Source organism: Loxodonta africana, chromosome 20 (genome assembly GCF_030014295.1).
Source record: "Loxodonta africana isolate mLoxAfr1 chromosome 20, mLoxAfr1.hap2, whole genome shotgun sequence".
In the NCBI taxonomy this organism is placed as follows: domain Eukaryota; kingdom Metazoa; phylum Chordata; class Mammalia; order Proboscidea; family Elephantidae; genus Loxodonta; species Loxodonta africana.
The window spans coordinates 60544569-60616657 of record NC_087361.1 but is presented as its reverse complement, the minus strand read 5'-3'; the positions used below and the strand labels follow the sequence as shown (position 1 = coordinate 60616657).

The window sequence follows — 72089 nt, the reverse complement described above, 5'->3', positions numbered from 1 at the left end:
CCTTTATTATGTTGAGAAATTTTCCTTCTATTCCTATTTTGCTGAGAGTTTTTTATCATGAATGGGTGTTGAACTTTTTCAAAAACAATTGAAAGAATTAACAACACCAAAAACTGGTTCTTTGAAAAAATTAATGAAATTGATAAACCATTGGCCAAACTGACAAAAGAAAAACAGGAGAGGAATGAAATAACCTGAATAAGAAATGAGATGGGCGATATTACAACAGATGCGGCTGAAATTAAAAGAATCATATCATTAGTATGAAAAATTGTACTGCAACAAATTTGGAAACCCAGAAGAAATGGGTGAATTCCTAGAAACACACTACCTACCTAAACTAACACAAACAGAGGTAGAACAACTAAATTGGCCCGTAACAAAAGAAGCGATTGAAAAGGTAATAAAAAAAACTCCCAACAAAAAAAAGTCTTGGCTCGGATGTCTTTATTGCAGAGCTCTACCAAACTATCAGAGAAGAGTGAACACTACTACTACTAAAGGTATTTCGGAGCATCGAAAAGGACGGAATACTCCCAAACTCATTCTATGAAGCCAGCGTATCGCTGATACCAAAACGAGGTAAAGACACCACAAAGAAACAAAATTACAGACTTATATCCCTCATGACCTTAGATGCAAAAATCCTCAACAAAATTCTATCTAATAGAATTCAACAATGTATCAAAAAATAATTCACCATGACCAAGTGGGATTCATATCAGGTATGCAGGGATGGTTCAACACTAGAAGAACAATTATTGTAATCCATCATATAAATAAAAGACAAGAACCACATGATTTTATGAATTGATGCAGAAAAGGCATTTGACAAATTTCAACACCCATTCATGATAAAAACTCTCAGCAAAATAGGAATAGAAGGAAAATTTCTCAACATAATAAAGGACATTTATACAAAGCCAGTAGCCAACATCATCCTAAATGGAGAGAGCCTGAAAGCATTTCCATTCAGATCAGGAACCGGACAAGGATGCCCTTTATCACCACTCTTATTCAACATTGTGTTGGAGGTCCTAGCCAGAGCAATTAGGCTAGATAAAGAAATAAAGCTCATCCGGGTTGGCAAGGAAGAAGTAAAAGTGTCTCTGTTTGCAGATGGCATGATCTTATACACAGAAAACCCTAAGGAATCCTCAAGAAAACTACTGAAACTAAAGGAAGAGTGCAGCAGAGCATCAGGATACAAGATAAACACACAGAAAACAGTTAAATTCCTCTACACCAACAAAAAGAACATTGAAGAGGAAATCACCAAATCCATAGCATTTACAGTAGCCCCCAAGAAGATAAAATACTTAGGAATAAATCTTACCAGAGATGTAAAAGACTTACACAAAGAAAACTACAAGACACTACTGCAGGAAACCAAAGGAGACCTACATAAGTGGAAAAACGTACCTTGCTCATGCATAGGAAGACTTAACATTGTAAACATGTCTATTCTTCCAAAAGTGATCTATAGGTACAATGATACAATGCAATTCTGATCCAAATTCCAAAGGCATTTTTTAATGAGATGGAAAAACAAATTACCAACTTTATATGGAAGGGAAAGAGGCCCCGGACAAGTAAAGCATCACTGAAAAAGAAGAACAAAGTGGGAAGCCTCACTCTACCTGATTTTAGAGCCTTTTATACTGCCACAGTAGTCAAAACAGCCTGGTACTGGTACAACAACAGATACATGGACCAATGGAACAGAATTGAGAATCCAGACATAAATCCATCCACATATGAGCAGCTGATATTTGACAAAGGCCCAAAGTCAGTTAAACGGGGAAAAGACAGTCTTTTTTTTACAAATGGTGCTGGCATAACTGGATATCCACCTACACAAAAGATGAAACAAGACCCATACTTCACACCAAACAGAAAAATGAACTCAAAATGGATCACAAACCTAAATATAAAATCTAAATAAAGATCATGGAAGAAAAAATAGGGACAACATTAGGAGCCCTAATACATGGCATAAACAGTATACAAAACATTACTAGCAATGCAGAAGAGAAACTAGGTAACTGGGAGCTCCTAAAAATTAAACACCTATGCTCATCGAAAGACCTCACCAGAAGAGTAAAAAGATTACCTACAGACTGGGAAAAAGTTTTTAGCTGTGACATTTCTGATCAGCGCCTGATCTCTAAAATCTACATGATACTGCAAACACTCAACTACAGAACAACAAATAACCCATTTAAAAAATGGGCAAAGGATATGAACTTCACCAAAGAAGACGTTCAGGTAGCTAACAGATACATGAGGACATGCTCACGATCATTAGCCATTAGAGAAATGGAATTGAAAACTACAATGAGATTCCATCTCACTCCAACAAGGCTGGAATTTATCCAAAAAACACAAAATAATAAATGTTGGAGAGGTTGTGGAAAGACTGGAACACCTATACACTGCTGGTGGGAATGTCAAATGGTAAAACCACTTTGGAAATCGACTTGGCAGTTCCTTAAAAAGCTAGAACTAGAACTACCATAAGATCCAGCAATCCCACTCCTTGGAATATATCGTAGAGAAATAAGAGCCTTTACAGGAACAGATATATATACACCCATGTTCACTGCAGCAGTGTTTACAATAGCAAAAAGATTTAAGCAACCAAGGTGCCCATCAATGGATAAAAGGATAAATAAATTATGGTATATTCACACAGTGGAATACTATTCATCGATAGAGAACAATGATGAATCCGAAAACATTTCATAACATGAAGGAATCTGGAAGGTATCACGCTGAGTGAAACTAGTCAGTTGCAAAAGAACAAATATCCTATAAGACCAGTATTATAAGAACTCGAGAAATAGTTTAAACAGAGAAGAGAATATTCTTTGATGGTTACCAGAGGGGGGAAGGAGGGAGGGAGGGAGAGGGGTATTTACTAATTAGATAGTAGATAAGAACTATTTCAGGTTAAGGGGAAGACAACATACAGCACAGGAGAGGTCAGCACAACTGGACTAAACAAAAAGCGAAGAAGTTTCCTGAATAAACTGAATGCTTCGAAGGCCAGCATAGCAGGGGTGAATGTTTGGGGACCATGGTTTCACGGCGCGTCTAAGTCAATTGGCGTAACAAAATCTATTAAGAAAACATCCCACTTTGGAGGGTGGAGTCTGGGGTCTCAAACGCTAGCAAGCAGCCCTCTAATATGCATCAGTTGGTCTCAACCCACCTGGAGCAAAGGAGAATGAGGAACACCAAAGACACAAGGTAATTATCAGCCGAAAAGACAGCAAGGCCCACATAAACCAGAGACTACATCAGCCTGAGACCAGAAAAACTAGATGGTGCCCAGCTATAACTCATGACTGCCCTGATAGGGAACATAACAGGTAAACCCTGAGGGAGCAGGAGAGCAGTGAGATGTAGACCCCAAATTCACATAGAAAGACCAGATTTAACAGTCTGATTGAGAGTGGAAGGACCCCAGTGGTCATGTTCCCCAGGCCTTCTATTAGCCGAAGGCTACCCTTCAGACAGGGCTTGGACTGGACAATGGGATAAAAAATGATGCTGGTGAAGAATGAGTTTCTTCGATTAAGTAGATACATGCGACTATGTTGGCATCTCCTATCTGAAGGGGAGATGAGAGGGCAGAGGGGGTCAGAAGCTGTCCAAACGGATAGAAAAAGATAGTGGAGGAAAGGAGTGTGCTGTCTCTTTAGGCGGAGAGCAATTAGGAGTATATAGTAAGGTGTTTTTAAATTTTTGTATGAGAGTCCGACTTGATTTGTAAACTTTCACTTAAAGCACAATAAAAATTAAAAATGAAAAAAGTTTTTAAAAATTATTTCCATGATATTTTAAACTTGGAACAGACAATACATTCTCATATCTAAAAAAACCAAAAACATTATACTGAGGTCCCAGCCATTGAAAAAAGACAAGGAAAGAAGTGTGTAAGGATTGGAAAGAAACACATCGACCTATTATTTGATAGTATATATAAAAACTGAAAATGATCTATAAACTATTAATATTAATAAGTGAATTTAGCAAAGTTGCTGTATACGAAGTATGTTAAGATCAATTGTATTTCTATTGCTAACACTAAACAAGTAGAAAATGAATTTTTAAGAAAGCACTAGCATATATAAATGTATCAAAAATAAAACTCCTTGTGGATTATTTGCCTCTGGCTGCTATAACAAATTACTACAGATTTATGGCTTAAAAGAACTGAAATTTACTCTCTCACAGTTCTGGAGGCCGGAAGTCGGAAATCTTTCACTGGGTCAAACTCAGGTTGTCGGCAGGGCTGAGCTTTCTGTGGAGACTGTAGTGGAGAATCTGTTCCTTGCCTCTTTCTACTTCTGCTGGCTCTTGGCGTTCCTTGGCTTATAGCCACATCACTCCAATCTCTGCTTCACATTGCCTTCTTTATGTGTGTCTCGAATCTCCCCTAACTCTCAATAAGGACACTATTTAAGTGCTCAGCTGTTAACAGAACGGTCAGCAATTCAAACCCACTCTCGGCTCCACAGGAGAAAAGACCTGGCTATCTGCTCTGTAAAGATTACAGCCTAGGAAACCCTATGATGCAATTCTACCCTGTCTTATAGGGTCACAATGAGTCAGAATTAACTAGATGGCACCCAACAACAATTAGTATTTAGGGTCTATCCAAATAATCCACGATTATCTCAAGATTCTTGACTTAATCACATCTGTAAGACTGTTTTTCCAAATAAGGTGACATTCACAGGTTCCAGGGATTAGGGCCTGATATCTTTGGGCCAGAAACCCTTGTGGTGTAGCGGTTAAGGGCTATGGCTGCTAACAAATGTCGGCAGTTCAAATCCACCAGGCACTCCTTGGAAACCCTATGGGGCAGGTGTACTCTGTGAGTTGGAATCGATTCGATGACAACGGGTTTTTTATATTTAGGCTGCCATTCAGCCTAGGAATAAAACTTCATGAAAGATTTGTAAGGACTCATACCGAAAATTATATCTTTAGGAGAAATTAGAGAAGATCCAAATAAATGAATGGATATACTATGCGTATGGATTGGAACACACAATATTGGAAAGATCAGTTCTCCCCAAACTGATGTGTAGATCTAGCCCTGCTGGTGCAGTAGTTAAGTGATACAGCTGCTAACAAAAAGGTTGGCAGTTCAAATCCACCAGCCCCTCCTTGGAAACCCTATTGAGTAGTTCTCTGTCCTCTGGGGCTGCTATGGGTTGGAATCCACTTGACAGCAACAGATTTTTTTAGAATCCTTGTAGGATGTGTAAATTGACAAGCTAATTCTAAAATTTATATGGAAATTCAGAGGGCCAAGAATAGTCATGACAATCTGGAATAAGAACAAAGTTGGAGAATTTAACTACCAGATATTAATACTGATACAGCTACCATAATTAATTCAGTATTGTGCTGGCATGAGGATAGAAAATAGACCAGTGAAACAGAATGTGGCTCCCAAACAAATGCCTGCGTGAACACTTTATGCAAAGGCTAGTGCTGCTATAACAAATACCACAAGTGAATGGCTTTAACAAACAAATTTATTTTCTCATGGTTTAACAGGCTAGAAGTCCAAATTCAGGGTGCCGGCTCCAGGGGAAGATTTTCTTCTCTTTCGGCTCTGGGGGAAAGGTCCTTGCCTCTTCAGCTTCTGCTTCCAGGTTCTTTGGAAATCTTTATGTGTCTTAGCATCTATTTGAAACCATCTCTACTCTGTTCCCTTGTTTAATCTCCTGTATGTCTCAAGATTGACTCAAAATACACCCTATGCTAATACTGCCTCATTAACATAACAAAGACAGCCCATTCCCAAATAGGATGATAACCACACCCATTGCCATGAAGTCCATTCCGACTCATAGCGACCCTCTAGGACAAAGTAGAACTGCCCCATAGAGTTTCTTAGGAGGGGCTGGTAGATTCAAACTGCTGCTGTTTTGGTTAGCAGGTGAACTCTTAGCCACTGTGCCACCAGGGCTCCAACCATAGGCATGAGGTTAGGATTTACAACACGTATTTTGGGGGGATATAATTGTATCCATGGAAACCCTGGTGGTGTAGTGGTTAAAAGTTAGGCTGCTAACCAAAAGGTCAGTGGTTTGAATCCTCCAGGTGTTCCTTGGAAACCCTATGGGGCAGTTCTACTGTGTCCTATAGGGTCGCTTTGAGTTGGGATCCACTCGACGGGCAATAGGTTTTTTTGTTTTTTGTTTTTTTTAATTGAATCCATAATAGTGTTACTGTAGTAACGTGGAGAAAAATGGACTTTTTAATCAATGATGCTGGGTCAATTGAATATTCACGTGGGAATAAAGAAACCTTGACCCCTACTCATACCATACTTAAAAAAGGAAAATTTCAAATAGATTGGACCTAAATGTAAAAGGTAAAACAATAGAAGTGCTTCCAGAAGATACCATAGTTTATTATCTGTATGATTTTAGGTGGTCAAATATTTCTTAAATAGGACATAAAAACCATTCCTTATAAAGGAAAATATCGCGCATTCCAGATACAGAAAGTAGTATGGGAAATGCAAAGAAATTTAAATTAAATTGTTGTGTTAGGGAGCTTTCGGTAGTTTCACACTACTCGAATATGAAACGAACTCAGAATGAAGCTGGAGAGGTAGGCTAGTTCTGAAGCACATAGAGTGTTTTATAACATTCAAACCAAAAAATAAAATAAACCTGTTGCCATCGAGTCGAAAGGATTAGGCAATTAACCCTATAGATAACGGAAAGGGATCAGAGAGATCAGAGTAGGAGAGTGATTTGATCAAATTGTTATTTCAGGTGGAAGTAGAATTTGGCAAAGAAATCAGTTATGCTATTGAAGTAGTCCAGAACTGATGAGGCCTGAACTAGGACAGTGATAGCAAGAATAGAAGTAGGGACAGATATGAATACTTAGTTGGTATAATTAGCAGAATCTGGGGATTGATCGAGGGAAAACCCTGGTGGCATAGTTGTTAAGAGCTACAGCTGCTAGCCAAAAGTTTGGCGGTTCAAATCCACCAGGCACTGCTTGGAAACCCTATGGGGCGTTCTACTCTGTCCTATAGGGTCATTATGAGTCTGAATCGACTCGACAGCAATGGGTTTGGGTTTTGGGGATTGATTAAATATGGAAAGTAAAAGGGAAGGGATGAGTCTTAGCTGATGACAGGTACGTTAGTTTCCTGTGACTGTGCTAATAAAGTACCACAAACTGGGTGACTTAAAGCAGCAGAAGTTTGTTGTCTCACAGTTCTGGATGATTTAAGTCTAAGATAAAGGTGTTGGCAGGGTGATGCTCTAGCTTCTAGTGGTTCCTGGCAATCCTTAGTGTTCCTTGCTTGTAGGTTCATCACCCCAATCTTTGCCTCTATCTTCACATGGCCATCTTCCCTCTGTGTTTGTGTCTCTTCTTTTATAAAGAAATCGTTCATATTGGACTAGGGCCCGCCCTACTCCAGTATGACCTCACGTTAACTACTAACATCTTCAAAGACCCTATTTCCAAATAAAGTCACATTCACAGGCACCATGGGTTAGGACGTCAACATATTTTTTGTTATTGTTAGGTGCTGTCCAGTTGGTTCCAACTCATAGTGACCATATGTACAACAGAACAAAACACTGCCCAGTCCTGCTCCATCCTCACAATCATTGTTATGCTTGAGCCCATTGTTGCAGACACTGTGTCAGTCCATCTCATTGAGGGTCTTCTTCTTCACCGCCCCTCTACTTTGCCAAGCCAGACGTCCTTCTCCAGGGTCTGGTCCCCTCCTGATTACGTGTCCAAAGTACATGAGATGAAGTCTCACCATCTTTGCTTCTAAAGAGCATTCTGGCTATACTTCTTCCAAGACAGATTTGTTCATTCTTCTGGCAGTTCACGGTATATTCAATATTCTTTGCTAACACCATAATTCCAAGGTATCAATTCTTCTTCAGTGTTCCTTATTCATTGTCCAGCTTTCACATAAGGTAATTGAAAATACTATGGCTTAGGTCAGGTGCACCTTAGTCCTTAAAGTGATATCTTTGCTTTTTAACACTTTAGAGAGGTCTTTTGCAGCAGATTTGCCCAATGCAACACGTCCTTTGATTTCTTGGCTACTGCTTCCACGGGTGTTGATTGTGGATAAAAGTAAAATGAAATTCTTGACAACTTCAATCATTTTCCATTTATCATGATGTTGCTTATTGCTCCAGTTCTGAGGTTTTTTGTTTTCTTTATGTTGAGCTATCATCCATACTGAAGGCTGTAGTCTTTGATCTTCATCAGTAAGGGCTTCAAGTCTTTTTCACATTCAGCAAATAACGTTGTGTCATCTACATATCGCAGATGGCTAATGAGTCTTCCTGCAATCTTGATGGCCCATTCTTCTTGATATAGTCCAGCTTCTTGGATTATTTACTCAGTAAAGAGATTGAATAAGTATGGTGAAAGGATATAGCCCCAACACATACCTTTCCTGACTTTAAACCATGCAGTATGCTCTTCCTGTGTTCAAACAACCGCCTCTTGATCCATGTACAGGTTCTGCATGAACACAATTAAGTGTTCGGGAATTCCCATTCTTCTTAGTGTTATACATAATTTGTTATGATCCACAGAGTCGAATGCCTTTGCATAATCAATAAAGCACAGGAAACATCTTTCTGGTATTCTTCGCTTTCAGCCAAGATCCATCTGACATCAGCTATGATCTTTCGTTCCACATCCACTTCTTCTGAGCCTGGCTTGAATTTCTGGCAGTTTCCTGTCAATGTACTGCTGCAACCTTTTTTGAATAATTTTCGGCAAAATTTTACTTGTGTGTGGTGTTAATGTTATTGTTTGATAATTTCTGCATTCTGTTGGGTCACCTTTCTTTGGAATGGGCACAAATATAGATCTTTTCCAGTCAGTTGGCCAGGCAGCTGTCCTCCAAATTTTTGGGGAGAGACAAGTGAGCATTTCCAGCACTGCATCCACTTGTTGAAACATCTCAGTTGGTATTCCATCAATTCCTGGAGCCTTATTTTTTGCCAGTGCCTTCAGTGCAGCTTGGACTTCTTCCTTCAGTATTATTGGTTCTTTTTTTTTTTGGCTGACATGAAGAAGTTTATATTATGTGCCTAGCACTATTTTTTTTTTAATGGTGATTTAAGTGCAAGTTTACAATTCAAATCAGTTTCTCCTGCAAAAACTTTTACACACATTGTTATGTGACCCTAGTTGTTCTTCCTATTATGCGACAGCACACTCCTCCTCTCCACCTTGTATTTCCCGGGTCCATTCAACCAGCTACTGTCCCCCTCTGCTTTCTCATCTCACCTCCAGACAGGCGATGCCCATACAGTATCATGTGTCTACTTGAACTAAGAAGCACACTCCTCACCAGTATCGTTTTATGTCTTATAGTCCACTCTAAATCTTTTCTGAAGAGTTGGCTTTGAGAATGGTTTCAGTTTTGGGCTAAGAGAGAGTCCGGGGGTGATGTCCTCTGGGGTCTCTCCAGTCTCAGTGAGACCATTAAATGTGGGTCATTTTACTAGCATTTGAGATCTCCATCCCACTTTTCTCCTACTCCATCAGGGCTTCTCTGTTGTATTCCCTGTCAGGGCAGTCAATAGTGATAGCTGGGCACCATCTGGGTCCTCCGGTCTCAGGCTGATGGGGTCTCTGGTTTATGTGGCTCTTTCTGTCTCTTGGGCTCATATTTTCCTTGTGTCTTTGGTGTTCTTCATTCTCCTTTGATCCAGGTGGGTTAAGACCAACTGATGCATCTTAGATGGCTGCTTGCTAGCTTTAAAGACCCCAGAAGCCACTCACCAAAGTGGGATTCAGAACAGTTTCTTAATGCACTTTTACCCTGCTACTCTGTCCCTCAGAGTGTTTGGTTGTATTCAGGAAACTTCTTAGTTTTTGGTTTAGTCCAGTTGTGCTGAATTCCCCTGTATTGTGTTGTCCTTCCCTTCACCTAAGATAATTCTTGTCTACTATGTAGTTGGTGAATACCCCTCGCCCTCCCTCCCCACCCTTGTAATCATCAGATATGTTTTCCTTTGTGTTTAAACCTTTTCTTGAGTTCTTGTAATACTCGTCTCATATAATATTTGTCCTTTTGCTACTAATTTCACTCAGCATAATTCCTTCCAGATTCATCCATGTTATGTTTCAAGGGTTCATCGTTGTTCTTTACTGTTGTGTACTATTCCATCATGTGAATATACCATAATTTCTTTATCCATTCATCCATTGATGGGCACCTTGGTTGTTTCCATTTTTTGATATTGTAAACAATGCTGCAGTGAACATGGGTGTGCATGTATCTATTTGTGTGAGGGCTCTTATCTCTCTAGAATATATTTCAAGGAATGGGATTGCTGGATTGTATGGTAGTTCCATTTCCAGCTTTTTAAGGACACCCCAAATCGATTTCCAAAGTGGTTGTACCATTTTACGTTCCCATCAGTAGTGTATAAGTGTTCCACTTTCTCCACAACCTCTCCAATGTTTATTAGTGTTTTTTGGATTAATGCTAGCCTTCTTTTTTTTTTTTTTTCTTGGAGTGAGATGGTATCTCATTGTAGTTTTGGTTTGCATTTGTCTAATGGCTTATGATCGTGAGCATTTCCTCATGTATCTGTTAGCTACCTGAATGTCTTCTTTGGTGAAGTGCCTGTTCACACCCTTTGCCCATTTTTTAATTGGGTTATCTTTTTGTTCTTGAGGTTTTGCAGTATCCTGTAGATATTAGAGATTAGACACTCATCAGATTTGTCATAGCCAAATTTTTTTTCCCAGTCTGTAGATTGTCTTTTTACTCTACTGGTGAAGTCTTTGATGAGCATGTTTGATTTTTAGGAGCTCCCAGTTATTTAGTTTCTCCTCTGGTGCTTGTGCATTGTTATGAATGTTTTGTATACTGTTTATCCTTTAGGGCTCCTAGCATTGTCCCTATTTTTTCTTCAGTGATCTTTATCATTTTAGATTTTATATTTAGATCTTTGATCCATTTTAAGTTAGCTTTTCTGCATTGTATGAGGTATGGGTCTTGTTTCATTTTTTTTTTTGCGATAGATATTCAGTTATGCCAGCACTATTTGTTAAAGAGACTGTTTTCCTCAATTAATGGACCTTGGGCCTTTGTCAAATATCAGCTGCTCATATGTGGATGGATTTATGTCTGGATTCTCAATTCTGTTCCATTGGTCTATGTATCTGTTGTACCAGTAGCAGGCTGTTTTGACTACTGTGGCAGTAAAACAGGTTTTAAAATCAGGTAGAGTGAGGCCTCCCACTTTGTTCTTCTTTTTCAGTAATGCTTTACCTATCCAGAGCCTCTTCCCTTTCCATATTAAGTTAGTGATTTTTTTTCCATCTCATTAAAAAGATGCCATTGGAATTTGAATTAAGATTGCATTGTTTCTATAGATCTCTTTGGGTAGAATAAGACATTTTTACAATGTTGAGTCTTCCTATCCACAAGCAAGGTATGTTTTTTTCCACTTGATTTTTCAGGTCTTTGTTATAAGAGGGATCACCGGAAGGATCTGGCTATTCTGCCATCTTGGCCCCGCCTCCTCTAAAAACATTTTTAAGTACAGGAAAAAACAAACAAAATAACCAACATCCTTAATTAACAAATCAAAGCCTTTTCTTAAACCATTCTCATGATTCTGCATCATCAAACACTGTCTATTTAGTCTTCTTAAAGCTTTCTTCTTCCTTTGCCCAATATGTTCCTCCTCTAAGCCCATATATGCAGCCAGGCATTCCCAGGATTTTCTCCCTAGCTGTTTTTCTTTCTATACTCTCCTTGTTAACTACTGGGAAACCGTTTTAAGGTCCATTATTATTTTTCAAAAATAGGCCAGCTTCAGTGTTTTCCTTTTCTTCAAGGGCAAAACAGAAATCTGTTTTCCTTTTTCTCAAGTTGTCGTAACTTACCCCCTTTCCCTGAGGTTTTTCTCCCAGGAGTGGAATGAAGTCTTTCCCGCTCTGGCTTTTTTTTTTTTTTTTGTACTCAGGAAAACACGTGCTCTTTTCACTTTAAGGGTTTTACTAGAATGAAAGGGCGATAAAAATGAGTTACAAAGGTCCCCAAATCTTCACAAAGTTTTGGTCTCTGATCTGTATGTAGATATTTTTATGTAGAAAAGTGCATGGAAGATGTTGCAAAGTTGGGGTGTTAGAAAGCTGGTGGGCCAGGAGGCCTCAGACTGGCAATTATCTTGGTGAATTCACACAGTTCAGGGTCTGGCCCTTGTCTTACCTGTCGCTGTCAAGTCGATTCTGATTCACAGTAACCCTAAGGACAGAGAACTGCCCCCATAGGGTTTCTAAGGCTGTAAATCTTTATGGAAGCAGACTGCCACATTTTCCTTCTGTGGAGTAGCTGGTGGGTTCAAACCACTAACCTTTTGGTTAGCAGTCATGGGCTTTAACCACTGTGCGAGCAGGGCTCCTTGGCCTGTCTTACAGGACCAAAAATGCTGAATCAACATTTATTAGACGCTTGTGCATAAAAGTCAAAATACCAATGTATTAATTTACAATGGAAAAGATAACCACAAGAGAAATGGCTAGTCATTTCATTTGGCCAAGGCATTCTCTCCTTGTAGAAAAACTATATGGGAAATTCAAATATTCAGAACTATTATTTGCAAAGAAAAGGAACAGAATGTAAGGTTTAGTTGTATGATTCAAATATTTAATAGAATCACATTAAGCTTTGATACGGGTATGAAACTCTCCACTACCTTAACCAAGCAGGTTTTGTACTTGCCAGGAGACCTTCCCCTTTAAACCAGGACACTGCCAAATATTTACTTCCTAGGCTTTTCTTTCTAAATTCCTGATTGAGACATTCCTGCTTTTGGTAAATTCTTGCGGTGGCTAGAGAGGCTCATTTCTGGTTTGATCCAGTCTGCATTCACCTGTAATAGAATCCTTAGAGACCAATCTTTGTTTTCAAGGGTTTAGAGGACACCTTCCTGTTCACCCCAAATACTGCTCTGTATACATCTTGTTCCTAGTAGATGTTCACCGGAAGTTCTCACTTACTTTTACTTAAGAGCAAAAAAAAAAAAAAAAGAGAGAGAAAATAGCCCCCACGCCAGGCCAGAGTAAGCTCATTACTGCGGAGTCGATTCCAAGTGGTAGCGACCCTATTGCACATAGCAGACGTCCTCAAATCTGATGAACCAACAGATGCAGTTCCCTATTCCTTTTGCCTAATGCAACTCAGAAAAGCATTACAGAGCAACTTCCAGGTTGGAAACTGCCAGAAGGCAGCTCTTGCCTCGCCTCTACTTGAGGACTCTGCCCCCTCTACCGCCCTCTCCCACCCGGGATCACAGGTCAGCCTGGACTGGGGGCGCCCCGTCCTAATTTTATCTTTCCACTTGACAGCGCTGACTGTATTAGAATAGAAAACCGAAAACAAAAACTGTGAGAAAAATAAGACAGGAGAAAGTTGTGTTTTTTTTTTTTTTTTTTAAGACACCTTTCAGCAAAACACAGCTGCATTGCTCATAACCAGAAAATTCTCTCACCACCTCTCGCCTCTCTAGGGAATTAGGCCCCAGTTCACAGGGCCAGAGACTAAAAATCGTAATGACCAGATGATTATGACAGTCGGCATCTCTCGCCGGCTGATCCTCGGAATCTGAAAGCCGCCCTGCTGGACTTCCCACTCCACGGCAAGCAAGCGAGGGAGCAGCTCTACGTGGCCGGAGGAGCCCCGGGAACCGTGCAGTCGGCCATGCGCAGTATCTGAAAAGGGCAGCGTTCCAGCCAAGCCACCTCCGCGGCCGCGACCATCAGCCCTGTCCGCAAAACGGGGGCCACTCCCCCGACTCGGGCGCTCGGGTCGCTGCGGCTCTTTCTCAGTCTGACCACGTTTCTTCCGCCCTGAGAGGGCAAAGAGTCCGGCTCTCTCGCAGTAGTCTCCGGCCCGCGCCCCAGAGCGCCCCCTAGGAAGGAAGCCAGAGAGGCTGCCGCGCCTCAGCCGCGATTTTGTCGGTGCTCGGTCGGGGTTGCCTGGCCCGTCAGCGAGCGGGGCTTCCCCGCCCCTCCCCCTTCGCACCCCCTCTCCGGCGGCCGGAACCTCCCTGCGGGGCGGAGTGATACCGGCGGCGGCGTAGAGCGCAGCGCGGCCGAGAGGGGCGCCGGGGACAGCGCGGGGCGGGCGGCGGGCGGAGGAGGAGGGGAGAGGGGCGGGGCCGGGGCGGGTTGTTGTGAGGCGACTGCGCTACTGCTGGACCCGGGCGGTTATGGCGGCTCCATATTAACACCCTCCTCCTCCTCCTCCGCCTTCTCCTCCTCCTCCTTCCCTCCCGCCCGCACTCGTAAGCCATCTCCCCCTTCACCCTGACACCTACCTCTCCCTCACCTTTCCCCCTCCCCTTTTCTACCATGCCCGGCATGATGGAGAAAGGGCCCGAGTTATTGGGGAAGAACCGATCGGCCAACGGCAGCGCCAAGAGCCCGGCGGGCGGCGGTGGCAGCGGTGCCTCGTCCACCAACGGCGGGCTGCACTACTCGGAGCCCGAGAGCGGCTGCAGCAGCGACGACGAGCACGGTGGTAGCTTCGAACTCCTCCCCGCCGGCCCGCCGGCCCCCCTCCCTCCACCCCTCCCCCAACCCCCTCCCCTCGCCGCGCTCCCGCCCTCCCTCCCCTCGGAGCCCGGGCGCTGCGGTAGCCTCGAACTCCCGGTGCAGTGCAGCGACACCCCCCGCGACCCCCATCCCTCCGCCCTCGCCCAATCCTCCGCCCCCCCCGCTCCCCGCCCCCATCCGCTGCCATCTCCCGGAGTGCCCAGAGTTAATATCTTCCCATCCACCCTCTGCTGCTGCTGCTTTCCTAGCCCCGCAATTTTGTTATTTCATTAAGTGTCTTTTCTTTTTTCTTTTTCTTTTTGGCATTGCTTTGCAGATGTTGGAATGAGAGTCGGAGCCGAATACCAAGCTCGGATCCCAGAATTTGATCCAGGTAGATGTATTTGCTCAAACAAAATCCTGTGTCCCCTTTCCTGGGATTGCTTTTGGGAGGAAGGGGTAGAGTGCGGGCGGACGGGCGGGCGGGCGGGATAGGGGTCTGGGTGTGGGGTCGGGGGTGGATGCTAGGCTGGGATGGGGAGGCATCTCTGGCAGGAGACTGTCAGGCTTGGCCGGGCTGTGACACAGGGCGTGTGAGCAGATGTGTGCATTGCAAGGTTAACATGGTTGCCTTTGGAGGCCACTTGCCCGCTGGTGGCAACGCCTTCCTACCGCCTGAGCCTGGAAAGAGGTCGGGGTGAGCGGAGGAAGACAGCTCTTGGCTGATTCGGGGGTCTGAGGTTGGGGGAGGAGCAGCTGGGAGGAGGGTGTGAGGGATGTGTGTGGAAGGACCAAGCGAATGTCAATTGCCACATTGCCGGCCGCTGGGAGCCGAGGGTCGCGCTCTGCAAGGGCGGCGGGTGCCCGGGCTGCTGTCACCGACCCGCGCACAGACAGGATTTTCTTTCTTTTTTCGCTAGACAGTGTAGCTTGGGTCGCGGCATCTTTGGGAGCCGCGGAGAGAAAGGGGTGGGGGAAGGGGTTAGGGAAACGCTAGAGGCACACCTCGTTGGTGAGCCAGCCCTAGGAAATCAGACCGCAGGACAGTGGCTGCGGCTGCCAAGGAGACATTTTCTCCCCGAGCAGTCAGGTTCCAGCGTCCTCTGCCAACCCAGCTTGCGGGCTTCTCCGTCTACTTTTCTCCAAACAGGCTCCCTGGCGGTCACGGGATTTCTGCCTGGACGGGGATTGGGCAAGAGTTCCGCATATGGAGGCGCCCTTGCTGGAGCCTCTCCGAGTGGTGCGCGCTTCCTTCTCCCAAACCCAGCCCAGACACTCTTCACCTTAAGGCTGTGGGTAGATTTTGAAAAGGACTTTTTTTTTTTTTTAATTAAAACAGTTGGTTAATTTCTGCCCAGTACCCGCTTGTAATAACGTCTGTGTTGGACTTTTGAATTCTATATTATACCTAAAAGAACTTGCTTGCATTTTAAGAGAAACAGTATGTTTGGTTATAGGGTATAGATGGGTATTTTTGCTTCTCCTCTCCACATTAGAAAAATGCAAAATTATATTTCCCAACCATTTAAAGAGTTTAGGTAGCAGAGTGGCTGGGGGCCTTACGGCTTCTCCGGTCCCAAAGGAGAATGATAAAATAGTGTGTTAAAAGGATTATCAGGGCAGTCTATTTTCCAGCAGGTAAAATCAGTGGTACAAGAATGCTCACTAGATTTAGGTTGTCTTCTAAACGACATGAATGTTAATGCATTTTATTAAAAGCCTGTCAGCTTGTGGGATTCAAATAATTTTAAGTGTTTTGTGAAACTAATTTTTTTTATTGATGTAGCTAGCAGGTGAATGACACTTTATCACATTACCTTGCTGCCTCAGGTTTTAGCTTGACATTTGGAAAGAGCATGCTTTGAATTTAAGATAGATTGAATTGAATTCTCAACTCCTTTTGTGCTTTGAGTGAGCAACTCACTGGCCTTCCCTGAGCCTCAGTTTTCCTAGCCATAAAATGAAAATAAAAACTGGTTCATAGAATTCTTGCCAGGGTTAAACAAGAATAACACACTGGACACATGCAGTTATTTAATAAAGATTAAATTTCATAATTGTAAGGAATGATTCTGGGTACATTTACACCTGTCTGGTTTGGGACTTTCATTTGATGTTCTGCACTTTTCTCTTTGCCCTGTTAGGAGGGTTTATAAGTCAATATTTTTTTTATTAAGCAACTATACAAAAATTTGTGTTCTTTCTGAATGAGTTTATTAGGGTGTATTTTATTTCAGAGCCATACTCCATGAGGGAATAAATTTGTATATGCCAAGTCCGGATCACTGTAAAGCATTTTTTGTTTCATGGTAGACTAAGCATTGGAACAGATTTCAAAATCTGAAGAATAATTTATAAGAGGTGTAAAGCACTGTTTATGTAGTTTTCACGTGGTCAGTATTTGGGTTATCCAACTTGATCATAATATTGTGCTTGTTTTAAACCTAAATGGAGTATTTGTGGAAAATTTATGGAAATATTATTTTTTAAATAGTCATTTGCAATTTATTTAGAAGCTGTCATTGGTATTCTTTATTAGAGTAAGAGTAAATGTCACATTCTTTAAATTCAACTATTCATTTTCTCCTTAGTAATCTCCTTGAGGAAAATACTGAGTCCAGAGACGTAAATAAAACCAGTTGCTATTTAAACTTAGGTGGCTTGTATATGATTGCTATAGGCCAGCCTTGTCAGGCCAAGGTAGATGATCAATGATTGGACACTTTTATGAGGGAACATTGTGCTCTGTGCAGTTAAGTTAGTACTGCTGGTGTATTTTATTGTGTCGTGTTATTGTATGAAGTCATTATTTCATATCAATTCAATATCATTAGGTGAGAATTTAAACATTTCTTGGTGAGAATTTAAACATTTCTTTGGAAAAAGTAAAATTAGAAAAAAAGATATATATTGGGCTTCTGTCTCATCTATTACCTTTAGTCTCCTAAAGCGCTCTGTAGAGAGTGTTCGCTCATAGCCCTCCAAATCACTGGAAGAAAAGCTCCTTCAAAATATTTTGCTTGCATATCTGTAAAAGAATTTTGAAAAATTCATCTCACAAATTTTTTAAGTTGACGTTTATTTTACACTGAGTTTAAATTGTTGAAGGATATAGTCTCCAGCGTATTGAAAATATTAACATTTTGAAATAAAGTTGTTATATCCTTATTTTAAATGCATCCAATTAAAACACAAATACTATAGTGATTTCATGGTATCTGTTTTATAAAATAATTGGAAAGGCTTCTAACAGTCTGAAAGTTTACATTGTTCCAGTTTGTCTTTGATACTTCCATACTGTTTCCTCACAGAATGCTATCTTCTGTAATATATTTTTTGTACTTGAAAATGCTTTATCATTTATTCCCTACCATCATAATATGTATTCTTGTGAGCATAAAGTTCTAAGTGTTAAATCTCTTCTGGCTTAAGTTATTGCAATTATTAATACATAATTGATTGAACTTGTAATGATCATGGTACCTTGACTAAAGAAGGGCTTTGCTGACACTGTTTGACGCCCTGGAGGTTTTTAAATTTTGGACAGTGCATTCTTGGAAGATTTGGGACAGGTGAGAGATTTGCGTTTCTCTCTTAACAATGAGAGAAGGGCATTTGTGAAGAGAAAGGTGGAAAAGTAGAACCAATATATAGCCTAGAATACAGGTGAGTTCTCAGGCAGATCAGTCTTAGGAAGGAGGACAGATCTGAAAATTGCTGCCCTTGAAACATATTGATACTCATGTGCCCCTTGGAAAGTCTTTGTGTGCCCCAGTTTGGAGTTGGTGATACTAAGTATATCATTCAGAGCCTGGGGTATAAATAGTAGAATTAAAAAAAATATATTTAGAGCTTCTTAATCTCAGAACTTAAGTGTTTTATGTAGTATATTCCATGATCTCTATCAAAGTCTTTATTTTGAATCTCTTAAAGGGATCATAAAAAGTAATAAAATATTTTTATTTTTATACTTATTGAAATTTGCCATTGATAGAGAAACCATAGTGTATCAAATTTTTTGTTTCTTGGTTGTTGGTTTTTCCCAGTAGTCTTATAAATATGCTTTACCACCTCCAGTTAAGGAGATCTAAAGATTTTAAAGGAGTTAAACTTTTAAAGGTTTTATATAATACTTTTTAAAACCATTCAACACTTTTATTTTCAGAACTGACATGCCACTATAGTCTTTTAAAATTGTCGTAGTTTGATGTCTTGGTTTGTTTTTAATCCATTTGGAAGATAGTATACTTTTAAGGCTTAATTATATTGTTAGTGAGTCAAGTTTGAGTCTCAGCATTATTTCCGAATGTCAGACAGTTTCAAGGCATAATCTTAAATATTATAACAGGTAAAAATAAACATTGGTTTATGTCCTTTAAATATTTTATTAGTTCTTTCAACTCTTACGAGGGAAAAGGTAAAACTTCGTTGGATGCAAAGCACCCTAAGGGAGTAGATAAACTGTTTTTAATAATACAACTTTCTTCATTTATGTCAGAGTTGTCAGAAAAACAAGATCATATCAGCTCTTCAATTGTACTTTCAAGGGTTAGTGAGATTGGGCATCAGCCATTTGAGTTATAGCTACATTAGATTTATTATTATATATTTTTTAGTTGATTGATAGGTGAGAAGAAGCCTTTCCAGAGTAAAGAAAGAAGGGAACTTAAGAAAGAACTATCTTTAATAAGCCTCTGATAGTAATAGTTATGTTTTATATAATGCTTATCATATACCAGGTACTTTACATATAAACTCATTCAGTTCTTTGAGCAGTTCTGTGAAGATGAGAAAAAAGAGATAAATAGGTTGACTGGATTTACCCAAGGTGAAACAGCTGGTGAGTGGCAGAGCTGAAATTCTACGGTCCGCACTCTTAATCATTACACTAAAACATCTCTCATTTCCTGTGAACATCTGTCATCTTTTGGGTCTGGTTGGCACATGTATGATGGATAATGGTGGCGTCCAATTCAGGGTTTTAAAAAAACCAAACCCATTGCCATTGGTTGATTCCAACTCATAGCAACCCTATAGGACAGAGTGGAACTGCCCCATAGAGTTTCCAAGGAGCACCTGGTAGATTCAGACTGCTGACCATTATGCCACCATGGTTTCCGTTAGGGAAAGGATGTTTGTAAAATGCATAATTAGGGATCTCTGCAAGCAGATAGTATTCTCCTCCCCACCCCCCACACCAATTCCCCAATATTGGCAGAGCAGTTAGTCCCTATAGCTTATATGCCAGTTTCTGTCAGATCAGGCCCTTAATTACCATGCTAACAATTTTGGGGCAAACTTAACTGTTGCTCTTCATGGGGGAAAATCTGTTTCACCTTGGGCAAATCTGCTCAACCTGTCTGTACCTATTTTTCCTCATCTTCACAGGGCTGCTCAAATAATTAAATGAATTGGCATACTTTATACCTAAAAACAAATATTTAATGTAGACAGTAATTCAGACTCTCTAATACAAGAATGAGATGCAAGGGACTATGTTCACGTATTAAGGGTGGTACGCTATTAAGACTTGAGGCTCAATAAAAACCTATCTTTGTTACAGTCCATGTTCTAGTAAGTAGGATTTAAGGGATCATATTGTAGCAATCCATTGTGTAAAATGTTAAAGGACTTCAGTTTATGATATTCACAGAAAAAAAGTGATTTAATTGGTTAAAGGCCTCTAACTAACTTAGGTTTTATCTGTTTTATTTCCACTGAGCAGTTTGACTCTTGCTTTAGGATTTTTGGTTGCATGGTTAAAAATTATACATCTTAATATTGACATTTTTAAAAAACATTTCAAAATTTATTTTCATTAAATATAGTTAGATAACTAACTTCTGACTTGCATTTTCTTGAATTCTAAGCTCTGTTTTTGTTCTTTTGTTAAAGATAGTTGTGGAAAAATACAATAGGTTTTCAATTTTGTTAGAATTTTGTGATTATCATTTTTGTAATGTTCTGTGTCTCTCTTGATTTCTTTTTCTCCATCCTTATTTTTTCCAGGTAGTAAAACACATATAATTTTTAAACAATTTTAACTTCATATTTCACTAGTGGTGTATCAATCTGTAACTAGCATTTGTTGATTGAATTTACTGTGTGATGTATGATGATTAAAAAAAAAAGTTATGGAATGATACTAAATTATTGTTGATAGATAACTTTTCTAGATGGAAGTTACACAGGTAGTTTTTCCCTTGCTCCTATAGCCGAATGTTTTGTAGTCCAAATATCTAATAACTTTAAAAATGATTACAGTTTAACCTCAGAATTCTATGTATTATTATTTTATATGAATGATTTTGGAATTCTGCCATTGTTAGTGGTAGCTATCAACACCTCAAAAAAGTAACTTACGACATATTCATAGGTAAAAACCTAAACCGGTTACCGTCATGGTGATTCTGACTTACGGTGACCTCATGTGTGTCAGTGTAGAACTATGCTCTGTAGGCTTTTCACTGGCTGATTTTTGGGAAGTAGATCACCAGGCCTTTCTTCAAGGTGCCGCTGGTAGACTCAAACCTATAACCTTTCAGTTAATAGCCAAGCTGACCATTTGCCCCATGCAGGCTTGTGTTCATAGGCAGGTCTTAAAACATATGTCAGCAATGCTTTGTTTGTTGATAGTTTTAATTGACTGTAATTAAAAATTAGAAAGAAGCCAGAAAAAGACCATTGAGAAATTAAAATAAAAGGCAGATACATGTTCTTAGCCCAGGTGTCAGACTTTCATTCATTCAATTTATTCTTAATTTAATGCAGTTTTAATAGGGCTTTATTTTTCTGACTTTATATAGATAACAACAAATTAGAAATAAATTAGAAATGGATAGTATTCCCCTAGATTAGAAGTAGGCTCTTAGATTGCATTAAGAAGAAATAGCATTATTAATTTTTATGTGTCTTTGACTTTGCTTTCTTTTTACAGCAAGCATGTAATACTTTTACAAATATAAAATGTAATAAGTGAAATTGTTTGGAAAGGAATAGCTGGCAAGCTTATCAAGGAATAGGATTAAACACAAATTATAAAAAAGCAGACACAAGTATAAATCTTGGCCTATTTAGATATGGGGCAAAACAACACTTGAGCCATTTCCTCTAGGTTAAAAAGTCAGTTTTTAATGATGACCTGTAAGGAATGTATAGAAGTTAAATCAGATTATTCTCTGTAAAGCAAGGATATATAATTAAAAAAACCCATTGCCCTTAAGAAATTAAAGTGTTAAGCACAAGACTTGTCTTTATTTTTTAAGCTTCAGCATTTGCAAAATCCCTTCCACAAACAAGATATTTAGTATATTTAATGTCAATATTTTCTTTCTGTTTTTCCCTATACTTTGTTTCTTCCTTTGCAGGTACTGTTCTAAAATAGAAATAATTGTTTACATTGTTTACAGTTATTTTGATTGTAAGTGAAACCCATCATATTCAAAGTAATTAATTTTTTCCCCAGGTGCTACAAAGTACACAGATAAAGACAATGGAGGGATGCTTGTATGGTCTCCGTATCACAGCATCCCAGATGCCAAATGTAAGTTTTCTGAAATGAATGTTATGTGAACAAAAACCCTATCAACCGATTAAAAATTCAACTTATATTTGTTTTGGGACCTCTTAGGTTCTCATAAGAGTTTTGTCTTTATTGTTTTGTCTTTTTTTGTTGATGGAGGTTGTTATATTAGAGTGTATTTCCTTTTGAAAGATAGTGGGTTGATCGTTCCAATTTGTGTCAGGCTCATGCAGAATGAACAGACCTAGGACCTGGCGGCATTGCTGCTTAAATCCTCAAGCAGGGGAGGGAATTACTATGTAGACATCTGTACAGGCTTTTTCTCAGTAAATGGAGCTGTAAAGAACTGCTTTCAGACTTCAAAGAGTCCACTATCATTACTATTTGGAAGAGGAAAGGGGAAAGAACTGACTTCAGCCGCCATCAGGTCATCTTTGTGCTCTCCATTTCTGGACGGAGACCTTCCGGATCATTGACCATGCACTCCTTGAATCATGGTGTGGCTTTAGACTTCAGTGTGATGTAGCGGACCTGATCCTTTGCGGCACATCAGATATAGGAAACATGCAGGTAACAACACTCAGATCCCCACCCCTCCATTTAGTTATCATTTATAAAACAACGCATACAGCTATCCTGGCAGCTGTAACTTAAGCTTGTTTTTTCCTAAATATTTACTGACATCTTAAAGATGTCCCATGATGGTTATTTAGTCCCCTGAAAATTAATGATGTTCCTATATCATGTGCTGGGGCACTGCTGGTGCAGTGGTTAAGAGCTACGACTGCTAACCAAAAGGCCTGCAGTTCGAATCCACCAGCTCCTCCTTGGAAACCCTATCGGCCAGTTCTACTCTGTCTAGGGTCGCTATGGGTTGGAATCGACTCGACGGCAGTGGGTTATTGGATCATATCGTGTGCTTAGTAAGTCTAATCATACTTATTGGTGCAATAAGAGAGCTAAAAATTGGCAACTGAGTATGCTTCTGCATACCTGGTAATTCTTCCTCTTTAAGAAATTTAGAACGCCAGCAAAAGACCTAGGAATCTAGGAATTGTATGTTCTTGAGGCATTCTTGTAGCACTCATGCTCGGTGGGTAAGAGTTTGACTGCTAACCAAATGGCAGTTCAAATCCACCAGCCTCTCCTTGGAAACTCTATGGGGCAGTTCTATTCTGTCCTATAGGGTCATTATGAGTCGGAATCTACCTAAGAGCAACGGGATTGGTTTTGGTTTGAGGCATTCGTAACAGACAACGTGAAATTATTCAGTTAGTCTGGAACTGTGTACTGTGACACCTGAGACTGTCAAGATTCTCTGGTTCAGTCCTCATTACGTCAGGCTTTCATTTACAAACTGCATCAGCGCATCATTGAATTTTGCTGTTTTAGCATTTTGTTTTTTGCAATGATGCATTTCTTACCAAAGTGGAAAACAAATTCAGAGACTCAACGTGTGCTGGTAGCATAGGGTTCACTTGGAATTCAACTGAAGATCCAGAGCAGTGGCCCTGGCTATACATTGGAATCACTTGAGGGGCTTAAAAAAAAATACTAGTGTCTGGTCTCTATCCCAAACGAATAAATCAGAATCATTAGGGGTGGGGACTGAACAGCTTATTTTTTTACGAGTTCCCTCAGTGATTTTAATGCATAGTGAGGGTTGCGAACTGTATGCAGGTCTGTTCATGTTGTTTAGCCTTCTATAGGACCTTAAGACGTTTTCGTTAAAGTTAACAGCACATATAAAACAGTGATATGTTTTATGTGCTATGGGTTCTAAAGAAAGTGTAACACTGGGATTTTCTGCACCAAAAGCTTACAATCTTGGGCAGATGGAACATCGATAATAAGAAGTTGTTATTGTAGTAGCATTATTGTTATAATAACATATTCATGTGTTAAACTGTACTGACAGAGTAATAACAAATACTTATTAAGTACTTATGATGTGCCAGGTGCAGTTCTAAGCACTTTATGTATACTAACTCATTTAATTCTAGGAGGAAGGTACTATTTTTATGACCATTTTAGAATGAGGACACGAAGGTAAAAAAGATCAAGAACTTGCTCAAAGTCAAAAATCAAACCCAGGCACACTAGCTATTTCAGGATTAGAATGTTTAACCGCTGCTTCTCAAAAAATATACTTAAGGAATAGTTGTATATAAAAATTTACTATGTGTGTATACACACACACATATTTACTATTAAGGATCAAGAAAGAGTGACTGTGTGGACTTCACACAAAATTGACTCCTGTTGAACGTGAAACTACAGACTTCTGAGTAGTGAGGCCTTAAAGTAGCATATCATCATTATAGTACTGCTTATTATTATTTTTTTTAATCTAAGTATTCTGTTGACTACATGTGGACAGTGAATGAAAATTGAGTTCTCAAATACCTTTTGTATAGCAGGCAGGAAAAGGTGAAGAAAATTTTAGGGATACTGAAGCGCGATGTGTCATTATTACTATGTATAGCTGGCAAAACTACAGATAAACCGTCTTTTATGCAGTAACCAGAAATGAGATGGTAAAGGCTTGGCCAATTCTAAGTTGTGAGAGAGAGTCTTAAATAGTCAAGTCTCTTCAAATAAAGACTAGAACAGAAAATCAAGAAATTATCTTAATAGCTTATATTGTCATTAGGTTCTGTCGGCTACCCACACATTGGTCTTTTTCTGCATGTGAAATGATGATGATAATGTCATCGAACAAGTATATGATACATGGTCAGAGAGATAAGTGATACTAAATAAAGTTTTAATTCAGTTAGCTTTTGATCGTGTTTATATAAATAAAAGCCTCTTACTGTAATATTTCATGGAAGATGGCTTTAGCTGTTTTTTCATTCTTGGACTGTATTTTATTTGTTGTATTAGAAAACGTAGACCTGGACAAATGGTGTAAATGAAAATAATTAATTATATAACACTGTTTTGTTACAGTGGATGAGTATATTGCAATTGCTAAGGAAAAACATGGCTACAATGTGGAGCAGGTATGTGGAAAATATTTTAGTATTAAGGCTCACCTCAGTATTTACCAAATCCAAACAATATCTGATGATAAGTTTCTATCCTAAAAACGTACATACATTCAACCAACTTTGTAAACACCAAAAAGGTTCTAGAAAAGTCTGACCTTTTCTGTATTAAGGATTTTGCTTTTATAAACATTATTCATCACAAAGGCTTGAGCACTTTTCTTTCAGTACCTTTGTTTCTTACTCTATTTTGAGTTCTGAAAGTATCTGAAAGCGTTCAGGATTACTCTGGCAAATGCTTCCCAAGATGAGAAATAAGTTTTGGCGTATTTTGGGAAAAATATATATGAATAGAATTTTAAAACAAGCCTTCTATTTAAAAAAAAATACAGAATACAGGTAATTTTTTTTGAACTTTTCGATCCAAAAGAGCAAAAGTTTAGCTTTCATTTAAAGAAATATTTAAGACTTTTTAAATTTGAATTAAATATAAGGGTTTTGTTGTTGTTGTTGTTGTTAAATGACCTTAAAAGGCCACGTATATGGTTTGTTACCTGTAGTTATGAGGGAGGAAAGAACATGGAAAAGAAATAATTACAGATTCTTAAATCTTATTTCAATTAAGTATATCAACTTTTGACAGAATTAATAATAAAGTAGGCAGATTTGTTTTTCAAGAAGTAGGAAAGATATCTGTAATCTGGATTATCAAGATGTAATTTTGTACTTGGTAACATGGTAAAGTAACATCATTTCTGTGAAACTGAGACATTTTCTTTTAAATGAAGCCAACATTTTCTGTGGATTTTGAAGCCTTTAATTGTGTATTTTGTTTTTAAGCCTTGACTTCTTAAGACTTGTTTGAGAACATTAATCCTTTAAAATGCCGATATGTTTATTTCCATATTCATTTTAAAGGACTATTACTTAAATTTTTTTTTTTTATTACTTGAGTACAAAAATTAACTTCCAAAATCATTATTTAAGAAGTTCCTGTATTTCTTTTTAAAAAATTAGTTTGTCTTCTAAATAGTACTTAATACCTTACCATAAAGATAAAAGCCTGCTATTTATAATAGGGGGCCCTGGTGGCATAGTGGTTAAGAGCTCGGTTGCTAACCAAAAGGTTGACAGTTCGAATCCACCGGCAGCTCCTTGGAAACCCTATGAGGCAGCTCTGTTCTGTCCCATAGGGTCACTGTGAGTTGGAATCGACTCAACGGCAACGGGTTTTTTGGTTTATTTATAATAGAGAGGAACGTTATGGAATTATCGGAAGTTGTCTGTTTCAGGGTTTCTAATGACTTGACAAGTCATTGAAGTTAGTGATCTGACTTGTAATAATTCTGTGTATACATTATGATAATAAAGAACTTTAAAAAATGTGTGTTAAAATATTAAGTTGTTAAAGTTGCACTTGAGGTACTCTTAACTTCTAGTGTTTAACCTATGATACAGTTGTAAAAAGTTAAAATTTAAATATTTCTCTACTAAATTCCCTCTTTACTGAGCACTTTTTGGTTTTTTTGCTTTAATTGATAATTTCAGGCTTTACTCAAATATTGATTTATTGATATTTTCCTTTTAGCCTATTTTTCTTTATGCTTTGACAAATGGATAAATACGGGTGAAAGTCTTACTACGAACCTACAAACCTGCTTAGTAATTATAGTCACTCTCCTCAGTTCACTGTTTTTCCTAGATCCTGGAGCAGATATGGTATGTAAGAACACTCACTGTTCTGAGGCCTTGATTTAAAAGAAATAACTAAATGAGCTCTACTACCTGGGCACCCTTGATTAAAAGCCCCAAACTGTGAGTGTATTTTCAGTTGAACTTGCAGGCGTAAAATTTTAATCTAATTTGTGTTGAATTTTCTTAAGTGTGGTGGAATATAAGTCCATTAAAACCAAAGGGGAATGATTTCTCTTCAAAGGCACTTGGCATGTTGTTCTGGCATAAACATAACATTGAGAAGTCCCTTGCTGATCTCCCTAATTTCACTCCCTTTCCGGATGAGTGGACAGTGGAAGATAAAGTCCTATTTGAACAAGCCTTTAGTTTTCATGGGAAGAGCTTTCACAGGATTCAACAAATGGTATGGTAACTTTGGTCTTATTGCAATTCATACCTGAATGAAATCTTATGCTTTTGTTAAGTACTTCTTAATTATTAAATACAAAGCAGTTTTCGAATTTAACTGTAATTTTTAAAAATATTTTGAAATAGGCATATTTGCATACATTCCTATTTTCTACAACCATGCTAATGCATGACAGTTATATGCTATTTCACAATAACTAATTAGTGTTTATTTTGACTTGTATATGTCATAGTTATTGAATATGTTCACAGTTCCAGGAAAAAAAAAATCATAATTTCAATCAATTTTTAAATGTTTCATTTTTTTATCATTAGAACTTTGTTTTCTAACTTATATTCTTTTGGCTACTAAAGCCCATTTTTAAGAATTCCTTATTGCTTCAATACTGTCCAGGTGCTGTTGCTTTTTTTTATTGTCATTAAAGGAGAAAAACTGTTCTTTGTTCCTGCTGCTGAAATTTTTAGTATCATGTCAAAATAATATAAACCTGAGAAGTTGGTGCAGTAAATTATTTTAACCTGAGTGGATGGAAATTAGACAGTGTTTGCATATGTATCTAGGTGTCTTCCATAAGGGAAGCGGGCATTTTGACGAGGAGTGCGCCTCCTTGTTTGCCAGTATGGCAGATCAGTGTATGATCAGTAACCATTTTAATACCCAAAGGCTTTATTTGGTGGGTAAAGGCTGTTTGCGCTATTTACCATTTTAAAACCTGGATTTAAAACAAAGTTTTTTTAATTTACTGTTACAGAATTGAGTAGCTCTTTTTGAAAAGATTTTGCTAAGTAAAAGAGACCAGACACGTAAGGCCACATATTACATGATTCCATTTACATGAAATGTCCAGAATAGGCAAATCCATAGAGATAGAAAGTGGCTGGCAGGAGCTGGGGGAAGGAAGAATGGGAGAGACTGCTAATGGGACAGGATTTCTTTTTGGAGTGATGAAAATGTTCTGGAATTAGTGGGCACGGCTATACCATACAGTAAATGAACTAAAAACCACTGAATCATGCACTTTAAAAAGGTAAATTTTATGGTATATGAATTAGTTCTCAATTAAAAAAAAATTCCAAATTACAGAGAGGAAGAAACAATTGAGCCACTTTTTTAAAGAAAACCAATACTGAATACTGACATGGCTGTGCTGGGGGACTTCTGGGGCCATTCCCACTGTTTGGTTGTGATCCCTTTGGGCCTCAGGACAAATAGGGATATTCATTCAGAAATGTCAGTTACGTAGGTGTGGCAGGGTACTATGACTATAATTCATAAAGGTACCAATGAAAATTTCTCATTTATGCCTATTTTTGGTGTGTATCAAAATATTACTGCATTCCGTTAGTCAGTTTATGAATTAAACTTGCTGATTTAACTTGTTTTTGTTGTTCTTGTTATTTTAAGCTTCCAGATAAGACAATTGCAAGCCTTGTAAAGTATTACTATTCGTGGAAAAAAACTCGGTCTAGGACAAGTTTGATGGATCGCCAGGCTCGTAAACTAGCTAATAGACATAATCAGGGTGACAGGTAGGTTGGATGCCTTTATACAATTACATCGTTAGGAACACTGCATTGGATTGCTTATGTCGCCTAAGGCAGAAGAATTATTACAACTTCCTATCCTCACATTCTGTCTCTACTCTGACAGGAAGAGCCGAGTGGTCAGAAATCTTAAGAGTAAGAACCGTCTTGAACCCTTTAAACTGTTTGTCATAACCAGTAAACATCCCAACTGGGTTATATTTGAGCTGTGTTTAGCAGTAATCACAAGTATTTCCTTTTAGTATTGCTATAGTCGATACATGTGTTTAGAGTATATATTAATATGTTCTTTGAAGGATGCTGTTTCCACAATTACCTGGGTAACTGAAAGTACACATTATTGTAGCTGAACCTTTCTCATAGTATAAAATCATTTTGCTTACTGGTTTTTGTCTTTATCTTCCAATCAGAGAACAGATATAATGTACTTTCCCAAAAGATAATTTTTTTCTAAATCCATGTCCAACTGAGTCTCTCTCTCTCTTTTTTTTTTTAGCTAGAGATGTTTGCTAAATGATTCTATATGCCTAAAGAGTTAAATGTTTCTAAACTCAACAAAAATCTAAATTACAAGGTCATCTTTCCAAGGACAACTGTTGTTCCATTGAAAAATGTTAGTAAAACTATTAACAGGGTATTTTAAAGTTTGATAAGAGCACTGGACTAGAATTAAAAGGAAGGAATTAAGTTTACTAATCTTTATTTCTTCTCAGTGATGATGATGTAGAGGAAACACACCCAATGGATGGGAATGATAGTGATTATGATCCTAAAAAAGAAGCCAAAAAAGAGGTAATGATGATTATTAAGTAGAGTGCTTGTAATTGTTCTACATATCCACTCAAACAGAATGAAAAGTACTTCATACTGAGAAAAACTTTTTTTATATAATGATTTAAACAAAACTAGTTTGCCATCCAGTTGATTCTGACTCATGGTAAACCTGTGCGTTGTCAGAGTAGTACTGTGTTCCATAAGGTTTTCAATGGCTGGTTTTTCAGAAGTTGTTCACCAGGCCTTTCTTCCAAGGCTGCTGTGGTGGGCTCCAACCTTTTGGTAGCTACGCATGTTAACTGTTTGCACCACTCAGGAATTACATATAATGGTTTGGGAGGTAGTATATTTCAATGCCAACTAGAGGTTTTTGGAACTACAGCACTGTCTAGAACCCCAATTAGCCAGTAGTCTAATTTTTGGTTATCTCATCCGCCGAGAAGTACAGAAGCCCTGTCATAATCCATGGCCTTTAATCCATAGAAAATATACATAGCCACCCTCAGATGAAGGTATAAAAGTAAGCTTCTGGTTTTGTTACCCACTTTTCCCTGAAACCATTTTGTTGGTTTCATGTTGTAGCAAATTAGACTTTAGTAGCATACCTGCGGGAGCCCTGGTGGCATAGTGGTTAAAAGCTCAGCTGCTAACCAAAAGGTCAGCAGTTCAAACCCACCAGCCTCTCCATGAGAGAAGGATGTGGCAGTCTGCTTCCATCAAGATTTACTGCCTTGGAAACCCTGTGGGGCAGTTCTGCTCTGTCCTATAGGATCGATGTGAGTTGGAATCAACTCGACAGCAATGGGTTTGTTTGTTTTTGTTTAGCATACCTGCTATTAAGGTATACCAACAGCAGCGCTACACATTGCGTACCACACTCTATCGTGCATTAAACTTGGCAAGTAACTTCACCTTCTGCTTCACAGAAAATATCAGGCAGGAACTCCCTTAATTTCAGCCCTTACCCCTAACCTGTGTGCTACAGTACCTCCCTTTTCATCTTACTGCATTTGTTAAAAAAAAGCATTTGTTAGTACGTTATAATTACTGCATTTCCCCCACCTAGCTGTGAACTCTTAGAAGCCAGGACTTGAGTTAGTTGTCTTGTACACCCTAACGCTTTGCACAGTACCTGACACATGGCAGATATTCACTAAATGTTTGTTGAATGAACAATCTATTCCTGAATGCCACTCTCCCTCCAGTTTCACAGTAAGAAGGGTCCTTTCTCTTGTTCTGAGCAATCTTCATTGCTTGTTTGATCTTATCCATCCATCCTTCATACCTCCGGGTCTTTCTCCGTTATGTATGCTGTCTTTTCATTGCAGCTTAAAGTATGTTCAGGTCTTCCATTTAAAACCTTGTTTATCTCTTAGGCAGTCTTCTTGAAAGAACTGCGCTCCTTAATGCACTCTTGAGTTTGCCTCAGTCAGGCTGCTTCTGTTCCCCACCCCCACCCCCCACCCCCAACTGCCGGCGGAGGTCACCAGTGATCCCAGACTGCCACGTCCAGTGATTATGCCTTGTATCCTCCTGGTCCTTTCTGTATTGTTTCAAGCTGCTGACTCCTCCCTTCTTCCTGAAAATCTCTTGACTTTCATAATACCTTCCTCTGATTCCTGTCTACCTTGTTAAGCATCGTGTCTCAATTTTAGTAACTTCTATTTCTCTATTCATTTTCATTCTCTCTCTCTCTCTCTCTCTCTCGAGTAACTGGAATTTGTCCTTTTCTGTGTTTTCTTCTGTGTTACTACTTTATTTTTTAGGTTCTCCTCTTTTCTCTGAATTACTGCAGCAGTTTTCTATCCTAACTTATTTCCACACCTCCAGACTTTTCACACCATCTCTTCAAGCCCATTTTCTACCCTCTGGCCAAAGTAATCATTTTAAAACCATGTCTATACCTTGAAACTCCTTCTGGGCCTTGTCTATAGGATAAAATACAAACTCTACCTAGTCATTGCCCAGTCCACCACATGTATTGCAGATTACTAACAGTGTTTCGGGTATGCCTTTTAGTTCCCCAACTCTTGTCTTATGGTTATGTAGCTCTTTTTCCTGGAATTCCCTTCTCAAATCTGCTTAGAAGACTCCTCACAATTATAATATCTAGCTTCTCTATGAAATTTTCCTGTGCTTTACGTTGAATTGACCACCTCCCTATTTTTCTTTAAATCTATTACAGTTCTGAATGTGTTAAGAGCAGTACTTATTTACTCAGAGCCCTACTTCCCACCTGGCCATTCCTGGGTGGTAAGCTGTTTAGAGCAAGAATTGTGTCTTACTTATTTTCTTAGTCCCAGTGCCTGGTACATAGTAAGCATTCAGTAAAATTTATTATAATGAATGAGAATATATGTTATAAACTCTAATTACTGAACAAATATGAGAAATTAAAGATTTGGGTTCAGTTAGCTAGAAAATATATAAACGTGGGATACTGTTTTGCTCAGCTATGCAGGATGATACATACTCATTTGCCCTTTTGTTTGCCTGTGATCTCATCAGATTAGCAAATACCATGAGAGGGGTATAAATAAAAAAGTGTGAAAAGGATACTGCAGGCTTGTGATTCAGGGCTGGCACTGTATGTCAGCAGCTTCATTCCTTTCTCTGCTCTTTCACAAATGATAGGGGCAGCAGGCAGGAAAAGATACTACATTTTTGTCTTTAGTGTAAATCTTTATAGCTGCTTTTTCATGTTGACACATTCCATAGCAATTTTTTTTTAATTTTTAGTTGTGAAATATGAAGTATATATAATGTGTATGTACAGTTTAAAGAAGAATAATAAACACCAGTATATCCATCAGTGTGCTTAAGAAACAGAAGTCCCGTGTGTCCTCAATTGCATCCCTCTTCAGAGGATCCACTATCCTAAAATTTATCAATTATTCTTACTTTTGTATTTTTCTATATACGTTTATCACATAAGTATGTATCTCTGAGGAATATGTCATTTAGTTTTGTACATTTTGAACTTTATTTAAATGGAATCATATTATATGTGTTCTTAGCTGCTTGTTTTTTTTTATCAACATGTTTTTGCAGTTCATTTTCATTGCTATATTATAGTGTTCGTATATATATATACCATAATTCATTTTCCTATCGACAGACATCATTTCTTATTTTTTATTACTATGAACAATGCTGATATGAACATGTCCTGGATATATACGTATAAGAGTTTTTAGGCCAGTGGTTCTCAGCTGGGTGTACCATTGCCCCCGTAAGAGGCATTTAGGAATTATGGAGACTTGTTTTGTTGTTACAATGATTATGGGACACCAGTGACATATAATGGGAAGGGGAAAGGGATGCCAACTATCCTGAAGTGCATAGTGCAGATTGTCCCAATTAAATGCCAGCAGTGACTTATTAAATAACAATACCAATGCTGCGTAGGATTGTTTGGAGTTGAATCACCCTGTTTTTAGGGTATACCACGTTCAACTTTACTAGGTAATGGCAAATTGTTTTCCATAGTTGATGTACTTCCACAGGACTATGAGAGTGCTCATTGTCCATGTCCTTGCCAATACTTAATATGATCAGATTTTTAAAACCACCCAAAGATTAGACATGTCTATAGGACAAACAATAACACATGAGGAACGTGCCCAAAAGCAAAGATGAGAAGGCAGGAAGGGATAGGAAAACTGGACAAATGGACACGGGGAATCCGGGGTAGAAAAGGGGAGAATGTTGACACATCACAGGTTTGGCAATCAGTGTCACAAAACAACTTGTGTATTAATTGTTTAATGAGAAACTAATTTGCTCTGTAAACTTTCACCTAAAGCACAATAATAAAAGAAAGAAAGAAAATAACCAGATGTAAACACAAATATTTATGTCAAAAAAAACTGCATATTTTCCGTAGTGGATACCACCTAAATGTTAAAATACAGAGAAAAGTTAATTATGGGAAATCCTCAAAGTGGATTATAAAAGAGGAATTAAAATTATGTTCTCAAAACATTCAGTGACATAGAAAATGTTAATGATGTAATATTGCATGAAATAAAATACAGAACTGCTTAAAAAAATGTTACAAACCTGGTTGTATGAAATGGTATCTCACTGTGTTGTTAATCTCAATTCATCAGATTACTAATGAGGCTAACCATTTTTTCATCGGTTTATTGGCTAGCGTGTCTTTTTTGAAATATTCGTGTTTTTTACATGTTTTTGTATTGAGTTGTCTTTTCTTAAAAGCAGCATTATAAAAGTTTAGTTTCTTGTTGAATTCTTTATGTATATTTAAACTGAAAACCAGTTGCCATTGAGTCAATTCCAACTCATAGCAACCCTGTAAGACAGAGTAGAACTGCACCATGGGGTTTCCAAGGAGTGGCTAGTGGATTCCATATGCAGGCCTTTTGGTTAGCAGCTGAGGTCTTAACCACTGCGCCACCAGGGTTCCTCTTTATATATGCTGGATACTAATTCTTTGGTACGCCACTTGTCTGTCAGTTTGTAGTACTGTGGTAGCTTGCATGTTGCTGTGATGCTAGAGGCCATGCCACCGATATTTCAAATACCTCCAGGGTTACCCAAAGTGGACAGCCTTCATCAGAGATTCCAGACTAAAATAGATTAGAAAGAAGGACCTGGCAGTCCACTTCTGAAAAAAAATTGGCTAGTGAAAACCTTACGAGCAGCCATGAAACATGGATAAGTAGTGTCAGAAGATGAGATGCCTCTTCAAAGTAGGGTTGACCTAAATGATGTGGATAGAGTCAAGCTTTCGGGACCTTCATTTGCTGATGTGGCCATGACTCAAAATAAGAAGAAACAGCTGAAAACATCCATTAATAATTGGAATGTGGAATGTACCAAGTAGGAAATCTAGGAAAATTGGAAGTCAAAAATGACACAGAACACGTAAAGATCGATATACTAGGCATTAGTGAGCTGCAGTGAACTGATATTGGCCTTTTTGAATCACACAATGATATGGTCTACTATGCCGGGAATGACAGATTGCAGAGGAATGGCATCTCATTCATCATCAAGAAGAACATTTCAAGATCTATCCTGAAGTACAATGCCGTCAGTGATAGGATAATATCTATGTGCCTACAAGGAAGTCCAGGTAATACGACTATTACTCAAATTTACACATCAACCACTAATGCCAAAGGTGAGGAAATAAAAGATTTTTACCAACTTCTTCAGTCTGAAATTGATCAAACATGCAATCAGGATGCATTGATAATTACTGATGTTGGAATGCGAAAATTGTAAAAAAAAAGAAGAAGGATCGATCATTGGAAAATACGGCCTTGGTGATAGAAGTGTGAGAGGCCACATGATAGAATTTTGCAAGACCATCAACTTATTCATCAAAAAACATTTTCAACAATATAAATGACAACTATACATGTGGACCTCACCTGATGGAAAACACAGGAGTCAGATCCGTTATCTCTGTGGAAAGAAATGATGAAAAAGCTCAATATCATCAATGGTAACAAGGCCAGGGGCCAACTTCGGAACAGCCCATCAATTGCTTATATGCAAGTTCAGGTTGAAACTGAAGAAAATTAAAACACATCCGTGAGAGCCAAAGTAGGACCTTGAGTATATCATACCTGAATTTAGAGACTACCTCAAGAATAGATTTGACTCTTTAAGCACTAATGACCAAAGACCAGGTGAGTTGTAAAATGACATCAAGAACATCGTACATGAAGAAAGCAAAAGGTCAGTAAAAAGACAGGAAGGAAAGAGAAGACCAAAATGGAAGTATGAAGAGACTTTGAAACTTGTTCTTGAACGTACAGTGGCTAATTCAAAAGGAAGAAATGATGAAGAAAGTTGAACAGAAGATTTCAAAGAGCGACAAAAGACAAAGTAAAATAATGAAATATGCAAAGAACTAGAGATAGAAAACCAAAAGGGAAGAAGACGTTCGGCATTTCTCAAGCTGAAAAAACTGAAGAAAAATTCAAGTCTCTAGTTGCAACGTTAAAGTATTCTATGGGCAAAATATTGAACAACACAGGAAGCATAAAAAGAAGATGGAGGGAAAATACAGAGTCTATACCAAAAAGAATTGGTTGATGTTCAGCCATATCAGGAGGCAGCATATGATCTAGAACCAACGGAATTGAAGGAGGAAGTCCAAGCTTCACTGAAGGCATTGACCAAAAACAAGGCTCCAGGAATTGACAGAACACCAATTGGGATGTTTCAAAAAACAGAAGCAGTACTACTAAAGGTGCTAACTCATGTATGCCATGAAATTTGGAAGACAGCTACCTAGCCAGCGGACTGGAAGAGATCCATATTTATGCTCATTCCAAAGAAAGATGATCCAACAGAATTCAGATATTATCGAACAATATCATTAATATCACCCACAAGTAAAATTTTGCTGAGGATAATTCAAAAACAGTTGCAGCAGTATATTGACAGGGAACTGCCAGAAATTCAAGTCGAATTCAGAAGAGGGCATTTATCTTAGTTATCTAGTACTGCTTTAACAAAAATACAAATGGGTGACTTTAACAAAGAGAAATTTATTCTCGCACAGTCTAGGAGGGTAAACATCCGATTTCAGGGTGCCAACTCCAGGGGAAGACTTTCCCTCTCTGTCAGCTCTGGGGGAAGGTCCTTGTCATCAATGATTCCCTGGTCTAGGAGCTTCTCAGCACAGGGACCACAAGCACAAAGGATGTGCCCCCCTCCTGGTTCTTCATTCTTGGTAGTGTGAGGTCCCCATCTTTCTGCTCATCTCTTTTATATCTCAGAAGAGATTGACTAACGATACAATCTAATCTTATAGATTGAATCCTGTTCTTTAACATAACTGCCTCTAATCCTGCCTCATGAACATCATAGAGGTAGGATTTACAACACATAGGAAAATCATATCAGATAACAGAATGGTGGACAATCACATAATACTGGGAATCACGGCCTAGTCAAGTTGACACATATTTTGGGGGATACAATTCAACCTGTAACAACGTTGAGCAAGAGATAATTATTGCTGATATCAGATAGACCTGGCTGAAAGTAGAGAATACCAGAAAGATATTTTACCTGTATTTTATTGACTATGCAAGGGCATTCGACTGCAGGGATTATAACAAATTATGGATAACAGTACGAAGAATGGGAATTCCAGAACACTTCATTGTGCTCATGCAAAACCTGTATATAGACCAAGAAGCAGTTGTTCAAATAGAACAAGGGGATGCTGTGTTGTTTAAAATCAAGAAAGGTGTGTGTCAGGGTTGTATCCTTTCACCATACTTATTCAATATGTATGCTGAGCAAATGATCCAAGAAGCTGGATTATATGAAGAAGAATGGGAAATCAGGATTGAAAGAAGATTCATTGAGGACCTGCCATATGCAGATGACACAACCTTGCTTGCTGAAAGTGAAGAGGACCTGAAGCACCTGCCTTCAGTATGGATGACACCTCAACATAAAGAAAACAAAAATCTTCATAACTGGACCAGTAAGCAACATCATGATAAATGGAGAAAAGTATGAACTTGTCAAGGATTTCATTTTACTTGAATCTACAGTCAACGCCTGTGGAATCAGCAGTCAGGGAGTCAAAACAACATACCGCATTGGGAAAATCCGCTGCAAAAGACCTCTTTGAAAAGCCAAGACGTCACTTTGAGGACTAAGGTACTCATAACCCAAACCATGATATTTTCAGTCACCTCCTATCCATGCAAAAGCTGGACAATGAATAAGGAAGACCAAAGAAGAATTGATGCCTTTGAATTATGGTGTTGGCAAAGAATATTGAATATACTAGGGACTGCAAGAAGAACGAAGAAGTCTGTCTTAGAAGAAGTACAGCCGGAGTGCTCCTTGAGTCTGTTGTCAGGAGACACCAGTCCCTGGAGAAAGACATCATGCTTGGTAGAACAGGGGTCAGTGAAAACGCAGAAGACCATCAAGGAGATGAACTGACACAGTGGATGTAACAAGGGTTTCAAACATAGCAGTGATTATGAGGATGGCATACAACTAGGCAGTGTTTTGTCCTGTTGTACATGGGGTTGCTGTGATTTGGAACTGACTCAGTGGCACCTAACAACAACAGTTATTTGTTGCAGTGATTTTTAAGCAGTATAGTTTATCCCTATTCTTTGTACATGTTTTTGATGAAAAGATACTTCATCAAAAGCATTTAAATTTTCAAATGTCAAGGCTTTATGTTTTCTTCTGAAAGTTTTAGAATTTTCCTTTTTAACTTATAAGTCCTTGATCTAGTGGTAATTGAGTTTTAATTCATCTTGTGAGATAGAGATCCATTTTTTGTTTATTTTATTTTTTAATATGAAAGTGATGCCATCTTTTTTAACTGGTTGGCAATATCAGCTTTATCATATGTGAAGTTTCCGAATATGCATGACTCTCTATTCTCTTCCTTCTGTAAGTTAAATGTCTCTTTCCAGTCCCACAATGTCTTAATTAATATAGGCTTATAATAAGTCTTGATAGCTGCTAGGACAAATATCACTACTTGATGGTCTTTTGCTCATCAGTCTTACCAGATTCCTAGAGCAGTCCTACTAGGATTTTACATTGAATCTGTGTCTCAACTGGGGAGAAGTGAAACATTTGTGTAATTTTTTTTTGGATTTTTTTTTTCCCCCTGTGGAGATTTATAGTACCTGAGAAAAATAGCAATTTTGGTTGTTTTCAATATTTATACTTTTCCTCTCCTCATTGAACTGCTGGTTAGGATCACTAGTATAGTGTTGAATAGAAGTTATGATAACAGACATTTTTATGTTATTCCTTTCTTTAAAGGGAATGATTTTTGTTTTACCATCAAGTAAGTTGTTTATTGAATTTTTTTTATATAGGTATGTTTTATCAGATAAAAGAAGTTGCCATCAAGTCTGTGGTTAGTTTACTTAGAGTTTTTTTTTTTAACAGAGGGCTGTTAAATATTATCAGATGCTTTTTCTTTTTTATAGTTTGCTAGTATTTTATTTAGAATTTTTATATTATTATAAATGAGATTGGGCTGTATTTTTACTCTTATACTTTCCTTGCTCGGTTTGGTACAGTGTTATACTAATCTCCTGTGATGAGCTGGATAAATATCAGTTTTTTTATTCTCTGAGTTTGTGTAAAATTGGAATTATATGTTTCTTTAATGTTTGCTAAAACTTTCCTGTAAAACTGTCTAGGTAGGCCTAGAGCTTTCTTTGAGGAAAGGCTTTTAATTATTTATTTAATTTCTTTAGTGAGTATAAAGAACATTCAGATTTTTAATTTCTTTTGGAATCTATTGTGTTTACTTATAATTTTCTGGGACTTTCTCAGTTTCACATACATATTTTTCAAATTATTGTCATATGGTATTTAAGCTTCTAAATTTCTAACTACTGCTTTAGCTGAATCCCACAGAATTTGATATATAGTTATTTTCATCAACATTTGTTGTTTATGTTTTTAAATTCCTGTTATGACTTCATCTTTGACCCATAGGTTATTCAGAAGTGAGTTTCTGTTTGCTTGTTTAATTTCCAACTTTTGTTTGTTTTTGGTTCTGACTTTGTTTTATGACAACAATTCTTTGAAATTTGTTGAGACGTATTTTATGATCTGTGTTCCAGTTATTCTTGCTATATAATGAATTACCCTAAAATTCAGTGCCTTATAACAATCATTTTATTTTGCTCACAGTTTTGTGAGTTAGGAATTTGGAAAGGGCTTGTCTGTGCAGTTTTTGCCTGGGGTCTCTCATTCAGTTGCAATCAGATATTGGCTGGAGCTGCAGTCATCTGAAGGCTTAATTGACCTGGAAGACCAAGATGGCTTCCTCACATGGCTGCTGGTTGATGTTAGCTGTCAACTGGGAGCTCAGCTGGGCTGTATTGGAGCCAGCTATATGTGGCCTCTCCAGCTTGAGTAATCTGCGTTAAGTAATCTGTCTTCTTACCATGGTGGCTGGTTTCTCCCGAAGTAATCATCCCCAAAGCCCTTCTGCCTTGTGGAAGCTACTCAGCTGTTTCTGACTCAACCTTGGAAGTTACTCAGCATTACTTCTACTGCATTCTTCTGGCTATAAGCAAGTCCAGAATTAAGGAGAAGGCATATTGACCTCATTTTTTTGATGGCAGAGTATTGAGGACTTTAATGACATATTTTAAAACCTCCAAGCCGAGAATATGGAATTTTTATAAATGTTTTTCCATGTGTGCTTGAGAAGAATGTATATTCTAATTACACCTACCCCTCACCGTTATCTCAGAATCTGACATTTCTCATTTACAACAGTAGTAAAAAAATCTATTACCCAGCTTTCCATGTTAATGATGAACGTCTGTCTGGCAGTAATGAATGCTGAGTTGTGAGGTGAGTTTAACTCTGGATGTGATGGTTAAGATTATATGTCAAAGCATGATTCTTAGTGATTTGGCAGTTACGTAATGATGTAATTTGGCAGTTATATAATGATGTAGTCATCCATCATTTTGTGATCTGATATGGTCAAGCCTCCATTTTCACATAACATTGATTTTTTCATAACGACGTGGTCTTTGGTCCCTAACCATGTTGATAAGTGGGGAGTGGGTGTATTGGTTACAGGGTTTTCTTTGCATTTGTTCGTTTAAGCTATGGTTGAAATCTATGTTCTTACTGCTTACCTACTTGATAATTTGGTTTTTGTTTATGTTTGTTTGCTTACCTGATCAATTATTGAGAAGTGAAATTTTTTTTGTACTTTTTGAAGCTCTTGTCATTAGGTCTCTATGAGTTGGAATCAACTCGACGGCACTGGGTTTGGTTTTTTTTTGTTTCTTGTTATTAGGTGTCTAAAAACAAGTGTAGAATTATTATATCTTGCTGGTGAATTGAACGTTTTATCAATATGTAGTGACCCTTTCATCTCTTGTAATGACTTCTGCCTGAAAGACTATTTTCTGCCTGATATAGTGTTAGCATCTTTTTTTTCCTTTTTTTGTTGTGCTTTAAGTGAAAGTTTACAGTTGAAGTTAGTTTCTCATACAAAAATTTATACACACATTGTTATATGACCCTAGTTGCTCTTCCTGTAATGTGACAGCACACTCCTCCTTTCCATCCCAGATTTCCCGTCACCTTTCAACCAGCTCCTGTCCCTTTTTGCCTTCTCATCTCACCTCCAGACAGGAGCTGCCCATTTAGTCTCAGGTATTTACTTGAGCTAAGAAGCATTCTCTTAACATCTTTCTTTTGTTTGGTATTTGCCTGCCTGGGATTCACTTTACTTCCTGAATCTTAGGTCTTAAATTCTCTAAAATTCTCAGTTGTTGACCCTTTGAATATTGTTTCTCCCTCGTCTTCTCTATCCTTTTCCTTGGCAACTCCTTTTAGAAATATGTTGGAATTTCAAATTGTATCTATCATCTGTATCTCTTAACCACTTATTTTTTTCATCTTTTTATCTTTCTGTCTAAAGAAACATATAATCCCAATTTTACACAAACTCGGTTCTTTTCTTAGTTTGCTAAGAGTTTTTTATCCAAGGGGGTTTCAGTTGTGGGTATTTTCTTTCAATTATAGGCATTTTTTTCATATATATATATATATATATATATTTTCTTTTGACCTCTGTCTAATCTGCTTATTAACCCATCACTTGAGTTCCTAATCTGTTTATAATATTTTTTATTTCTAGATGTTTGTCATGGATTGAATTATGTCCCCCCAAAAATGTGCATATCAATTTGGCTGGGCCATGATTCCTGGTATTGTATGATTTTCCTGTATGTTGTAAATCCTGCCTGTATGATGTTAATAAGAGAGGATGGGCGGCAGTTGTGTTAGTGAGGCAGGACTCAATCTATAAGATTGGATTGTGTCTTGTGGCAATCTCTTGAGATATAAAAGAGAGAAGTGAGCAGAGAGACAGGGGGACCTCATACCACCAAGAAAGCAGTGCCAGCAGCAGAGCGTGTTCTCTGGACCCGGGGTCCCTGCATGGAGAAGCTCCTAGTGCAGGGGAACAAGGATAAGAAGGCCAACAGAGAGAGAAAGCCTTCCCCTGGAGTTGATGCCCTGAATTTGGACTTGTAGCCTGAATTTCTCTTTGTTAAAGCCATCCACTTGTACTTCTGTTATAGCAACACTAGATGACTAAGACAATGTTCTGTTCGGCTCTTTTGAATTTCTGCCTGATCAGTTTCGATAGACTCTTCTTCCATCATCGTATTTTCAATTTTGTATTTTATTTCTTTACACACATATAACACCTTAATTTTATTCTCTGTATCCAGTAATTCTAATATCTTTGACCTTTGTAGGTGTAATTTTGCTGTCTCTCACTTTTGGGGCTCGTTTCTTCATGTGTTTAGCAATTTCTTGTTGTAAACTCATTTTCATAAAACATTATTTGTGGAAAATTTTTGAGAACCAGGTTTAAAGTATATTCATCTAGAGAGGATCTACAGGCACTGCCAGCCTGTCACTTTCAACTAGATTTTTGACTTGGGGGTTTGAAGAGGCCAGACAGCTCATATAAATTCAGGCCCCAGATCTGCCCGAATGTAACTCTGTGGTTAGGGATCTCAGGCGAGACTCTTTATGTTTTCTTTCCTTTCTACCCAGCCAAGGGTAAGCTAGGCATGACTCCCTTTAATCCTCCTCTCTGTCTGCAGGGCAGTGTTATTGTTGCTACATCATGCAGTGATGGAGCTCCCCTGCCAGAGTTACAGCACTGTCTCCTGTACACTACCCATGTCCCCTGAATCCTAGCATTAGGCAAAGGCCAGCTCCTGCGTATGCACTTATCCCTCTGGATTCCTGCTTCCTTGTTATTTCTGGCATCTGAGAAATTTCCTTACTTCCTGCCAGCTCAGCACTGAATTTTAAGAGATTTTTTTAAAATACTTGATCCAGCAATATTAGGAGTGCTACAATTTGAGGAGTTTCCCAGAACATCAAACCCACGATGTTCCTTTGGGTTAGGTTTTAAGCAATGAAGTGGATCATGCTTCTTCAATATGCAGTTGTTTTAAACGTTTTATCCAGAGCTCCTTTTCCAAAGAATTGGGTTATTAAATCTATTCTGTGAAATATAACCAAACTAATGAACATTAGTTTCTAACGTCCCAGAAGCACGGAAACATTGATTATGTCACTCTTTCAGAATATTGCAAGTAATTCAGCCATAAAGAGAAATGAAATTCTGATACATGCTATGAAAACATTATGCTAAGTGAAATAAATCAGACATAAAAGAACGAGTATCGTTTAATCCCATTTAAATTAAATATCCAGAATTGGCAAAAGCATAGAGACCAGAGTAATTAGTGGTTACCAGGAGCAGGTGGGAGGGGAAGATGAGGACATTGCATAAGGGGCACAGAGGTTTTGCTGAGGGTGACAAAAAGTTTGCAAACAGGTGGTGGTGATTGTTATACAACAAGAAGAATATAGCTAATATCACTGAATTGTACACCTAAAAATGGTTGAAATTAAGAAAAAAAAAAACCTTATGTAATGGTACGTTAAAATAAAAATTATTTTAAAAAAAAAGAAATACTACAAGTAATAGTGAAATGCTACTTAAGATCTTATGTTTATCATTAGAGCTTTCGTGACCTCTTCTGAGGTATAAATTCACATTTTTTATTTATAGATAAATGGCCTTGGAGTTTAGAAATGTTGTCAGAGTTAAGATAATTTTGTGTTCTTTTTACCTTTAGAGGCATAGTTCTCTTTCAGCAGCTCTAAAATAAGAATGAAATGTTACTTCTTTTTGCCAACTGTCTAATCTATACATAATTCATAATTCACCCCCTTTTCCTTTTTAACTTTCTTTAAAAACTTAGCATTAATAAGCTATACTGTTTTCCCCCTTTATTGCAGAGGGAAAATTTATCTCATCTTGAAGCAAACAGGAATAGTTTAGATTCAATTTATTTGTTTTCATTTATTCATAGTCCTCTGGGTCTAGAAACCGATCATTTGATTGAGTGGATTAATCAAGGATATTTTATGCTGTTTGGTGTCGTCCCTTTCCCCATTCCCCCTTCCCTGGTTGGTAAGTGCTCTGTGTGTGTGCATGTTTGGACTTGTACGTAATATAATTGATTAAAAGTATTTTTAGGGATGCTTAGTGCAACAGATACTTCTACTAGTAATAGACTGAATTCAATTTATACATTTGTAAAATACCAAATGACCTATTATTGTATCTTTATTCCCTTAGGGTAATACTGAACAACCTGTCCAAACTAGCAAGATTGGACTGGGAAGGAGAGAGTATCAGAGTTTACAGCATCGCCATCATTCTCAGCGTTCTAAGTGCCGTCCACCTAAGGGCATGTATTTAACCCAAGAAGATGTGGTAGCTGTTTCCTGTAGTCCCAATGCAGCCAACACCATCCTGAGGCAACTGGACATGGAATTGATTTCTCTAAAACGTCAGGTATTTTATCAAAATCACATATTTTTATGACTCCGTTATGCTTATCTGCTTTTACCTAGATTGCATTCAGTTGTTTACATATTTTCTCAGCCACAGATTTACATAAGGTTTATTCTTTAAAATTTACCTTTTTTTTTACAAATGATAAGATGGCCCCTGTCTTTCTGTTTTAGATTTGAATCCTAGCATTGTTAGCTCTCTGATCTTGGGCAAATTATATAGCCTCTCTAAGCTTCAGTTTCCTTTTCTTATTTATGAAATTGGGGATGGTAATCACCCTTCTTTTGTTGGAAATTATTTGAGATGATACATGTAAGTTGTTTAACACAGTGTTTGGTACAGTGTGAATGCTAATCATCATCATCCGTAGTGCTAGTACTAGTATTACTACTGGTAGTATTGTTAAGAGTACAGTCATCATAACTAGGTAGTAGTTAACAGTCAGGATCAAGAGTCAATGAGCCTACGTTCTAACCCTGGCTTATACCATTTACTTACTATACAACCTTAGGGGAACCATTTAACTTCTCTTAGCTTCAGTTTCCTCATCTGGAAAATGAGGATAATAGTATGGTATTTGGGAGAAATTAAATGAGATAATGTGTAAGTGCTTTAAAAATGCCTGGCACATAGTAAGCAAGCACTCTTCTCCTGTTTTTTGGTTGGTTGGTTTTTCTTCTTGTTGTTCTTGTCTTCCCTTTCCCTTAAATCTAGGTACTTGTATTTTCCTTGCCTATATCAACCAACCCCACACAATACAGGAGTGATTGCTGAATCTACATCTCAAGTTCCGACTTTTCTCCTGAGCTCCATAGCTCTATTTCAGTTGTCTGCCAGATACCTCATCTTCTTCTGGAGACTTTTTTCCTCTGTTCCCTATCTGTCAAAATGTCAGAATCATCTTTGATTTCTTTTTTACCATTATCACTCACCCACCACAAACCCAAGCAGTAACTAAGTTATATGAGTTTTAACTCTGAAATTTCCTTTAAATCAATCCCCTCGTTTTTATCCCATCACTAATGCCCTTATTTAGTCCCTTTATCACCTTTTGTCTGACAGTAACTGTCCTGTTGATTCTCCTTGCTGTCCACTTCTTCGGCTCCATGTTAACATTGTTGCCAGTGTTGTCTTTTTAAAACATCGGTCCGATCAAGGTCGCTCACCTTAAAGCTCTTCGTTTGTTTCCGCTTGAATTTAGCAGGCTACAGCAGAGGTAGACAGGAACTAATCATGTAGGACTTACAAGAAGGCCATGTTAAGAAACTTGAAATTCATCCTGAGTTAGGAAACCACAGAAGTCTTCAAAGAGCGGCATAACATGATCATATTTATATTTTCAGCTATCTCTTTGCATTTTTTTTTAGTAGTTTCTCTAAGGAGTACAGTATACATCTTTAGCTTACCACGATCTACTTAGAGTTAGTATTACAATATACCGCGTTAGCTGCCTGTGCTTTCTTACTAGCATTTATTCCCTGACCCTTTGAAATCTAGTTTCTGCCCCCACATCCATCCCAGTTGTACCACTGAAAAAGCTATTTTAAGATTGTTTATGAACAAGTTGCCAGGTCTACTGCACTCTTCCTTGTTCTTATCTCCCTTGACTGCTCAGTAATATTTGACACTGTCAACCATTTCTTCATTCTCAGAATTCCTTTCCCTGGACTTTTATGACACTGGACTTTCTTAAGTATACATTTGATTGAATGCTTAGTCTTTAGTCAAACCATCAATGCTTAAAGAGGACTCCCATCTTCTAACCACAGCACTCCTTCTCTTTGGAAAACTTCTAAAAAAGCTTTGCCTACAATATTAATAAAGTATTCAGTTTTTTTTTTTTCTAGTGGTGAATAAAATGTGCTCATTCAGTATGAACTTCATCCTCAGTGCTACTACTTCTACACTGTGGACTATTTTTATTGACTTTTAAAAAGAGATTTAAAAAAAATAATAATTTATTTCATTTGTTGTTGAGAATATGCACTATGAAAACTTTACACCAATTCACGTTTCTGCATACATCATTCAGTGACATTGAGTACATTCTCACCTTCCTTTTCTGAGTTGTTCCTCCCCCATTAACATAAACTCACTGCACCATAAGATTCCTGTCTGATCTTTCAAGTTGCTGTTGTCAGTTTGATCCCGTATAGACAGATCTTAAGAGTGTAATGCTCAAGAAAGACATTCTTTATTAAGTTGTTTGGTTTTTAGAAAACTTTAAGGGATATTTTTGGTTTAAGGTTTAAAGATTATCTTAGGGCAGTAGTTTCAGGGGTTCATCCAGCCTCTGTGTCTTCAGAAAGCCTGGAGTCCATGAGAATTTGAAATTCTGTTCTGCGTTTTCCCCCTTTTGATCAGGATTCTTCTGTAGAATCTTTGTCCAAAATGTTCATTAATGGTAGCCAGGCACCATCCAGTTGTTCTGTCTCATGGCAAAGGAGGCAGTTGTTCATGGAGGCAATTATCCACATATTGTTTCCTCCTCCTATTTATGACTCTCCTTCTTCCTCTGTAGAGAACAGTTGTTGTACATTGGATGGCTGCTTGCAAGTTTTTAAGACCCCAGGCCCTACACAACAAATGAGGGAGTAGAACAGAAACATTAAACATGTTATTAGGCCAATTATCTGAGATATCCCATGAAACCCTGACCCTAAACCTCCAAACCGAGAAACAAATCCCATGAGGTGGTTGGTTGTACATAACCACACTCAGGCGCTACACTTCTTTTTGTTGTTTTAAATATATGTATCACACAACTTTTGCTCATTCAGCTTTTTACAGGTGTACAGCTTATTGACATTAATTGGCTGTGCAGCCCTCCCCTTAAGCAATGCAATTTTTCCATCACCGTAAACTGAAACTCAGTACTCCATAAGCAGTAACCCCTCTTTCCTCTCTCCCTCCCACCCCTGGTAACCACTAAGAAACCTCGGCCACTGTACTTTTGCCTGTTCTTGCCTTTTTGTATAAATGAGATCATACAGTATTTCTCTTTTTGTGATTGACTTATTTCACTGAGCATAAGGTTTTTGATCTTCATCCATGTTGTAGCGTGAATCATTTCTCTTTCTGGCTGAGTAGTAGTCCATCGTGTGTAGGTACCACATTTTGTTTATCTATTCATGTGTGGGCAGTTCTACTTTGTCCTGTAGGGTCGCTATGAGTCGGAATCGACTCAACAGCACTGGCTTTTATTCATGTGTTGATAGGCATTTAGGCTTTTTCCACCTTTTGGCTATTGTGAATAGTGCTGCAGTGAACATACGTATACAAGCCTTTGTTTGAGTCTGTGCTTTCAAGTGTTACGGGTGTATACTCAGGAGTGGAATTGTTGGCTCACATGGTAGTTCTGTTTTAGTTTTTTGAGGCATTGCCACAGTGTTTTCCACAATGGGTGCACCATTTTGCGTTCCCACTAGCAATGGATTAAAAAAAGAACGAAAACCAAACCCATTGCTATCGAGTCAGTTCCAATTCCTAGTGACCCTAGAGGACAGAGTAGAAGTTTCCAAGGAGTGGCTGGTGGATTTGAACTGCTGACCTTTTGGTGAGCAGCCATAGCACTTAACCACTACAACATTTGTTACTAAAAGAACTTTTTTTTTAAGCTTTAAGCTCCTTTCTTGATTATTCATTTGATATGTGACATAGTGAAGGTTTGCACTCGTGAGTTACAAACTCTGCTAGCTATTGTTACTTTTATATCCCAAGAGCATCTCATATAGAATGTCCAAACTGAATTATTCCACACCCACCCTAGTTCTATTCTTCTTTTTGCATGTTTTCTCTTGGTGACTAGCACCACATACAGTCAGTTACTAAGCCAGTGACCCAGGAGTTATCCTTGATTCCTCCTCCTTAATTTTCCACAATCAAGTATTTACAAAGACATCTTAATTTTGTTTCCAAGTTGTTTCTTTAACTTGGCTGTGTACACCACCACTACTTCTTCATTCCTACTGCTTTAATTAAAAGTCCTCAACATTTCTCATCTGGATTATTAAATTAATTGTTAAATTAATCCTCTTTTACCACATTTCTTTCTCTACATTATTACTGGCATGATTTTTCTAAAAGGCCAAGATGGTCATGTTGCTCCTTTGCTTAAAAATCCTTTAGATTTCCAACAGTCTTAGGCAAAATTTAAACCCCTTTTCTAGCCCCAGACTGACTTCTTGCCCATACATTAGGGCCTTCCTGTCTTCCTAAATGCTATTCTGCTTGGAATGCATTCCCCACCCCCAACATTGTCTGCGTATTTAATGCTTAGTAATCCTTTAAAACTCAGTTTAGGTGTCATCTCTGAAAAACCTTCCCTAATCTTCTTCACTGCCTGCTCACCGACACATGCACAAACACACTTACTCTCTTTTTCCCTCTCTGCACATCTAGTTAGGTGTTTTGACATTTATCGTACTTTTATATTTATTCATCTCTCCACTTAACCTGTGAATTCCTCAGGGACTGAGACTATATTTTATCTCCATGTGTCTGTCTGACATGCCAACCACCTCACCACCGTGGTGCCATCCTAGATTTATACATTTTAGTTGTGTTTTTAAGATCTCTGGTGAAAAAAAAAAAATTCACAAGTCATTTTATAAATGTTTGATTGCTTATAGTGAAAAATAACAAACACAGGAAAAGAAAGTAAGTGAAAAAAAAATCCCAGTCCTTAATATTCTAAGTGGAAACTAACAGTATTTCTAGTAGAAAATTGGTATGGTTCAAATTTGGGTTCTACTTCTTGTATCTGTGACCTGGGAAAAATTTCTTAACTTCTCTATGCCCTACATTTCCCATCTGTAAAATGGTTGTAATAGAAGTAATCAGTTCTGCTGTAATGCTTATTTTGAAAACATGAATTTGTCCCAGCACAGTTAATATACTAGGGAAGAGTTTGAGCATAATGTGAATTTTGTGTTTGTTTATGGGTAATATTATCAGTGAAAAACTGTACCCTGCTAAACTGAGCTGGGTATGAATATATAGAATGTGTGTGTACAAATACCTCAAATGCAGGGGCAGATTAATCCTGATGTGATGAAATCCTGTGTGAAATTGTTCATCACAGATTAGAAAGTACATGCAAGTAAGCCCGGGTTTACCTTGCTTACTGGGTCATCCACCCAGTAAGGCTTTGATTCTGTAGGAAGGTGTTGTAGGGTTGGGAGAGAGACAGATGCTAGCCGTACCTTGAAGCAGAATGTTTGATGTGGTGAAAAAATGTGAAATTGTTCCTTACAGATTAGTAAGTAAGCACAAGTAAGCCTATGCTTATCTTGCTTATTGGTTAATCCACCCCTGGTCAGATGTCTACCAGTTACTTCAATTCACCATGTGGGTTATGAGCCACACACATCCACATCTGGTGTTAAAACTTTTTTTCTGATAACCCTCCTTCCGCCATTTTACAGTAACTCACAAGCTGTGACCATTTCTATGCCCACTTCAGAAGCAAACTGAAGGTCTTTTTCAAGATACAATGCCATCTTTATTCTAGTATTTATGAATTTTTATACTATTTATCATGAAAAGTATTTATGAATTTTTATACTATTTATCATGTATGTAAGTGTGCTACCATTTTTATTAGGTTCTTTTTATGTATCATTGACAAAGTTTTGGGTGTTACGTCCCTTTCTTTGTGGAATTTGTATAGTATGATGACTTTTAAAGAATGTGTCGAGTTATAGCAGAGCTGATTTTACTTACTTTATAAGGTTTTGGGGATTAAGTGATTTATTACATATAAAGCACTGAGAATGATGTTTGTGTACATCATAAACAATATTGCCACCTTCATTAGTAGCAGCAGAATAAATGTCATTTGGTGAAAACATTATGGTAATGAGACATACTCATGGAATTTAATTTCTATATGTGCCACTTGTCTTTGGTTATAAGAGACATTGTTAAAAGCTATTCAGGGACTGTAACTTACAGCCTTTGTCTATTAGTTGATGTGTATATTAGTTGAATGAGTGATGTGTCGTACTCTTAAGTGTTAAGTGTATCTTCTTGAAATGAAATTGAAGAGGGTTTTGGTTACCCTTTTTATCTATTGAGTAGTCAGATATTTACCTAAGTACTAAGTGATCTGATTCACATTTTGGATTATTTTATTGAAGGTTCAGAATGCTAAGCAAGTTAACAGTGCACTTAAACAGAAAATGGAAGGTGGAATTGAAGAATTCAAACCTCCTGAGGTATGTTTTTGAAGAATACATGTGATTAAGTGGTGGAACTCTGTTCTTTGAGTTGTCCAGTGTTCAACTACTGTTCGGGTCACATGTGTTATTAATACTTTGCAGGATTCATAATATAAATCAGTCCATTTTGGCATGTAGATAGTTGGCCTTTTGTGAGTTGACTAATGATTTTGTGCTTAAACCATTTCTTTCCTGCTCCTGACAGTTCACATCAAGCAGAGTAATTAGAGAAAACAGCTGTATGAGGAGGCACAGTGCGTGTGAGACTAGAGGGCCATCAGATGAGTAAGCCAGCGCAGTTTTGTCTTGACAGCAAGGAAAAGATCACTAGAACAGGAGCTCATCTTGACAATTTTAGTAAATTTTTACTTTAAGGTATTTGTCTTTTGTTTCAGATTTCCAATTAGTATTTCAGTATGTAAACTGACATCCATGTACTCATATCCCTGAAAATATAAAATCTAAAAACAAGACGTAGATTGACCATTTTCTCAAGTCTTATTTATATTTCAGGTGAAACCTAAATATGTTTTCTAATATTTGTGATAATTATAGGATTACTTAAATGCCCTTAAGGTCCAATCAAGTCTGTCTTTTTGTAGGAGCTTCTATAATAAAATCTTTTTTTTTTAATATTCTTCATATCCTGGATTTGCCTTTCTATGTATGTAATAGTCAAATAATCTTATTTGGTTCTAATGGGACTTTTTTCCTCCCAAATCGTAAGTTGACTGAAATATCTACAAATGAAATACATTTGAGGGGCTGGGGGGAAGCAGAAGAAAAGTGCTTCAGAAATATGTGTTCTTAATGATTAGAATCTTTCAGGAAGGAAGAATCATTATGAAAAGTTGTTTTTGTTTTCAATAATCCCTTTCAAGGGGTTAAATAATTTAAAAGAATGAAAAATGTATATACTAATATACTAAACCTACAAGTAAACTGACATTCTAGTAACATTTATTTAAGGACAATGTAATACAAAAATACTACTTTACTTTATGTGATCTTATTATAACAAAAAATCATTTTTAATTTTTTTTTTTATTTGGAAGATGCATATAAGCAAAACACTTTAAATGCCTATAATTGCAAATTGAAAAATTAAATAAGATAGAAGAGCTTTATGCCAAGAAGTTAAACAAATTGGAGAAATTCCTAGGAAAATACGTTTTACCAAAATTGTCTCAAAAAGAAAGAAAACCTGAATAATTTATAATCATTAAATAAATTGAAGAAATAATTAGCAATCTTCCTCACAAGAAACACCAAGTCCAGACAGTTTTATTGGACAAATCTACCAAATGTTCAAGGAAAGGATAATTCCAATCTTAAACAAAATTTCCAGAAAATTACAGGACAGCCTTGTTAACATTATATAAAGTAAGACATGAAAGTATAATAGTACTTTATAACTTTCCCATATACTACCTCATTTCAGCTTCACATAAATCCAGAGAAGTAGGTAGAGCAGATACTATTATTTTACATAAGGAAACTGGGACTCAAAGAAGTTAACTGACTTCTTCAAGGTCTCATGACTAGTAATGATCGAACTCTGGCCCGATTTCAGATTTTTAAGAGTCCCGGTTGTAATCTTACGTTAGTGTATATCACGCTGCCTCTTACTTTCGGACATTTTTATATAATAGCAGAACTGAATGTTAGATTCTCACGTTTTAATGTAATTATTGGTTTAGAAGTTATCAAATATTTATTATATATTTTGGTTTATTATAAAAACTGATCAAAATAAAACAACCACAGTCTTAACAGTCTGCCATCCATACATTGAAGTTTGAATATTACTTTGAGGTTGATTTATAGAACTCACAGGACTTGTAAAACATACATGTTTTATCATCTAGAAAATGCCCAGGGTGTATTTATATTTATCATATTTCTATTGCTTTGTGGGAGTAAGGGACAATATGAATATATGTATTTCAAAATACTAGATTAACAATCACAGTATAGACTTTGAGAAATCATTGTTTTCATCCCTTACCTTGAGGTTAGACCATACCTAATCAATGCATGTTACAACCTTTGGAATAATTACACAGGTCATTAAATGAAGTAACTCAACTGGAAGTAAACAGTTACTAAGAGGCTTTACTTATTAATTTGGTTGTATTTGTTATTTTCATTTAGGGAAGAATTTGGTGAAGAAAGCCCATTCACTTCCACAAGTATTTACTGATCACCTATTTCGTGTAAGGTGCTGTGTTAAGCACTGTGAGAAGTGTGTGGGACAGGGGAAACACATAAAAATGAAGAAGATGCGGCTTTTCCCACCTTCTTTAAAAAAAAAAAAAATCAATCTAGATGTTTAAGACAGACTGATAAAAGTTTTATGATAGGTTTGTAAGTAAAGCGTTACACGAAAACAGAGTTGGGCATTATTCATTCTAGCTAGGATAATTAGGAACTGCTTCTTAGAGGGGAGTGTTCCAGGCAGAAGGAATAACATAAACAGTGGTTTGATATTGAGCAGCACATTCAAAATATAAATCCAGTGGGGAAAATTAAAAGCACTTTTAGAAACCAGCCAACAAGTATTCCCTGCATACTTGTTATGTGCTCATTATTGTGCTAATTAATATTGAGAATTCACTGGAAGTGTAAAACCATCTTTTCTCTAGAAGCATGTTGTCTTCTGCGGAAGGCAGCCTATGAGAGGGATGTTGAATAAGGTTGAGCAGAGGCTTCTTTAGGATAGGAATGAGTGGGCAAGGTCCAGAGTATGAAAGTCCTTGTGAAAGCTAGAGATTTGCCTTTTTAATTCAGTCAAATGGAAAAACTGTATTAATTTCTTCAATATAGGTAGTTTGTAATGAAAAATTTTAATTTTAGGAAAATAATCCTTTCTGTATTATGCAGAATAAATTAGAACAGAGAAGCTATAGCTGCTAAAATGCTAAGTTTGTGATTAATAAAGTGAAATGATGAAGGACTGTCAGGTAGGATTGGGTATTAGCTGTAGGAATAGACAGCAAATGATGAACTCAAAGAACATTTCAAAGTAGAAATTAATGCGATTCTTTGAAAGTATGTAAGAGTGTTGGGGGTGGAGAATGGATAGTCCGTTTTGTTATGCTTTGTTTTATTTTGGATGGAGGTGGGTAGGTGGGGACAAAGAAATTAATGAATCACAGGAACGAAGACTAATTACAGCTGAGAAAAGAGTACTTTTGAAGCTAGAAGTTTCCCCACCTTTTGATGTTTTCGTGCAGAGATGGATGGCATCCTTTTATTAGGGACTCTGAATGGAATTTTCAGTATTAGAAGTTTTAACTTGATGATCCTTTTCCAACTCTTCCAGTTCTAATAGTGTGAATGGGAAAGATGTGAAGACAAGCTAGTTTAGCTAGGAAAGGATGCTGTAAAGATTCTGAATTCACTAAGGATGACACAGACTGTTCTAGAAAGCTCTTTGGGGCCTTTTGCATTATTATATTTTAAAACAGCATTCAGTTTGGGGTTCGTTGTAGAAGAATATACTCAGTGGTACCACCTACTCAGTGGTACCACCTAGCAAGCCACAAATACCACGCGATTTTAGATTCTAGATGTATTGTAGTTTTTCTTTCTTAAAATTAAATCTCTATCAAAGTTTCTTGGGTTTAAAAGAGAATATAAAAATCAGTAACTTGCAGGAATCCTGTATATTAAACATTTTTTTTTGTTCTTTTTCCTTCAGACTTCTCCCTCTTCCACTGCTCCCGTTTTGTCACACAGACTATTCAATCCTATACAATGTCAACGTCCCCTTGGATTTTTTCTACTGAAGCTTTGTAAAGGTTAATGTTGACAATGATGACCAAATTCCACAACTCTTAACTCCTCCTCCTTTTTCTGAGCCTTTGACATAGATGACTACCTATCTTTCTTTCTTTAACTTTTGAGAGGTTAAGTTCTCTCTTATTACTATTATGTTCCCTTCTCAGCTGTAATTTTCCTTTCTATACTTAAATATAAATATGGACTTTCTCTAAGCTTTTATCTTCAGAATTTATTTCTTTCTCTCTCGCCCCCTCTTGGATATATATACAGTCTCACAACTCAATGTTTAAAAGTCACGTCATGTGTATATTTAAATGACACAAATTCAACCATAGGCACTCAGCCAAATAAAAAAGAGAATGTGTTTAATAATAGCAAGTTTAGTAGTGCTGGCAGTTCTGTCTGGATGGCATTTATTGAATGTATGCCCAGAGTGAGCAGTTATGAGCTGGAAACTGTAAATCCTACTCTTCCTTTACTCAGTCTTAGCTTCCACATGCCTCCTATGTGAGCATCTCGTTGAACTGAGTGAGAATCTAATGTTTGAATTTTTTTTCTACACAACACTTTTGTAAATTCAAGCCAACAGTTTTCACCTGGGTTTTAACTGAAAAACTAGTGGTCCATTCCAATGCTAAAAGAATACCTAACTGCATTAACTTATTGAGAGACTCTGTGCCTGTCTCCATTGCTGCTTTTGTAAGGATTCTTCAGGGGTAATTTTGGGGGAAGAAACACCTTTATTTAAGTCACAGGCTGATTTTAGAACCCCACATCTGAGTAAGATATGACTCCATTTTACTCCCTTATAGAAAGTCCTCAAACCTTTGCGTGAATAAATTAATATAATACAGCCTCCAGTGGGAGTTCCACCTGAATGTCCTACCTAATACCTCATTTTCAGTGTATCCCAAATTCAGTTCATCTTAGCCTCACCTTCTCACACCTCCCAAATCAGCATTTCTTGACTTCCTAGGTTCTTAATGGCATCACACTTCTCCTAGCTGTCCAGGCTTAAAATCTTATTCTGGTTATAATCATACATTTGCCATCCCATCCCTCTCTCCCAGAAAAATGATTGCAAATTAAATTTAGTGTGAACTTACCAACCTTCATTTTCACTGCCTTTCCAAAGAGGGGGGACCTTATATTTTTTTGTTAGGTGCCATTGAGGAAGTTCCGACTCATAGTGATCATCTGTACAACAGAATGAAACACTGCCTGGTCCTGTGCCATCATCACAGTCATTGCTATATTTTAGCCCATTGTTGGAGCCATTGTGTCAGTGCATCTCATTGAGGGTCTTCCTCTTTTTCTCTGACCCTCTGCTTTACCAAGCGTGATGTGCTTCTCTATGAACTGGTCCCTCATGATAACATGTCCAAGGTACCTGAGACAAAGTCTCCTAAGGAGCATTCTGGCTGTGCTTCTTCTAAGAGAGATTGGATCGTTCTTCTGGCAGTCCATGGAATATTCAGTATTCTTCACCAACAGCATAATTCAAAAGTGTCAGTTCTTATTTATTGTCTAGTTTCTCATGCATGAGGCAATTGAAAATGCTGTGGTTTGGGACAGGCGCACTTTAGTCCTCAAAATGACATCTTTGCTTTTTAACACTTTAGAGAAGTTTTTGCAGCAGATTTGCCTAATGCAGTGCGTCATTTGATTTCTTGACTTTGCTTCCATGGATGTTGATTGTGGATCCAAGTAAAATGAGGTCCTTGACAACTTACAGTCTTTACTCTGTTTATCATGATGTTGCTTGTTGGTCCAGATGTGAGAATTTTTGTTTTTTTTACGCTGAGGTGTAATCCATACTGAAGGCTGTGGTCTTTGATCATCAGTAAGTGCTTCAAGTCGTCTTTGCTTTCAGCAAGCAAAGTTGTGCCATCTGCATATCACAGGTCATTAATTAATCTTTCTCCAGCTCTGGTATCGCATTCTTCTTCTTACAATCCAACTTCTTGGATTATTTTACTTTAGTTAAATATTGTCAACTTTCCAGGCTTATTTCTCACCTCTTTCTGACACAAATCCCATTGTTCTCTTCACATGGAATACCTTCTCCTCATTTTTGCCTGTCAGAATTTTCTCCTATTCTAAAACCCATCTTAGTTTCCAGCCCTGCCAACTTTCCTTTTTCTTGCTCCTTTTCTCGCACTCCAATCATTGTGTTTTTTTTTGCCTGTCTTTGAATCTCAAATTGTACAAATGGCATGGGTGCAGCACCTGACCTCTAACTTCACAACGGAGAACAAGAATCAACATCAACAGCCCAAGGCGATTCCTTTGAGACAGAGACGGGACATGCCTCTTCTCTCTGCCGTCTTTACCAATTTTGACACCAACCATCCGTCCCCTGGCATTCTCTACTTCACTACTGGTTTTGATAATTCATTGCAGTGGCCACACAGAACTCACAGTCCATACTCACAGTTAGGGGTTTATCAGAGAAGTAACAGGTTACAATTCAGGTTCAGGAACACTCAGGATTCAATTCTTCCATCAGGACAGCCTCTTTGCAGCCCATCCTCTTCTCAACCGTGCCAGCAGGCATGCCTCTTTCTGGCCCCTGGCCACTGACTTGCTCCAACAAGTGTTACAAAGCTCTTTTGGCCCTTTGGCCTTTGCCCTACTCAGGCAAGTGTTACAAAGCTCCTTTTAGCTCTGCCGCCAAGTACACTGAGGCACCCTACTCCGCTGGTAAGCCTTGGCCAGAAGGCTTTCAGCTCTAGCTTTGTGAGTCGGCAAACATAGCTCCACCAAGTGCCAGGAGGCACCCTACTCCACCAGCAAGCCTCCTTCCCAAAGGCTTTCTCCCCTCTGTGGGCCAGGAAGCCCAGCACGCTGTCTTCTGCTGGTCTCCTGCTTCTGCTGCCTTTGCTACTGCCGTTTCTCTGCCACTGCTTCTCTCCTTCTTGCTGTCCTCAGTGTTAGAGCTCTCTGTCTCCTGGGTCTACGAGGGTCTCAGCGCAGGCATACCAGGTCCAAAGAATGCACTCCGCTCCTGGCTCATCTTCCTTGGTAGTGATGAGATCCTCTCTGCATCTAGGATAGCTCATTTTAAGTATACCAGAATGGCAAAACTGACCAATACCTTCGTTAGGGTCCCATAGATCTTATTTGCATAGTCCCACCCCACACCTGTGCCATGAATTTTATTTGCATTATTAACACACTACCCAGTCCCCTCGATGGGCCACAATTACCTTATTTGTGTAGTCCCACCCAGCTACTTGGGTAGGAGTTACGAGACCATAGTGAGAAAGGCCATGTAAAACAATTCATCACACCGCACCAATATACCCTGTATTGTTTGCTTTTAATTATAGTTATTCATGTTCATCCCATCTCCTAATTAGATTATAAGCATTAGGAAGTTTAGATGACGTGTCTGTATTCGGTCATCTTTATTGTAGGCATACGTAAAAACATTTGTTGATATTTAAAAAAATATTTATTTTTTGTTCGCTTTTCGTTAATGATACCTTTTTTGAAGATTTACACCAAAACCAACCCACTGCTGTCGAGTTGATCCTGACCCATACTGTGAGTTTATGGGACACAGTAGAACTGCCCCATAGGTTTTCCAAGGCTGTAACCTTATGGAAGCAGACTGCCACACCTTTCTCTCATGGGGCAGCTCTTGGGTTCAAACTGCCAACCTTTTGATTAGCAGCTGAGCATTTTAACCACTGTGCCACCAGGACTCCTTTTCAGATTTAACAAGCCAGTTAATCAAATTCTGTTTGCTCAGACACTTTATTTGTTGCCCATTGTCTTCAGGTCGTTTCTGACTCATAGCAACTCTATAGGACAGAGTAGAACTGCCCCATAGGGTTTCCAAGGAGCGCCTGGTGGATTTGAACTGCCAGCCTTTTGGTCAGCAGCTGTAGCCCTTAACCTCTACACCACCAGGTGCTGTGCTTGGTGCTTTTACATACATTCTAAATATATCCTCGTGTATTTATGTTTGATCCTCAGAACAACTTGCAGCGTAGGTCTTACGGGGGTCCTTAGAGTTCAAGCACTCACGGATCTAGAGGAAGCCCTGAGAAGCGCAGGTGGCCAAACAAAAAGATACTGACTAATGCACTGATCCCTTTTGAAATTCGGCTCTGCTCGTCAGCTTTCCCTAGTGAGCTCTGGCATTATCCATCCCATCCACCATATCAACATCTTTCTCTGTCACTCTCTTGCTAATACGGTGCAAATATAGCACAAATCAAAGTAAAATTTCAAAAGATGCAAGACTTCAGGATGTCTGTGAAGGTGTAAGAGAGTGGTTTAAATCACCCGCAGGATTGTTGTAGATGAGTGTCCAGCTGAGTTAACAACTGAAGAAAAAAAGATGATTTAGAGGCAAGCACTTCAGAAGAAGAATTTGTCAAAAGAATAATTTGAGAAAAAATGATTAAGAGGAAACTGAGAAAATGAACTGATTTTTACAACTTATAGTTTCATATTTCATATTAAGTTGCAATCAACCCTTTATTTTTCATCATTCATTATGAAATATTTGGCCCTATTTTAAGTAGGTGCCAGAACCAGTTTTTCTTGGGTACCAAGGACCTCTTTGATCAACCTTTCACAGCTGAGATAGAATAAGATGGCCTGGATATTAACTCAAATATTACCTCCTACTCCATTCTTGTTACTCCCCTTTTTTTGGAACATACGTTTAAATTTCTAGTTTTCCCCCCATCACCTCCTTTTTCATTTGTTTCTTTTCCCTTTTTTTGCTTTGGTTCACCCTTTACTTAACACAGCTTCTGTGTGTTTCCTCATCGTTTTTCCTATTCCCCTTCTTTCTCTCTTCCTTTTTTGCTACTGTTCCTTTGCCTCTGTGCTAGTATCCTAACCTTAAGGCTTGTTTCGTAGCCACCATCTTAATCTCATTATCTGAAATTCAGTGCTTTTTGTTCTGGGTTTTTCCCTTCCTTTCTCTTGTAATAAAAATACTTTTTTCTAATTTTGCATTTTTGTTTCATCTTTTCTTCATTCATGATGAAAAAGTTGGTGTTACCCAGAGTCTCTCTGTACTGTAGAAACTCTTAACTGCTTAAGACCACAGGTGAGGTGAGACCTAAACACTCTTCTCCACTCAGGAACCCTTTCTTCTGTTTTGTCCAGTGTGCTTAGATATTACACCAGGCCACTTTTTCTTGGCAGCTCCTACTGCAAGCCTCTGTAAACCAGTGTGCTTATTTCTGTCCTTCCATCCACCCACTGCCAAAACCCTTGATTTCCTAGTCAGTAGGTATACCCAAATGAACTTTGATTAGGTATTTAATATTGTGATATTACCGTAATAGGCATACCCTAAACCTAGGTTTTAAAAAAAAAAAAAAAAAAAATGGGAAATCTTGGGTGCGGGGTGGGGGGGGTGGGGAGCGGGGATCCATTCTTATCAATGAGTCACTTTTCACTTCAGAAATTTAAAGAAATAGTTTAAGACTTAAGCCTGGGTCTACAGTTCTGTGTTAATTTATATCACTGCTGTTGTGGGGTAAGGATAAGTTTAATGTAAATATCAAGGGAAGGAATTTTAGAGATTAACAGATCCTTTCAAAAGGAAATAAAGCCTTTTAAACTGTTTAAAACTAGGCCTGAATTAATATCCACAGGGTGTGATAGGAGCATTGTAGTCAGAAAATAGAGAGACTAATAGATATTCTCAGGTTTTAATGTCTCTGACTAGCGCATAAACGCAACTGTTGTTCATTCTCCCAAACTGGAGCGTTTCTCTTTCATTATCTTTCTGTGTGGGTAAAAGGTAATGCAGAATATATTGTTTAATCTTTGTAGAAATTCAGTCTTCATAAATTAGAGTTTTAGTAATCTCGTGTCTGTGATTTGGTGAAAAGTTAAAAAAAAAAATAAGCACTTTGGAAAAACGTCTGTCTTCATATCCTCATTAGGAAACTTCTCTTTAATTTTGTAGTCAAATCAGAAAATTAATGCCCGTTGGACCACAGAGGAGCAGCTTCTAGCAGTGCAAGGTATATTAAAGATAAGCAGTTATTGTTGTTAATAATTATCTTTAACTTTTCATGAAAAGTGACTACCATAGTTCTTCCCTTCCTTTAGAAGTGGATCAAGAAAGGGCTCTTGTGTTCACCGCAAAGCCTGGTGACCAGGAATTCTGTGTTGTACTTGTGGATGTGACATACTGAACCTGTGTATATTTTGGGTCCTGAACATAACACATAACGCATTCTCAGCACTAAATAGAATGATGATGCTGACAAGCGAGTTATCTAGGTGCCCTGAGCCTCTACTCAGCATGGCTGCGATTGGGTTCATTCTTACTGTATCACTCATTGATAGCTCACGGTTAAAAGCATAAATGAGCTATGGTCTGTTTCTGGTTTCTTTAAATACTCTATATAGTATTTTTCTATTTGATAAATGTCAGGTACTAAAAATATTAACTGTGTGCTTAACAGTGTATCGTACCTTACTTAAGACATGTGCCACTGAATGCTTAGCAATCCAACTTAGAAACCACACATTTATGTAACATTCGTATGTATATATACATATGTGTATATACATACATACATATATATGTATAGAGAGGGAGAGACTTAAGAGACATCAAAAATATGTGTATATATAGTGTTTGTGTATGCACTGTTTATAAGAACGCTTTGTTAAATTATATGGCAAAAGATTCTTTGTGTTACGAATATACATGGGCAAACTGGATGCATAAACTTGGATTGCCTCATGTTTGAATTACTTAATGAAGGGCAAATTGTATATTTTAATCAGCATTGTGGGTTACTTTTTTCTTCTTCTCAAGATAAACTATCTGCAGGACTGATGGTGTCATTTAAAGTTTGGTCGACTTTGTTTCTTCTGGCTGAGCCCGTTTTGCGTTCAGTGCTAATAGCTTTTTATCTAGGTTAACTACTGTGGAAGAATGGGGCCAAGTAGATATGCATGTAATCACTCTAGCAGTGAAACATAGCATACCTTTAAAAATATTTCCTAATATACATCAGAGAGCATATTTAATGTAAAAATGCTGTGTAAGCATCTAACAGTTATTTAGAGAATGATTTAGTTAAAGATTGACTGGTAGATGATTCTGCAGTTTGGATTCTGGAAAAGTGAGAATTAGCCAGCCAGTATGGTTTGAGAATGTCACAGACAAGTACCAGCAGGATGATATCAGCCTTCCCTTTTGGCCTGTACGGCATTAAAGTCTTTCATAGTGAGAAATGCTTGATGCTTTGGATGTGGGTGTTGCACGTACACTGAGCACATTGTAGGACTAAGCTTCTGAATAAAGTTTCAGTTGATAGCTTTTTAAAATTAGAAACTGACCGTCTAAAATTTGTTTAAAAAAAGGGAGCATTTTCACTGGCTGCTTCATATTCATTTAGATCTATGATGACTTACAGCTCTCACAGAGTAAAAAAAGTAGACGTTGCTTTTATTCGTATAAAGCCTGTGATTCTCTCCATCATAGTTCATAGTGCGTAAGAACTGAACCCTGGTTTGCAGTATTCAGTTAACTTAAAGGTCAGTATACTAATCCCGTATTCTACTATAAGAAATCATTCCAGTGAAAGGATTTTCTGGCAAGGATCTCTTAGGAAAATCTGGGCTAATGTTTCTGTGCACAGCATTCTAGATTTGATAATTGTCCTACAACCCTGCTTTCAGTGGTAGTTAGCGTCTGTTGAATCGTATGGCTAGGTTGGATATCACGCAAAGCTGCATACAAGGGAAGAAACAATCACAAGAGTTATATAGTTTAAGCTGTATATGTGGATATTATCTCAGCTTGTAAATATTAAAATGAAAGAATGGAGTGTTAATAGATATAATCAAACATTTCCTCTGTACTGAGGTAGATATTCAGTATCATATTCTTCTGCATATATTAAAAGTAACCCTTTAACACTAATACAGCAGTTTTTACAGAAATACACATATTCTTAAGATTTCCAAGGCACTTTCTTAAGAATGTGTTCATGTCTTTATTTGTTTTGACAGTTTGGAATTTTTGTTTTCACTTGGGTTGTTTTTGCTTGTATATTTTTGTTACATAAAATAAATCAATATAAAGCTCCTTGTGTCCATAGTAATGATTTTAGAGAGAATAAAAAGTGCCAATTTTGTCTCATGTGCTCACACATTTATGTAATGCTCAGAAGTGTGTCTTATAAACAGTATAGTCATATAGCAGTGTCACCCTAGTCTTAGTGTGTTAAGGTACGTAATTATAGTGTTAGTTTTCACAATTATAGTTTGCTATCGAAAAGTTCTTATCTTAGCAAGCAGTTGTTTTCTTTTGTTTATAAACTCTTTGTGGTAAACCTTTATGTGGCATTACTCTAATGGTCATTTAAGTTTTAGAAGGTAATAATAAATTACTTGTTTTGATATTAACATGTTTTAACTTCTATAGCACTTTATATTCAAGACATTTTATATATGCATTCTGATTTGACATTCATTTTTTAAACGCTTTATTTTATCTGGATTGCAGTAACTGTTAGTGACTTAGAGAAAGAACTATTTGATGTCACTAGTGTGATCTATAACTACTATTAAATAAACTTTTTCGTAGTGACTCCTTTAAAGCCAGACAAATATATTAAGATTCCTTGGAGCTTGAATATGTATTTTCTGCCTCACTTTCCTGTCCCATCTACTCATATTGTTGTTAACTAAACTCTGTATGTGTAAGTTTTCCCTTCTGGCTCCCTTCCTTAGAAGGGGGAAAAATCATGCTCAAAGCAAACAGGAATATTTATACTTTTGTAATGTATCACTTTATTATGTTAATTCTAGTTCTAGCTGTGTTTTCATTTTGACAGCATTCTTCAAGAGTCCCCAAGTGAGATATTATAAATGCAGATAATTTAATCCTGTCAAAATATTTGCCAAGAATGGTATTTGTACAATTTGTCACCTATTCCAACCTTCAGTATCTAAATTTTCCATTTAATAACTATGGTATTAACACTGAGACTAGTTATGCTCTTATATTTGCATTAATGGTGAACTGTCAGCCTTGTTTATAGCTTGTGGCATATATATATACTTTTTTTATCACCTACAGTGCATTTGGAAACCCTGGTGGCATGGTGGTTAAGTGCTACAGCTGCTAGCCAAAAGGTCAGCAGCTCGAATCCACCAGGCACTCCTTGGAAACTCTATGGGGCAGTGCTACTCTGTTCTGTAGGGCTGCTATGATTCAGCATGGAGTCAATGGCAAAGGAGGTTTTTTTTGTTTGTTTGTTTTTGTATTGTGTTTTAGAAATATGCTCTAAAATCAAACTTGATATTCATGTAGTAAATATTGTTTTAGCTATCAAGAATTAAGAAAGGAATTTGATTCGCTTTTTTTTTTTTTTTAATGTGAAAGGGAAAAATTATTGGCTGTTTTCAAAAGTAACAGTATATTTTAATGATAGTACACACCATCTACCCTTTACAGGTGTGTGGTAGGCAGAAGCATGGTATAAAATATTTTCCATTTTTATTTTAGGTCTTAAATGTGTTCATTTTCTAGTCATTAAAAAAAAAAAAAACTAAAAGAAAAACAAAACTATTGCCCAACTAAAACATTTGTGCTTTTTTAGGATAAACAACAACACTATGTCCAGTTTTGTTAGTTTTATTATTTTATTTGATAAAACTTGTTTAACTTGATGTCACCTTTAATTTTTAGTTTTTTTCATATTGCCTGCCTTCTCATATAAAACAGGAAATGATGGAACTATGTTCGTTGGGTTATGTTTATAGTTAAATGTTATTTTCTCTTCCTACAGTTCATAATATATTCTTTTTTAAGAGAACTGAAGTTGCAAGTCTAGAAATCATGTTCTTTCTAATTTTATCACATACTTTAAAAAAAACTAGAATGGTTCATAAAGTAGGAGAAAAAATAGATTTGGCAATTGATAAAAACAGGATTGTAACCCATTAAGTGAAGAGTCAGAAGGAAGGGGAGACAGGAGATTGATGCCTTTCCATTTAACTGGCACCAGTTTGCTTTAAAGAGTTTTCAATTATAAGAGATACTGTGAGACTGGAGGCCCAGAAGTGGAATTGTCTGCCCTGTGATGCACTTCAAATAATTCGTGATTCAGTTTTCCCAGCCTTTTTGTAATGGAATTTAAATTATAATAAGGAAAATAGAATGAAGAGACATTGGAAGGAGGATGTATGATTTGACTTTCAGCCCTCGCATAGATGCACCAATTGCTGTCCACTGCCATAGATATATTTTCCACCATCATTAATTCTGAATTTCTTGAAAAAATTTATAGGAGGTGGAAAAAAGTGCATGTTTCCAAATGGTTGGAGTTTAAAATTTATTTCTTACTGATAGAAAACAGCCACATCCCTGGAGTTTCTAGATGTGACAGTGTTTCTATTATTTCAAAAATTGATTTTTGAGAAATTAATGTTTCCCAATTATCATAGTAATTACATGCTCACTTTAAGACATTTTGCTATAAAAAGCAGAAAAAATGGCTCCCAAAATTACACTATCCAGAAGCAGCTTGAAGATAGTGTTTCGGCTTTTTTTTTTTTGGTAATCTAAAATTAAATTTTAAAAATAACATTTTAATGATACCAAAACCAGGTATCCAATGATAGCCCTTCTAATTAAAAAAAAAAATTCTGTGATTTCATGTCCAGAGTTGAGAAACACCATATTTTATAAATGCACCTGAAGTTACCGTCTTAACTAGCCAAAGCTCAAGAAATAAGAATGGATGTTTTTATGTTGAGTAGTATAGACTCCTGGTAGAAAACTGTGGGATTTCATAAAATGTAATAACAGAATATCCTGTTGAGCTATATTTTTATGTTAATTTCCAAATAAGTTTAAAAGCATTTAAGTTAGATTATAAGGTATCGTCTACCACAGAGTAGAAAGCCAAGTTGTTTCATTGTATCTTCAAATGAAATTTAGAAATTTGACTGTAAACAAGTTTTTGCTCTTCCTGGGAAATTTATGACTTGCTTCTTGCAAGTTTCTCTAAATTTTTATTCCATCGAGCCTTGAAAAACTGACTTCTTGCCCTGAAAATGAGAAGTTTAATTAATTTTGCAACTGTGGTTCAATTGGGCCTGAGCCTTTTATATCTTCAGAAGAGAGTTTAATCATCTTATTTAACTCCCTTGGTGATAAAACAACCAGATTGCCTTGTTTATTATAAACTATTGAAAAGGTTTAGAAAACTATTGAAAAGGCTTATAGACTGCCCTTCCTGCCAGGTACAGATTGGAACTAATGTAGCTCTGATGCCATATATTGGTAAAGTTCTTTGTTCCTCATCACTACTCCCTGCTAGATTATCCTCCCAAATCATAGTTGGGGCTCTTCTGAAGGGGTGGTTCCATTTAAGTCTTTTCTTTAATCAGTCTTTGACTAGAGTTTGCCTAGTTGCCAGCTACAGTACAGAGCCTAAGAATTCCACCCAATCAAAGCATGCTGTTGAGCAGCATTACTGAAAGTGTGAAGGTGATAAGTTAGTCATATATACCACTTGTGGCTTTAGGAAGAATTGGGGGAAGAAAACAGAATAAAGTTTTATAAGAAAGAAAACTCAATCCTATTTCCTGAGCACTTCCTGTGTACTCAGCACTGCCGCAGTGCTGGTGTGATTTGTGTTTCATTAGGACAGTACTTCCCAACCTTTTTCACATCATGGCACACAGAAAATTAGAAAACTTGTCACAACACACTGGGGCAAACAGATGAGCTTGTTCTTGTCCAGAGGAGAGTGCTAAGGAGCCCTCCCTGCCATCCTGAGGGCACACTTGTCTTGGTGAGCTGATGGGGAGGGATCCTCAGCCAGAATACAGAAGTCTGCAGTGCAATCCGAGGGTTAAGATTTTCCAAAGTAGGTGATATAAGACTGGCTTACATGAGTTGACAGACATTTGACCCTGAACCTAGGTGACTTGAAAAAAGTTTTTGACATCCAAAGTCTCTGGAAAAACGAGCTGCTGTGGGGAGTAGTTCTGGGTTTGGGCTCTGTAATTTTGGAAATGTAACAATATTGGTAAAGTCCATTAAGCAAGAGAAAATAAAGAAGTGAAGGATCAAAAGGAATAAAGTCAAAAGAAGAGCTGTATCATGGCTTGGGGACAATTTAGTGGTAGGTTTTGGATTATTTTTTCTAAATAAATCGGTGTTCTGAGGGTTGTAATATCTTCAGATTTGGAGTCAGAGTAAAGTTCTAATGTAACTTCTTGCTAGTCTTATTTAAGCTTTTCATTTCTAAACTCATGTGTTCAGTTTTAACCATTTCTAGATATAAATTAAGCATCCCGTAGGAAAATTAGTATACTGACAGAGCACTGTGTCTAGTGTCTAATTAGTAGTTATTCTTCAATGCAATGATCAAATTTTACTTTTAGAAATGGCATAGAAACTCAGCCATTTTAAAAGAGTTGGTTTCTTCCCAAGTTTAAGTAGTAGAGAAGTATTTGGATATTTAACAGTGACTCCCACTGTGGAATAACCTGGATTTTTATTGCCGGAAAAACCCTCTGTGAAACCAAGTCCCTATTATAATTCGGACTTAACTATGAAGTTCTAATGGAAAATCAACTCACAAATTTTAAGAGAATATAAATTCATTCATGTTGATTGAAAACATTGTAAACTATGCCTCAGTATCGTTATTTATTGTCGTATATATGTCTTTCCCTTTGAGAACACAGCAAATGACCATAGTTTACAAACCTAAAACTCTCCATTAAAGATGGGATATGCTCATAGGATAATAGTGTCAGACCTGCTACCACAATGCTCTTCTCCGCAGAGTCAAGCCCAGCTGATTGAATGTAGCCAGAGATGCTTATTCTCAATTTCTCAGTATAATATAAGGGCAGAACTTAAAAATGGGAATTATGCCACAATGTGATGGTGCTTTAAGGTAATGGGATATTTTGTACCAATTGGTATCAGTTAAGACTGTATCTAGCATTTCTGCTGGGCTCTTAACGTAGCTTTCTATTATCCTCTCATCTGTGATTATATGTTTGTTTATATATTTACCTAAACCCCTCTTTATGTTGAAGTACAGACTTTAGTACATGAACATCAGTATTTTTGTCTCTTATCTCTTTCATTAATGAGTTACTGTTCCTGATATTTTAAAAGTAGTTATCAAATTATAAAATCAGAATTCCTGACAACTTCAATATTTTAAGCAAAGTGCATCTCATTCTAGAATGAGTGAGTAAACTTCTTTTAGAATTCCCTTAAAGTTATTATCTATCTGATTATATAAAGTCATTTTAAATCCTGTGGAATAATTGGTAATCTCAAGTTCAAGTATCATCCTTTGTTATAATAAAACTTCCTTAATGAAAAGTTAGGTTCTCAAATCATCACTGTCTTCTAAAGTGTAAGGCAGTGATGATGAGAGGTGCCCTGCAGGTAGTTGCCGCTGTAATCGTATTCTTCAGGCTGAAAAGCGTAGTTAACAATCCTTCATATATACAGTCTTTAGAACTGTTTTAGAACTATTAGAAGAGTTAAAATCCATCTAGCTCTGAAAAATATCTTCACTTTTTTGTCCGTCAGATTATGATGATTCTCTTGCTTTTTTATGTTTAAATTATTACCTCTTTTCTATTCCTTGGTACCCTGGTGGAATAGGCAAGTAACCATATTGGAGTGAGCATTAAAACCTAAATTAAAATGCTTGTCTTAATGGGGAACCATAATGCTACTCACTCAGTCCATTGAGGGGATAAAAGAGATGGCTCTTCCCATCCAGTTTTGTTCACAAACGGTGTTGCTCAAATTTAGGTGACTGGCTACTAGGGAAATAAATGAATGTGGAATTGAGGATGGAACAAAGAATTCAATGCTTTACAATAATGGACTATATTTGAGAGTTCAAGAGAGGATTGGAGAAAATAACTGAGTATGTAAAAAATGGTAAGTTTATGATTGTTCAGTTGAAGGCAAGTGGCTGGCTTGATGAAATGACATAATTGGTAGTTTTCATCCTGTGACCCTGCTATCTTAGCCTCTATCTCAGAATTGAGAAATGAGCAGAGTTTATCAGAAAGGATATTCATTGCTGGTATCTTTTGCGTGTGCATGATGTATAGTACACACAGCTCTCCTTACTCATCCTTCACAGGTGTATTATTTACTTTGCCTTCCAGGTGTCCGCAAATATGGTAAAGATTTTCAAGCTATTGCAGATGTAATTGGCAACAAGACTGTTGGCCAAGTGAAGAACTTCTTTGTAAACTACAGGCGTCGGTTTAACTTAGAGGAGGTATTGCAGGAGTGGGAAGCAGAACAAGGAACCCAGGCTTCTAATGGTGATGCTTCTACTTTAGGGGAGGAGACAAAAAGTGCTTCTAATGTGCCATCAGGGAAGAGCACTGATGAAGAAGAGGAGGTGTGTTTGTGTGTGGAATTTGAGCTAATATGAGTTGAGGAATCACCTTTTTCTGTGGTGTTAATTTGTCAGAGGATTAGCTAAATGAACATGAAAGGTTGACAATACACTTACTCAGTGGCGCATTTCTCGTGACGCTGAAGTCATAATGACACACTAAGTTCTGATCCTAGAAGAATGGAGAGTGTATTGTTCTTTCATAGTCTTATTTTTATTTCCAGTGTTAAGCTGTTAACTAATAAGATGCCTGTTTGGTAGCTTCGTTGCTTTTTTGGTTTTTTGTTTTGTTTAAAATAAAAGAAGCTTGTGCTTCCAATAAACACTGGTGTTACATTATTGTTTTGTTTTGATTTGTTTTTCTTGTGACAGCCCAAACTATCTATATTGTATTAAGTTCATTAGGAGCCATCATCTTATTCGTGTATTTTTGTTTTCTCACCTCTAGGCACACACCCCACAGGCTCCTCGGACTCTGGGTCCTTCTCCTCCTGCCCCATCATCCACTCCAACACCAACAGCCCCCATTGCCACTCTGAACCAGCCTCCACCACTTCTTCGTCCAACCCTGCCTGCTGCCCCTGCTCTTCACCGGCAGCCTCCTCCACTCCAGCAGCAGGCTCGGTTCATCCAGCCCCGGCCAACTTTAAATCAGCCTCCACCACCTCTCATCCGCCCTGCTAATTCTATGCCACCCCGTCTAAACCCAAGACCAGTGTTGGCCACCGTTGGTGGTCAACAGCCACCATCACTTATCGGAATTCAGACAGATTCACAGTCCTCACTGCACTAAGAGTTAATTGAACAGAGCTGCAATAACTCTTCACCCCATCATTATACCAGTGCTCATCTGACTGATGCAAAAACAGAAAAGAATAATCCTTCCTAGATACTGAGGCTCCAAACTACTTCTGTGGTAGTGGAATAGCGTAAGTGGGTGTCTAAGAAGTTTTTCAGTTCACTAGACTAAAATGTTATGCAACAAAAAGCCTCCAGATAGCCTCCTTTCTAGAGTATATGTTCAGCAATGTGATCTCATAAAAGGAAAAAAAAAAAAAAAGATTAAGTATTCTATATACCAAGGTTTTTGTTGTTGTTGTTTTGTTTTTACTATATTTATTTCATTGAAGTTCTTTATCTTCCAGCCTCTTCATAGTCAGGGCTCTTATTAGTACAGAAATATTGATTAAGGAATTGTGAAAACTCCTTAGGTTTCTTCAGTTAAGTATGTTTGACTTTTTTTTCTGTTTTCTTTAATTTAATTTTTTTTTAAATAAACATTTTCCTACGTTAGGAGTGCAAGAATAAATAGCCTGCATTTCAGATTTTGACATATGTTCATTTAATGCATATTTAAGAAATTATAGCTGAATATTCATTTTTCAAAAGATGTTGCTTTTTTTCCAGAGGAATTTTAATTATTCCTTTAAAAGAAAGCAATTTAATCAATTGCAAAGCAATTACATGAAACCACAAAGAATATACTGAATTTACTAGCCCTTTAACATACAATTAAGGGTCTTAGTGCAAAGTCCTTGTTTAAAGGTCATTGGCCCATCATTTATCAGTAATAAGGGGATTGGAATAATAATTTTACATACAGATAAGAACTTAATTTGTTCAAGTACAATGTCTTTTAAGTTCCTTGAAAATGGAGTTGATTTTTTTTTAATGTTTCTAAATGTTATGCGCTTTTAAATAGTACAGGCAGCCCCCAGATTATGAACGTGTTCCATTCCTAAGTCTGTCTTTAAGTCGAATTTGTATGAAAGAAGAGTTAGGTACGGTTCGTATCTAATATCAGTTAGTCAGATGTTTGTCTTAGATAGTATAGTGTACCTTTCTATGCATAAAAAACAAACACTTCCAGATACACTAAAAAATCTTTAACATAATTATACAGTGATGATAATGTTTTAATGTGAGTCACAAAGTAGCACCTGTTTTGTTTCTATGAACCATTGTATGTACTGGGAATTTTTAATATAATAGGCTTTACAGGGGTTGGTTCATAACTACCGGTTGTATATAAGTCGGTCGTTTGTAACCCAGGGACTGCCTGTAGTTTCCTACACTTGGGAACTTTAAAAGAATTATATTTCATCATTTATGTGGAAATGGTAGTTATGGAAGCATTTATTTGTAATACCCTTTTGTGTTTAGATTTTTCTGAACTTAAAATTGCCCTCATCTTATGAATATGGTCTGCACTTAATATAAAAGATGTTTTCTTGATAAATCTCTGTCGTACTGTTTGGATGCATTTGTGTATTCCTTACAGCCAGCCTGTACTTGTGGGTTTGGTTTAGGGTTAAATCATCAACATTACTTCATAAAACAAAATCGAGAACTTGCTCTGTGTTATCTAAAAAATGTATCAGTATATTGTCACAATTGTGCTGTTAACTAAAATGCTGAGACCCCTTTTTATAAAAAAGAAAAAAAAAGATATTTCAAGTCTCCTCAATTCAACACATAATCATTAAACATCTCTAAGGAGTATTTTACAAGTGATGGTATTTCAACAATGTGTTACTAATGTTTTTGATAGAATAATTTAATATTGGAATCATAACTTGGGCAAAGGGACAGATCACTTAAATTGCTATACTAGTGGAACGTAAGGCTAAATGTTTGCACGTTCATATTCTCATTACATTTAGAACTGGTTCATAACATGGTTAACATTTAAGGACTTAGTTTGTTTTGAGAGATCATATTTTTCCCAAAATATTGGAAAAATAGTCCCTACCATTGCCTCTAAAACATTAAAGAGCTAAAACTAATTCATTGGTTAGTTTTACTTCTGAAATTTAGACCACTTCTTTCCATAAGGACCTTAAGTTCTGGCATGATGTAAAAACATTTTCCCAGAATGGGTTCTTTCATTCTCATTGGATCATCTCAGTTCCTGCTCCTGAATGGTAGATAAAATCTAACTGATTAAAAAATTCTTAGTATTCAAGAATTTTTACTTTAAAAGCCATTGGGGACAGTTACATATCTTAAAAGAAAATATCTAATGCATTTTTTTTAAATACTTAGATCAGTTCTTGCATATGTGCATTCTATAACCTTTATAGCTTTTATTGTCTTGTCTCGTCGATAGACCTTCAGTATACGATATGTGGCATATGTCAGTCAAGTTGGTCAGTCCCAGCATCTGTCCAGCTGTTCGGTATATTGTGATTCATTTAAAATCTGTCCTATCCCAGACATGGGCCAAGGTGCTGTATCTGAGGGATGTGCTGTAATTTATGTCCATTAGAGCACACAGCAGAAAAATCTTAGCTTCAGTAGTAATAATGACACCTGTATATAGTGAGATGTCTATTGTGTGCTTTGCATATTTTGTAAATATATTGCACGTCATTTTTCTTTTTTGTTTTAAGCAGTGTTTGGCCTGGAAGAGTGATATGCTTGCTGCTTAATCAAAGGATTAAAGATTTAAAGATGTGTATGTCTTCTATTTTTACATAATTTCACGTTGTATGAGGAATATAGGCCCTCTTTACTGTGAAATTCTAAATATTGATTTTTATTAAAAAAAATCAAAACCTAGGAATCTTTTAATGACCATTTTCATTAAGGTTTCAGGGTTATCATTTTCAAAAATCAATACGCAACTTTTTTTTGTTTTTATTATATAAATAGAAATAAATCACACTGTTGGTACATCTGATAAATTTAATGAAAAAATATTCTGTATAATTTCATTCCAGTGTAATAAGGATG

The 72089-nt window shown here is 37.4% G+C and overlaps 1 protein-coding gene across 8 annotated transcripts; it reads left to right on the top strand.

Annotated features, from left to right (window-relative positions):
• The first annotated feature begins 14214 nt into the window (after positions 1-14214).
• On the top strand, positions 14215-71810 carry RCOR3 (REST corepressor 3). Of its 8 annotated transcripts, none has more exons than XM_010590289.3 (12): positions 14215-14578; positions 14930-14986; positions 22058-22135; positions 25067-25119; positions 27041-27202; positions 28613-28737; positions 29466-29544; positions 43721-43939; positions 50080-50157; positions 59891-59948; positions 68116-68357; positions 68803-71810. In XM_010590289.3, the coding sequence occupies exons 1-12, from the start codon at positions 14410-14412 to the stop codon at positions 69145-69147; spliced, it is 1665 nt and encodes a 554-aa protein (XP_010588591.2). In that variant the 5' UTR covers positions 14215-14409; the 3' UTR covers positions 69148-71810. The 8 variants fall into 8 exon arrangements, 7 of the variants coding, with proteins under 7 accessions (XP_010588591.2, XP_010588592.2, XP_064129307.1 ...); XR_010318734.1 differs by lacking the exon at positions 68803-71810 and adding an exon at positions 67751-67882 and having other exon boundaries at positions 14216-14578; positions 68116-68227; XM_010590288.2 differs by having other exon boundaries at positions 14216-14575.
• Positions 71811-72089: the final 279 nt, after the last annotated feature.

Coding starts and splice junctions, on each gene's coding strand:
- RCOR3 (XM_010590289.3), top strand. CDS start 14,410: ATGCCCGGCATGATGGAGAAAGGGCCCGAGTTATTGGGGAAGAACCGA. Junction 50,158..59,890: donor AAGAATTCAAACCTCCTGAG/GTATGTTTTTGA, acceptor TTAATTTTGTAG/TCAAATCAGAAAATTAATGC. Junction 68,358..68,802: donor GCACTGATGAAGAAGAGGAG/GTGTGTTTGTGT, acceptor TCTCACCTCTAG/GCACACACCCCACAGGCTCC.